The 72,089-nt window shown below is 34.4% G+C and overlaps 4 protein-coding genes across 4 annotated transcripts; all 4 read right to left on the bottom strand.

The window, feature by feature from the left end:
* Positions 1-12,541: 12,541 nt before the first annotated feature.
* On the bottom strand, positions 12,542-20,245 carry LOC127081799 (zinc finger BED domain-containing protein RICESLEEPER 2-like). Its single transcript, XM_051022021.1, has 4 exons — positions 20,104-20,245; positions 18,795-19,013; positions 12,674-14,748; positions 12,542-12,580 (listed from the first exon to the last, which is right to left on the bottom strand). The coding sequence occupies exons 1-4, from the start codon at positions 20,243-20,245 to the stop codon at positions 12,542-12,544; spliced, it is 2,475 nt and encodes an 824-aa protein (XP_050877978.1).
* Positions 20,246-27,934: 7,689 nt separating this feature from the next.
* Positions 27,935-30,888, bottom strand: LOC127086039 (molybdopterin synthase sulfur carrier subunit). Its single transcript, XM_051026723.1, has 2 exons — positions 30,682-30,888; positions 27,935-28,471 (listed from the first exon to the last, which is right to left on the bottom strand). The coding sequence occupies exon 2, from the start codon at positions 28,407-28,409 to the stop codon at positions 28,098-28,100; it is 312 nt and encodes a 103-aa protein (XP_050882680.1). The 5' UTR covers positions 28,410-28,471; positions 30,682-30,888; the 3' UTR covers positions 27,935-28,097.
* A 10,982-nt stretch (positions 30,889-41,870) lies between these two features.
* Positions 41,871-48,615, bottom strand: LOC127082996 (beta-fructofuranosidase, soluble isoenzyme I). Its single transcript, XM_051023233.1, has 7 exons — positions 48,259-48,615; positions 47,924-47,932; positions 43,572-44,428; positions 43,012-43,173; positions 42,593-42,819; positions 42,410-42,497; positions 41,871-42,182 (listed from the first exon to the last, which is right to left on the bottom strand). Exons 1-7 carry the CDS (start codon positions 48,521-48,523, stop codon positions 41,979-41,981), a joined length of 1,812 nt encoding a protein of 603 aa, XP_050879190.1. The 5' UTR covers positions 48,524-48,615; the 3' UTR covers positions 41,871-41,978.
* Positions 48,616-49,041: 426 nt separating this feature from the next.
* On the bottom strand, positions 49,042-52,870 carry LOC127086038 (probable trehalose-phosphate phosphatase F). The gene is made up of 12 exons (XM_051026722.1): positions 52,703-52,870; positions 51,676-51,983; positions 51,444-51,584; positions 51,273-51,344; positions 50,920-51,045; positions 50,762-50,818; positions 50,469-50,570; positions 50,277-50,354; positions 50,080-50,149; positions 49,907-49,977; positions 49,707-49,799; positions 49,042-49,454 (listed from the first exon to the last, which is right to left on the bottom strand). Exons 2-12 carry the CDS (start codon positions 51,970-51,972, stop codon positions 49,401-49,403), a joined length of 1,161 nt encoding a protein of 386 aa, XP_050882679.1. The 5' UTR covers positions 51,973-51,983; positions 52,703-52,870; the 3' UTR covers positions 49,042-49,400.
* Between the last annotated feature and the right edge of the window lie 19,219 nt (positions 52,871-72,089).

Raw genomic sequence — 72,089 nt, 5'->3', positions numbered from 1 at the left:
TTTTAAATGATTTTCAAAAGGATTAACCAAACGTATTGATCGTACAATCGATGAATTTAATAATTTGCAAATGAAACATAAAAGATATATATATATATATATATATATATATATATATATATATATATATATATATATATATATATATATATATATATATATATATATATATAGAGAGAGAGAGAGAGAGAGAGAGAGAGAGAGAGAGAGAGTACACAAGGATTTGTTTAGGAAGTTCCCCAATTGGCCTCGCAACGGGTACGTCTTTCCTCAATTCGAACTCGAATTGAGATAATGAAATTAATCTTACTTTGCAAAATTAGCATACAAGAGAAATGTAGCAATCCGATCCTACAAACCCTATGTTTAATGTTGATTCTAACACTTTCTGTTCCTTTGAGCTAAGCTTGATTAAGTCACCCAACAATGTTAATATGATTCACCGTCTCACACTACTCCTTTGCAAGAACCTTATGTTCTTCAAAGTCTTCACTCGATCAAATCCAAATTGTTAATTGTTATAACCCAAGATTTACCAATATGAACCACCGTCTCACGCTACTCCTTTGCAAGAAACTCTCGTTCTTCAAATCCTTCACTCGATCGGATCCGAATTGTGTAATCTTATCCAAAACCTTCAAATCCCTAATTGATCTTAAAGGAAAATCCTAGCTTGGTTTTATTATTTAAAACCATCAAATATCTCAACCCAATTTACAATTCAATAACCTAAATTGGACGTTATCAACCAATTCTAGATGGCACTAGAAAAAATGATTATGTGTAATTTGTTTGTGTGTATGCTTTACCTAATGTAGCTTGAAGAGTATTTACCTCTCTATTTGTCTTTCTTGATCATAGGATAATCTGGCATATAATGACCGACTTTTCGATAATTTTAGCATGAACTACTAAGCTTACCCTTCTTATTCTCATCTTCCTTTGAGGAGTTAGATATCCTTCTAATTTTGATTAGGTTCTTGTCGGAGTGCTTGACTCCATTTTTCCTTATATACCTATGGTACCTTTTGACGAACAACCCTGTCTCTTCATCATCATAATTCTTGTCATCTCTTGTTTCACAATCACTTTGCTTATTGGTTGAGGACTTTGAACTTGAAGCCTTTAGAGCATCCAACTTCTTTTATACCTTATTGTATTTAACTTTATCCTTCTTCATCTTCTTCTCATGCTTTTTTCATGTTTTTCCAAGCAAGTGAGTTCTTGCTCATGTCCTTCTAGCTTGCCAAATAAAGTTGTGAGATCAAGTGTTTTAAGATCATTCACTTCTTTGATTGCGGTAACCTTGGGTTGTCATTCCCTATTAAGACCCCTCAAAAATTTATTATTAGCAATATCATTGGAAATATGCTTACATAGAGCATTCAACCAATTTATAAGATGTGTGAACCTCTTTTGCATGTCGGCAATGGTTTCACCATGCTTCATGCGAAATAGTTCAAACTCTTGATTCAAGGTATCAATCCTAGCTTGTCTGACTTCATTAGTTCCCTCATGGGAAACTTCTAATGCGTCCCACATAGCTTTGGCGGTTTCACAATGGGAAACACGATAATATTCATAAAAACCAAGTGCCGATATGAGAATATTTTGTGCCTTCCAATCACATGAGCATAATTTCTTATCATTATCATTCCATTGTGCTTCCAATTTTGGTACGACAACACCTTCACCATTGGTCATTGTAATTTGATTAGGACCATTGGTGATGGCGTCTCAAACACATTTATCAACCGAGTTGATATCTATACGCATCAAGCTTCCCAATAGGCATAATTTTCACTGGTAAAAATGGGTGCACTATTGTACGCCCATTTAGGTTCGGTAGTCATTTTCTAATAAATGAATATTGAAGCACATAATGTTGGTGTAAGCCCTAGAGGCCAATACTTTTGGTACTTGTATCGAATTATTTAAAGGCATTTTCTTTATTATGGTTGATTAATAAAGTCCCTAGAATAGATAGTCCGTTTAATGTATTAAGTGTGACTTAATCATGAGAACACATTAAACATAAGGACACTATTCTTAAAGTATCCGTAGTCGAGCTTTAGTGTGAAGTGGGATAACATTAAAGCATTAAGACTATTATGTTTGTAGACTGATGATCACATCTCATGGATCATGGATAAAGAGTTATCAAGTCTTAAACATAGGTATGAATATTAGGAGTAATATTTGTACCGGATTGACCCGCTATGAGAATACTATATAGAAAGTTATGCAAAGTGTCATAAGTTATTCTCATGGTGATAATAGTGTATACCACTCTTCGACCTGAAACCACTATGGATCCTCGATGTAGAGTTGAGTGCCTTATTACTGATCCAACGTTATCCGTAACTGGATGACCATAAAGACAGTTGATGAGTACTCCACAAAGCATGCTGAGGGACATGAGTGTCCTAGATGGAATTTGCCAATCCTGCGTAACAGGATAAATATCTATGGGCCCAATATTGAACTGGACAAGGGTGACACGGTTTATACCTTGTGTTCAATATAGACATAAGGGCAAAGGGATAATTATACACATAATTATTATCACAGGAGGTTTTGTCAGATCACATGACATTTTCGTGACTTGGGTAGCAGTGGTGTGTTGCTAGATACCGCTCACTGTTTATTATGTTAAATGCGTGATTTAATATAATTGCCAACGTCGCGAAAACCTATAGGGTCACACACAAAGGACGGATTGATGAGAGATAGAATAATTAAGGAACATCGTAAGGTACGGTGTACTTAAGCAGAATACGAAATATGGTAAGGTACCAAATACTTAAGTGATTTTGGCATATTATGAGATATAGGCCAAAATGCACTTAAGTGGGCTTTTTGGCTTGAAGCCCACACAAGTGGTTCTATAAATAGAGCTCTTGTGCAGAAGCTTTGTATGGGAATACAACACAACTGAAGAGTTGGAATTTCGTATCTCTCTCTCTCACTCAAAGCCTTCATTCATAACAGCTAGCACTGCGATTGAAGGAATCCGTTCGTGTGGACTGAGTAGAGACGTTGTCATCGTTCAACGTTCGTGATCGCCCCGTGGATCTGTATCAAAGGTTTTGATCATTATCAGAGATCTGCACCAAAGATTTGAATCGCCACAAGAGGTAACGATTCTATCACTGATCATGCCCATTCGTAAGGATCACTAAATGGAGAAATTTTAAATTCCGCTGCGCCTTGGATGGCTATTCTCCAACAGTGGTATCAGAGCCACTTACGAAACCATGAATCTGATATCTGTTTTTGTTATGTAATAATATGATTAAAACAGAATGAATCAAAGGTTAAATTGAGATCGATCAAGTTACATATATGTGATATATGTGATCCTAACGCAAAATACATTATATATGATATAGTGTTCTCATTTCGTTCATTCAAACCCTCGATGATTGTTTTCCTTTGAGCGATCAATGGTCATTTACTTCTTGATCCGACATTAGTATGGTGAAGCAATGACGTGTTGATCAATCATACTGAATTAACAATCGAGACGTGTTTGACAGTCTGAAATTGGTGCACCAGGGTTAGTGACGGCACAAGGGTTGTGTTGTCAGAGAGTTATGCGATTGGGGTTTGAACGCACAAGAGTTGTGCTTCCTAAACACTTTTTGGAACAGTGTTAACCGGTTAACACGTATGGTTAACCGGTTAATGGAATGCGAAATAAATTTTTTTGAGATTTTTAACAGTGTTAACCGGTTAACGTATATGGTTAACCGGTTAACGCAAGGCGGAAAACAGTTTTCCAAGACATTTTCAAACAGTGTTAACCGGTTAACACATTTGGTTAACCGGTTAACGCAAGGCAGAAAACTTTTTTTTTTTTTTAGATTTCAAACAGTGTTAACCGGTTAACGCATATGGTTAACCGGTTAACGCAAGAAAATTTTCACCCATTCGGCTAACTCAGTGTTTTAAAAGTGTCAAGTGTTGATACGAAAAGAGACATCGATTTTAAATGAATTGTTCATTAAAATGTGATGATCGATCGTCGAAATTTAATTTGATTTTAATTAATTAAAGGAATTAATAATAATAATAATAATAATAATAATAAAGTGTTTATTATTGTCTTGTGGTGATCGGTCATGGCCTTAGTTTTCCTTTGTTTTGTTTTGGATTTTTAAAATACGACCTGCGTGTCGTGCCTCTCTCTTAATCTCCCAAATGTAACTTCTTTTCTCATCTCACTCCCTCGTATGTAAAACGAGTTTCTTTTATATAATGTAATGATATGAAGAAAGCAAAGAAGTCAGTGCCAAAGGAGGACAACCTTGAAGATCTTGCTTGGAGAAGCTTAGATCGTTGTAGGTTAGCTTAGGTTCTCTCATTGGCTTGGGAGAACAATTGCGCTAGGGGCCATAACTGTTTCATTATGTATGTATGTATGTTGATGCATGTGAATGTATGTTGATGCATGTGAGAGACGGTTTATATGATAAACAAGCCGGTGAGATCAGAAAAATTGCAATTCCCTCAAAACTAAATATTAAGTTTTAAGCTTTCCAAGTTTTAACACTCATCAAGACTAGTATCGAATAATGTAGGTTTCGCCTACGCGAGGTGCATGTTCTATATTAGTAAGGTGCGATGGGATAATTGTAATATCCAACTGTTAAAACAATGGGTCAAACTTAACTAAACAAATTATAATAAGATTATATATATGTTTAGAAGCAAGAGTTGGGAATGATCCATATGATGGATTGGAATAAGGAGTTATTCACCCAACTGAAATTTTCGAGAGTTGTATGAGATACAATTGGAAGGAGTTCCTACCTAAATAACCTAGTTTTGTGTAATCCGCCTACGCGGACTTAGAACGAAGTGAAATATGGATCTCGACCCACTAGAAAATCTTCCAACGGGATTTTCCGAATCAGATGATGAGGGTCATTTGTTTTGAATAAAATAGTGGGAGCATATTTAATTAAAGGCCTAATTGAATATGTCAATGATACTTATATTTTCATTAATCCTTGTGTAGATTACCATGACAACAAACACCTCTAACAACATATTGCGATCAAACCCTGAGAAAGAAAAATTGTCTGGGACAAATTTTCTGGATTGGTACCGAGACATGAGGACTGTCCTCAAACATGATAAAGGGAAAGGCAAGGAAGTTGCCAAACCCAAACCTACTAGTGCTGCTTTGAAGCCTAGTGGAAGCATAGAAAAGGAGGGCACCTGCTTCCATTGCGGTAAGACCGCACACTGGAAGAGGAACTGCCCAAAGTACCTGGAAGATAGGAAGAATGGAGTAGAGACTCCAACTTCAGGTATTTTTGTTATTGAAATTAATTTATCTACTTCTGCATCATGGGTATTAGATACTGGATGCGGTTCTCACATTTGTACAAATGTGCATGGACTGAAAAGGAGTAGAGATTTGACAAAAGGTGAAGTCGACCTACGAGTTGGCAATGGAGCAAAGGTTGCTGCCTTGGCCGTAGGAACTTATGAATTGACTTTACCTAGTGGTTTAATAATTCAGTTAGAGAACTGTTATTATGTACCAGCAATTAGCAGGAATATTATTTCCGTTTCTTGTTTGGACAAGTTCGGTTTTTCATTCATAATAAAGAATGTTGTTCAATTTATTTGAATGATATATTCTATGCTACTGCTCAAATGAACAATGGATTATATGTCCTTGATCTTGAAGTGCCAATTTATAACATTAATACTAAAAGGATGAAACCTAATGAGTTAAATCCAACTTACCTTTGGCATTGTCGATTAGGCCACATAAATGAGAAACGCATTTCCAAACTCCATAAAGATGGATTGTTGGACTCTTTTGATTATGAATCATATGAGACATGCAGATCTTGTTTAATTGGAAAGATGACAAAGTCTCCATTCACAGGAAAGGGTGAAAGAGCTAATGATCTTTTGGCCCTCATACATACTGATGTATGTGGACCACTGAACATACCAGCCAGGGGAGGTTTTCAGTACTTCATCACATTCACTGATGATTTCAGTAGATATGGTTATGTGTATCTAATGAGACACAAATCAGAGTCCTTTGAAAAGTTCAAGGAATTCAAGAATGAAGTACAAAACCAACTGGGTAAGAATATTAAAACTCTTCGATCAGATCGAGGTGGTGAGTATTTAAGCCTAGAGTTGGATGACCATCTGAAAGAGTGTGGGATCCTATCCCAACTCACTCCTCCTGGAACACCCCAATGGAATGGTGTGTCTGAGAGAAGAAATTGAACCCTGTTGGACATGGTCCGATCCATGATGAGTCAAGCCGATCTTCCAAACTCCTTTTGGGGACATGCGCTGTTGACCGCAGCTTACACACTTAACCGTGTTCCATCCAAAAAGGTTGATAAGACACCATATGAGATATGGAGTGGTAAGAGACCACATATGTCTTACATGAAGATTTGGGGTTGCGAAGTTTATGTGAAACGACAAATTTCAACTAAGCTTGAGCCCAAATCTGACCAATGCTTATTTGTGGGGTATCCTAAAGAAACAAGAGGATATTACTTCTACAATCCTTCTGAGGGCAAAGTGTTTGTCGCTCGAACTGGAGTTTTCCTAGAAAAGGATTTTATTTCCAAAGGAACCAGTGGGAGGAAAGTAGAGCTTGAAGAAATTCAAGAATCACACAGCATCGATACACCTATGGAGGAATTAGAGCAGGAAACACAAGTAGTTGTGTAAGAGCAACCTGCTCAAGTAGAACAAGACCAGCGTAGGTCAGGCAGGATACGTCACCTACCTGAGATATATGGATATCTGATCTAGGTGATGTATTACTCATGGATCAAGATGAGCCTATGACCTACTCATGGAATCTTCGTTTTGATGAAACAACAAAACTGTATGGATTCATCAAGAACGAAGATGAGCCTTGTGTCTACAAGAAGGTTAGTGGGAGCATGATCGTATTCCTGGTATTATATGTAGATGACATATTACTTATTGGAATCGATATCTCTACCCTGCAACAAGTAAAGTCTTGGTTGGGGAAATGCTTTTCTATGAAGGACCTGGGTGAAGCAGCCTATCAGAATCTATAGAGATAGATCATGAAATGCTTGGCCTAAGTCAGAGTACATAGACAAAGTGCTGAGACGCTTTAATATGAATGATTCCAATCTGGTTATGTGTTTTGCTTAAATGGTGGCACTGTGAGCTTGAAAAGTTCAACGCAAGATGCAGTTGCTGATTCTACAATTGAGGCCGAGTATATTGCTGCCTTAAGTGCAACAAAGGAAGCTGTTTGGATCAATAAACTTGGCATAGTCCCTAGCATTGTGGATCCCATTGGTCTCTATTATGATAACAATGGTGTTATTGCACAAGCTAAGGAGCCTAGATCTCACCAACGATCCAAACACATACTTAGGCGTTGTGCGAAAATATGTAAAGTACCTACATTTGACAATATAGCTGACCCACTGACAAAGCCTCTTGCGCAGCAGAAGCATGATGGCCATACTAGATCAATGGGCATACGGGGTATGCCTGATTGGCTCTAGTGCTAGTGGGAGATTGTTGGTGTAAGCCCTAGAGGCCAATACTTTTGGTACTTGTATCGAATTATTTAAAGGCATTTTCTTTATTATGGTTGATTAATAAAGTCCCTAGAATAGATAGTCCGTTTAATGTATTAAGTGTGACTTAATCATGAGAACACATTAAACATAAGGACACTATTCTTAAAGTATCCGTAGTCGAGCTTTAGTGTGAAGTGGGATAACATTAAAGCATTAAGACTATTATGTTTGTAGACTGATGATCACATCTCATGGATCATGGATAAAGAGTTATCAAGTCTTAAACATAGGTATGAATATTAGGAGTAATATTTGTACCGGATTGACCCGCTATGAGAATACTATATAGAAAGTTATGCAAAGTGTCATAAGTTATTCTCATGGTGATAATAGTGTGTACCACTCTTCGACCTGAAACCACTATGGATCCTAGATGTAGAGTTGAGTGCCTTATTACTGATCCAACGTTATCCGTAACTGGATGACCATAAAGACAGTTGATGAGTACTCCATAAAGCATGCTGAGGGACATGAGTGTCCTAGATGGAATTTGCCAATCCTGCGTAACAGGATAAATGTCTATGGGCCCAATATTGAACTGGACAAGGGTGACACAGTCTATACCTTGTGTTCAATATAGACATAAGGGCAAAGGGGTAATTATACACATAATTATTATCACAGGAGGTTTTGTCAGATCACATGACATTTTCGTGACTTGGGTAGCAGTGATGTGTTGCTAGATACCGCTCACTGTTTATTATGTTAAATGCGTGATTTAATATAATTGCCAACGTCGCGAAAACCTATAGGGTCACACACAAAGGACGGATTGATGAGAGATAGAATAATTAAGGAAGATCGTAAGGTACGGTGTACTTAAGCAGAATACGAAATATGGTAAGGTACCAAATACTTAAGTGATTTTGGCATATTATGAGATATAGGCCAAAATGCACTTAAGTGGGCTTTTTGACTTGAAGCCCACACAAGTGGTTCTATAAATAGAGCTCTTGTGCAGAAGCTTTGTATGGGAATACAACACAACTGAAGAGTTGGAATTTCGTATCTCTCTCTCACTCAAAGCCTTCATTCATAACAGCTAGCACTGCGATTGAAGGAATCCGTTCGTGTGGACTGAGTAGAGACGTTGTCATCGTTCAAAGTTCGTGATCGCCCCGTGGATCTGTATCAAAGGTTTTGATCATTATCAGAGATCTGCACCAAAGGTTTGAATCGCCACAAGAGGTAACGATTCTATCACTGATCATGCCCATTCGTAAGGATCACTAAATGGAGAAATTTTAAATTTCGCTGCGCCTTGGATGGCTATTCTCCAACACATAATTAACCAGAGTTCGTGATACCACTTGTTAGACGATAGATAACGATTTAGAGAGGGGGGGGGGTGAATAGATCCTAAGTTAAAAACTTGAACAAAAATTGTTTTGAAATTTTTTATGGCACATAGGAAGTGACCCGGATCGAATCGTCTAACTGAATCGCTATCGAAAAACTCAGATATGCGTAATTACAATCAAAGTATGATAACGAACATAAATTTGATCAAACTACATTCAACCACAACCAATTGAATGCTATTGAGACAAATTATCGAACACCTCGTGTACAATCGATTTTGTTTAAAAATTTGTATGGTTTTGTTGATCTTCAAATCCAACCATATTCTAATGGATTGTAATCAACTCACCAAAACCTTTTTCAAATGATTTTCAAATGTTTTTCAAAAGGATTAACCAAACGTATTGATCGCACAATTGATGAATTCAATAATTTGCAAACGAAACATAATATATATAAATATATATATATATATATATATATATATATATATATATATATAGAGAGAGAGAGAGAGAGAGAGAGAGAGCACAGGGATTTGTTTAGGCAGTTCTCTAATCGACCTCGCTATGTGTACGTTTACCCTCAATTCAAACTCGAATTAAGATAATGAAATTAACCTTACTTTGCAAAAGTAGTATACAAGAGATATGTAGCAATCCAACTCTACAAATCCTATGTTTGATGTTGATTCTAACACTTTCTCTTTCCTTGACCTGAGCTTGATCAAGTCACCTAACAATACCAATTTGATTCACCGTCTCACCCTACTCCTTTGCAAGAACCTTCCGTTCTTTAAAGCCTTCACTCGATCTAATCCGAATTGCAAATTATTGTAACCAAAATTTACCAATATGATCCACCGTCTCACGCTAATCATTTACAAGAAATTCTCGTTCTTCAAAGCCTTCACTCGATCGGATCGGATCGAAATTGTGTAAACTTGTCCAAAACCTTCAAATCTCTAATTGATCATGAAGGAGAACCCCAGTTTGGTTTTCTTATTTGAAACCCTCAAAGATTTCAACCCAATTTACAATTCAACAACCTAAATTGGACGTTATCAACCAATTCTAGATGGCACCCAAATGAAAAATGATTATGTATGATTTGTTTGTGCGTATACATAGAATGTAGGTTGAAGATGATGAGAACTCTTTGAAATTAAAGTTTCATGTAGGTTTAATCTAGAACCGTACTAGAAATGATGCATGCATGAAGTATATATATGTATGCAAGTTAGAAGCAAAAGAAATGCAAGAGGTTTAGAAAAAAAATGAAAATTTTCAAGATTTTTGATACATGTGTTGACCTGTGCGATGCATGTGTAGACCTATATAGGTTATGTGTCAATCTGTATAGGTCATGTGTCGACACATACAGTCGGCACATCAAACAGAAGCTACATGCTTTAAAAATTAGGTACATGTGTCGATCTGGAACTTGTATGTGTCTACATATAGGAAAAAAAATTGTCATATAACACGTATGTGTCGACACATAGACTATTTTTTCAAAGTATTTTTATGTTTTCTAATGCTAAGATGCACATTAAGACTCATAGGATACCGTCCAATATACATAAACGCTAAAGTATCATAGTTTTGACATCATACAAAATACATCTAATAGAAAATTGCACTCACATTTTCTTCATTGTAAAGAAAAATGCTTAATGGTTTTTACTTCTGATTGTGGTAGATAGTTGTTGTTGAGTAGTGTATTTTCATTTAAGATTTATAGGAGAATTTTAAGGATATATTGTAAATGTCTGTGGTAGATAGTTGTTGTTGAGTAGTGTATTTTCATTTAAGATTTATAGGAGAATTTTAAGGATAGATTGTAAATGTCTGAGGAATGATTCAAATAAGTGAATTGAGATATTTTGGTGTAAAAGTGTGAGGGCTAAACATAATTTGTGTGAGTGTATAGCATGGATGGTGAGCTGTTATTGAGTGAATTAGTGTAGTACAAAAGGTGGGATTTCTATGTGCAAATGTAAGCCATGTAAGGTGAGTAATTTGTTAGGAGATGTTTTATGATGTATGTATGTATTGCTCATGATGGTAATGACAATGGAATTGTAACTTGCTAGAATATTCATGAGTGATATGTGGCTCCCTTATATGTACAAGATGATGATGAAAGGTAATGACAACTTGAATTAGAATTATAGCTTTTGATTCCTATGCCAAGATGATGGCATGAATGTAATTCAAGCTTGTTTCTTTTTACTTCAATTTTGAATTTTTGTTCTTTTGTTTTGAATTTGAAATATGATATGTTAAGCAATGGAACAATGTTTTATAAGTCAAGCTTTACGCATGTGTACTTGATTTTGTTTAATTTTGGGATGAATAAATGAATGATAATGTAATGATAAAAGTTATCATATGGTGAATGTGATTAAATTTTGGATGCTTAGACTTAAAATGCAATTCACATATAAGTTGACCTTGCTTTGACTTTTTCAAACTATCATGAAAGTTAAGTATCAACAACACAAAATGGGATGATGTAATGATAGGAATATAACTACGACAAATTAAATTTTAAATGAATAAAAAGTTGATTTTGTATGAATGAAATGTAGGGTTGGAAATGAGTCGAGTCGAGTCGAACCCGTCGTCAGCTCGACTCGACTCGATAAGAATTGGTTTAGCTCGAAACTCGACTCGAGTTCGACACGAATTTTTTTTAAGCTCGAACTCGACTCGTTTTAAGTTCTTGAACAACTCGATTCAACTCGTTAGGTTCAGTTTGTTTACTTCACGGACTAAAAAGTCATTTTTTAAAGTTTAAATTTTTTTATTATATTTGATATTTTAAATTATTCTTTTTAAAGGGAAAATATTAAAACAAAATAAAGTTTTCAAGAGATAAATTTAAAAGTCTAATTCAAAAACTATTCTTTTTGAGTTTAAGTTTGTCTCAAACTATTACAAATATAATAAAATAGTACAACAAAAACTATTAGAAATTGTTACATTCCCATCACAAAATGATTATTCAACTTTAATCTTCATTACACCAACTGTCAACTGATTTACTGTCATAGCTAGTAAGGAAATGATAACCTGCAAGATGGAAGAGGATAATTTTTAAGCCAATTAAATTCATATATCAGAATACCAACACAACATGATTATGGTATGCTATGCTAAATCAATTACTTCTATAAATAAATTCATTTTAAATATATCACAAATAGCAGTACCTTTAAAATATATCACAAATATCAGTACTTCATATATCACAAATAGCAGTACCTTAAATCAATTCTTTTTAAATTCATGAAATTTCTAGATTTATGTTACAACATTGGTATGGTTTGAACACCATATTAAAGCTCACAAATTAATATACATTGCATCTACCTTTTAAATATATCACAATTAACACAATACTAGTTCCTCATATATAACAAATAGCAGTACTTTAAATGATTAATTCTTTTTAAATTCATGAAATTTCTAAATTTATGTTACAACACTGGTATGGTTTAAACACCCTATTAATTGTATGAGATGCTAACAACTAACAAGTAATAAAGACTAAATACACGGTTAATTATACAACAATCTCACTCACCTGCATTGATAGCTCTCTATTTATCATCAAGGGAATAATGTAATTTCTGTTTGCACTTGCTCCACCTATTAATAAAAAGAAGAATTTAGTTTTAAAAATTATCAATGCTATTTTTAAAAGTTTATATTATACTTAATAATCAAAAGAGAGCATATTACCTTAGGTTTGTTCCTAATTCCATGCAATATTCGAAGCCAATCACCACCACAAATTAAAGCTTCGACAATAGATGAACTTAAAGAAGTTCGAAATGAATCGATAACTCTCCCTCCGGCGCTAAAGGTTGACTCCGAAGCCACAGTAGATATTGGAATGGCAAGAACATCTGCTGCCATATGGGACAACACTCTATATTTTCCACAATTCAATTTCCACAATTCCAAGGCACAAAATGACATATGGCCGTTATCTTTAGGTTTGTAAGTTGGCTCATTCAAATACTCTTCAATTTCAGATTTTACAACAGGAATTGCTTGTTGTTCTTCGACATAATTCATTAACAATGACCACCATGAGGATTTTTGTGACTCCAAAATAAGCCCATTTTGATCAACACCACTTCTACTAGATCCTTCTTCACTATGCTTACTAAGTATCTCAGCATACTCTTTGTACATATCATCAAGCGCGATACACACATTTTCTATATTTTTTCTAGCTTCAACTTCCGGATAAATTAAGGGAAAACACATGTTAACACCCATCATTTTGATCCTAGGGTCCAAAACAGAAGCAAGCGACATAACAAGATTACATTGGCTCCAATATTTGTCAAATTTTCCCTTCATCTCTTTTGCCATTTCTTTCATAAAATCAGATTCATCTTGGATAGCTTGATCTAAAACTAGTTTGATTCGAAATACCTCAGCAAGATATAAGTTAGCAGTTGGATATTCACTACCTGAAATAATATTTGTAACAACATTAAATACCTCTAGCAACTTGGAAACTTTTTCAACCTTTTCCCAATCATCATCATCTGGAAGAGTTGTATAGCTTGGTTCTCGATCTTGAAAACGAGGGAAGACTTCTTTGAACTGCATTGCAACTGACAACATTTGATAGGTGGAGTTCCAACTAGTAGGACAATCAAGAATTAATTTTTTACCACCAAGCTTTAGTTGTTGAACTATTTGTGAGAATGTTTGCAACCTTGCTTCAGACTGATTGATGAACTTCACACTTTCACGCACGTCTTCAACTATTTTTGCTATTTTCCCAATACCATCTTGAACAAGCAAATTTAGTATATGCGCACAACAACGCACATGAAATAACTTTCCATCTAACACTAATTTCCGGTGCCTTAAAATCAGAACTTTTAACTCTTTCAAACATCTATCGTTGTAATGTGCATTATCCACTGACACACTAAATATTTTATTTTCAATACCCAAATCTTTAAGACCACGCCGAGGAGAAGGAACATGAACAAAACTAAGAATGCGTTTCTGCAAAACCCAATCAGCATCAATGAAATGGCCAGTTAACACCATGTATTCTATCTTCTGATTTTGTGACTTCCATAAATCAGTGGTCAAACAAATCTTATTTACTGTCCTTAAAGTAGACTTCAACTTTTTTCTTTCAGCTTCATAAACAGCAATACAATCATTCTTCAATGTCTTCCGACTAATTTTCTCATATGAAATATTAGAACACTTCATCATAAAATGAAAACCTTCTTCCTCAACAATACTAAATGCATGTTCATGTATCATAATCCAATGTGCGGTGGCTTCTCGTTGTCTTTCATGGTCATATTTACCTCCTGAATTCATTAGTAGTGGTCCAGAAAGCTTCTCATCAATCTTGCTTTTTGCTGGCTGAAAGTTTAATTTTTTTTGTTGTGCTACTAGCTTCTTGTAAACATGACATGTTTGTTTTAAATGCCTCATCAAATGACTGGTTGATCCACTAGCAACAACAGAATAATTGTTTTTACAGTGTATACATTGCCATTTTTTTCCATTCTTTAATTCCACTTTTTTGAAGTGATCCCAAACTAGAGAAGTTTTCTGCCTCTTGGACTTTTGAATAACAATGCCACTGCTCTCAACATTTTCTTCATTCACAACTTCATTTCCCGATGTTGATTCATTTGTTAGTGGTTCTTCATTAGTATTTGCATTTAAATCAATGATAGGATTCAATACATTTAAACACTTTTCTCCATCTTTTGGTGGTGATTGTGAATCTCCCAATGATTCAAGTGAGGTACTGTATGACATATCTACAATAGAAAAATAAATAAAATCACAAGTTCCATTAAAAAAATCATTAAATTTTTTAAATAGAACATAATAAAAAAATTCTCATAACAGAGTTATATATTTAGTTCAAACCAAGAAAAATAGATTCAGAAAGAACATATACAAAACAAAGAAAATAAATAAAATCCTCATAACAGAGTTATAGTTCATTATATACAGGAAGAACATATTCAACATATTCAGAACACAGTAAAAAATGACAAAGCTACTAAAACAATCAGATGATGAGAATAATAATATTTACCTCTATTGAAAAATATTGTTGAATCTGGAAGAAAGAGTTAAAGTTTCTTTTCTTCAGAATAGAGAACAAAGACTGAAAATACGTAATATGAAGGATGAAGGAAGTTCTCTAAAATCTAAAATCTAAAAAGGAATACTAAAGGTTTTGCTTTTGGAAAATGCAATACTAATAAATAGGCATATTTAAAATCTTAAAAATAGTTAATAATAATAATAAAGTCAAAAATAATATAAAAGGATACAAATTAAATCATATAAATGATACAATATTTAAAAAACGTTATTTTTAAAGTGGTAGTTTAAAAAACAAATTTAGAATTAGTTTAAAATGGCATTTTAAAATTAAAAGTCACGGTGCATTATGTTTTTTTATGAGTTAGAAGTATTTTACTTTGTATAAAAAAATGTTACAAGTATTTTTTAAAATATTTAATTTGATAAGTTAAAAGGTTAAAATCTATACATTATTTTTTTAACGATACTATTGAGATATATGATTTAAATATATATATATATATATATATATATATATATATATATATATATATATATATATATATATATATATATATATATATATATATATATATATATAATCGAGTCGACTCATGAATCTAACTAGTCGAATTATACATGGCTCAAGTTCAGCTCATTTATTTTACGAACTTAGTTTTGAGCTCAAGTTCGACTCATTTGGTTCATAACCAAGTCTAACGAATTAATTATCGAATCGAGTCTCGAACTATTTTCGAATTGGTTTGGTTCATTTCCAGCCCTAATGAGATGATAAATGAAGGCATGAAATAATAATACCAATTAAAAAGGAATAAATTAACATATGACAAAAATGAAAAACACGAAGAATGTGACAAGGTGCAAATTAACCAAATACTTATAATTAGGGAATGACACGTGAAATGTGATTTTTGCTTTGCGTTATTGTTTTTTCTATAAAATTTTATCCACAATTTTGATATTGACTAAGAGACTTAATAGAAAGGATTAACGTCATACTTTTTGAAAAAAATAAGAGATCAAATGAGTCTTTTTAAAAGTTTAGAGACTAAAATGAATATGAAGTAAGGGAAAACATATGTTTAATCAAAAATATAAATTTAATATTGAATCTAAAGTAGTATTTGATTTTATATTTTTTTTATATAAATCTGATATAAAACAAATTATTTTGATACAAAGTTTTGTTTTTAGTTCTTTCAACAAGATAATTTTTAAATTGTATAATAAATTTACTAATATAATTATAATACATACTTTTTGCTTATTCTTATAAATTTTAATGATAAGATTATACCTTTTCCATTTTCAAATGAATATTACTTTAAAAAAATTGTTTCAAAATAAATTCATTTTAAATTTTAATATAAAATTAATATATTATTTCAACTATATTCTCTAATTAACAATATATTTAAGGATCAACTTATACTCTCTAATTAACAATAAATTTATGATCAATTTAAAATGAATGATGTGAAAATGCCTTTACCATTTATAGTATAAAAAAATGATGTTCTCTTTTTCTTACTTAATTTTTAGCAGCTAAATTATTAGCATAGTTAATATGTCTTCCACCTAAATGTATTTATCTTCATAGACCATCTTATTCCTAGTCCGCCAAATGTGGGCAATAATGGTCACAATGTTTTAACATTTCTTCCGGCTCTCTAACCATTCCAAAGACAATCTTTAATGTTTACAATAGAAAAAGTGTATGGTTAGCATGGAGTTCGACCAAACTTAGGTGGCCAAAATATTACTTAAAAAATGTGTGTTAGGCATACATGGCAAAATATAATGGTCATTTGGATCGGTATGATGATATTGATAACTAATATTCAATACAATCTCATAAAGAATTGTCAAATCCGAAAAGAAAAAAAAAAAAAAAAAGTATGTCAATATCAAACAGTTTGAAAGCAAAAATATTTAAAATGGTCTAACGATTAAAAATTTGTTGAAGTGTATAAAACGTATAATTGATTATATCAATTCAATTTACATAAAAATAATAACATAAAAAAGAAACTTTAAGATTGAGATTATTATTGAAGCATCGAAGGAAAAAGAAAAGTTATTTATCAACTAACTTAGTGTTTGGAAGACCTTTTTGTACATTATATTAGTAGTGGTCATATATGATTTATTGTCCTGGTTGTGTATTAGTATTTTCAAATCATTTTTGCTTTTAATTCTTGAAAGTACTACATATAATTGTCCATGACTAAAAATAGGAGTAGGCAAATATAATTCAACATTATCAAGTGATTGACCTTGGGAGTTACTGATTGTCATTACGTATGAGACAGTGATCGGAAATTGTCACCTAATCAATTTGAATGACCATGGTGATTTAGAATGTGACATAGACATTCGAGGAATATAAATCGTATTACCAATGTTCTTTCCATACATAATTTTGGGCTCAATGATGTGATTTGTAATCTTGTCACAGTCGACCTTATTCCATTACATAAACCTTCGATTTGGTCCAAATTTCTCATTAGCATAATGGGGTTCCAACTTTCAGTTCAATCTTGTGATTTGATAAATCTGATGTTCTTAGTGAACTCAAAAATTTCTGGTGTTAGAACATCATAAGATTAATTATAATTGACTTTCGTTCTATCAATTGAATTAGAACTCATATTCTTTTTTTCTCCATCAAAATGAATACAAATAAAACATTAAAACATTGGTACTCTCATATGATAACAGAATTTTTATATGCATGAATTAATGCAACTTAACGCTTTGTACTAGGAATCAAGCCTAATACATAATGATTGGTTGTTTCCACTATTTTAATGGTTGAAGCAATAATAGCTCTAAATTGTATGAACTCTTCATTTTTGTAATTTTCTAATAGATTAGGATAAATGCTCTCAACAATTGACTTTATAGGATCCTCAACAATTGACTTTATAGGATCCTTAAAGATGGATAATAAGAGATCTTGAGGAACTTTCATATCTACCAAACCGTCATTTGGTTCACAAATTTTACCATCCTCACATTTAAAATTCATTTTGAGAATCCAGCTAATTCTAACGAACTTGTATTTTCTGAACCTTGTTGAATTCTCATATTTTTTTGTTAGAGTAAGAACCTCATAATAATCTGATACATATAATGAACTAATTTAAGCATATATTATATCAGAGCGATCTCCTCTTGGAACAACATGAAGAATTTGTCTAAAATCTCCTCCAAAAACTACTACTTTGCCACCAAATATGGCATTCCCAAGACCTTGGGAGCTCACGACATCTTTAAGGGTTTTATCCAAAGTCTCAAAACAGTTTTTATGAGTCACAAGAGCTTCATCCCATATTATAAAATCTGTTTGTACCAATAACTATGAATGCTCACTATTTTTCTTAATGTTGCAACTAGAGTTATCATGTGTTGATATATGAATTTTAAACTTTGAATGTGTTGTCCTTCCACCTGGAAATAATAACAATGTTATCCCACTTAAAGCAACAACAAGAACAATTTTTTTTTTGCGAATGCAATGCACTAGATAGAATTATGCACATGAAGTTTTTTCTGGTGGCTCCATAACCATGTAAAAAAAACACTCCACCTCTTCGATTGTTCACCGCTTGCATGCTTTTATGATAAATTGCATGTTATTCATCTATCAATCCATTGAAATGTAAGAATTATCAATAAATATAAGACATTATCACTCAATAAGATATTTTTGAGATTTGGATTGTCGTCGTAGTAAATAAATTACCTGTAAGTGAATGAAATAAATCATGGAATGTTTTTTGTTCAGTATTGACATTGTAATCACGTTCTTCATAGACCAGTTTGTTGCCTATGTGCCTTGTGACATATGAATTTGGATAAGAAATACCTTTAAAGTGCTTCAAACTTCTTCGATTTGCTTGCAACAGATTTTCAATTTCAATAAGAATCAAAGTTCTTATCTTTTTCTCTATCAATTCCAACTCTGTGAAAGTATATAAAAAAACATAACTTCATTTAAATCAGAAATAGTAAGATTCAGCAGTCACTAAGATGACTATGAATATTGTAGAATATAGTGGTAAACAAAATAATATCCTTAAAAATGATACAATTCAAATATGTGTTATGCTAAATTTGGTTTGAAGTCTGCTTCGAAACAATTAAAACATTAACAAATGTGTTATGAAAAATCTTATCTTGCATACATAAAGCTTCAACAGTTTGATTGATATTATCTTAGTAGGTATAAACAACAAATTAAAAATAAACTACAACAATATACCAAACAATGAAGTTGTTGAATATAGGTTACATGATGTTATATTTCAACACCACATACAAAATAAACATATTAAAATAATTAAAAATCATGTTATTTTTTAATTAAATTTAATAATTAAAAAATAAATATATTAAAATAATATGAAAGGGAGAAGTTATGGATGATTATTTTATACTTATAAGATTCTCATCCTTTGATATGGGAATAAAAATGAAAAAAATCCATGAACAAAATATATTTTTGTGAATAAAAAGTATTCGAGTATAACTTATCATAACTTAATATAAATAAAAGTTACATAAAACAAACAATCCGTTAGAAGTATTTCTCATAATTGTTGAAGGAGAAATACTTCCTTAATCATAAATCCAAACAAAAATAATTTGGACACACTCATAAAGTTATATATTGATTAAGTATTTTATTTTTTGAAATTTATAATTTTTTTCAATTTTTAATTGCAACTACGATCCTCCTATTATTCAGTTTTTTGGATTTTGATCCTCCCATTTTAAAAACCACTATTTTAGTCCCTTTTTCAACTTTTCAGTTTGATTTTAGTCCCCCCCCCCCCCCCCCCCCCCCCCCCCCCCCCCCCCCCCCCTCCAATTTGAGACTTTTTTTCATGATGTGGCACTATCCAAGATGACGTGGCAATGACAAGTTAATTTGAAATTAATCATATTCACCAAATATACTTCCACGTATTTGTTGTCATTTTTAATATCATTTCAATTATCTATTAAACTTTAATTTCAATTAAAAATCAGAGTAATCGAAACGTTTCAACCTCTCACTTCGTCTCTCATAGATACAAACACATGAGCATGAATGAACTCTCTTCCTCTCTCAGTTACGAACATGAGCCCTAAGAACAGAATCTGAAATTTCCATTCCAAATCAACTCGTGTTGGTCGCTTTAGGTTGCTCATCTCTGAAATGGCAAACCCTACTTACGTTTCGAGGCATGTGATTTTGTTTAGGGTTGTTAAATGCGTTAATGTTGTGCCTTAATTTGATCATTTTGAACATTTGTTTATGTTATGTAACTTTTTTATGTTGTGGTCCCTGAACTGTTAATGTGATGTGGTCCCTGAACTGTTAATATGTTATGGTCCCTGAAATGTTAATGTCTTGTGGTCCCTGAACAGTTAATGACTTGTGGTTCATGTAGTGTTAATTTGTTGTGATCTCTGTTTTGTCAGTGCTATGATTTGTTTATGTTCTATTGTAGGTCATCTGATACCCAAGTTCTCAAATTTAGAGTACACCACCAGGGACATTTAGTACATAATCCAGTGAAGTTGTATGTTTATGGGCTTGTTTCTGAAATCAATTAGGATTGGGATATGGACTTAATGTCCTATATGCAAATTGAAGATTTGATCAAAAGTGAGGGGTATTCTAATATAAAGTGTTTATGGTATTGAAATCCTAACTTTTCTTTTTCTCATGGACTTCAGCCTTTGAATAATGACAATGATGTGTTAAGGTTAATGGAAGATGTTAGAGACTTCAAAGTAATTGATATTTATGTTGAACACAAAGTTGAAGAAATTAATATTGAAGATGTTATTTTTGAGGAGGATAATGGTGAAGAAGTTAATGCTGAGGGAGCAGATAAAGAAGTTAATGTTGAAGGAGAAGATGAAGAGAGTGAAACATATCCAAACTATAACATGAGTAGTGAGGATGACGAGAAAGACGAGGACGATGAGGAAGATGACATTGATGAGTTGAATTTAGGTGATGGGGTTGGTATTAATTGGACGACTGTTCTCTCTACTACTACAACAAAGAAACCTTCAAAGTTGAATGATATTTCTAATAATGATAGTTGTGATTTAGATGTGCTTCATACTCCACCCAATAGTGATGTTGAAGCTGATATGGAAAGGTTTCCAACTTTTAAGGAAACTACAAAACTTGAAGTAGGGATGATGTTCAAGGATAAATTACAAATCAAAGATGCCATAAAGGAGTATGCAATGGAGAACAAGAAGAATCTTGTGTTCAAGAAAAATGACACGAAGAGAATTTTTGTTAAATGTATAGATGATTGTCCATTTTATATTAGGTTTAGCATGACGACTACCAACCAATATTGACAACTCTTTAGTTTAACTGATCGACATAGGTCATAGAACAACCAAGAATAGACAAGCGAAAACAGATTGGTTGGATGACAACTCTATGTATACTATAAGACACACTCCTAAAATAAAAACCAAAGGGCTGATTGCATAAGCTATTAAGTAGTGGGGGTGAAGTTGTAAAAGGATCGAGCTTATAAAGTCAAGAAAAACGCAATAGAATTGATTAAAAATGTTGGTCATGAACAATTCAAACACCTTAGGAGTTATGCTGAGGAGTTGTTAAAGTAAAATCCAAACTCTACAATTAAAATTAAGTGTGATGATTCAGATGGTGGTCCTATTTTTGAAAGAGTATATGTGCGCTTAGAAGCTTGTAAGGAAACGTCTGCAACCACTTGTAGGCCTCTAATTGGATTGAATGCTTGTTTTCTGAAAGGTGACTTTGGAGGTCAGTTAATAGGTGATGTTGGTAAGGATGGAAGTAATAAGATTTGTCGAATCGCTTATATCGTTGTAGAAGCTGAAACAAAAGACTCTTGGCAATGGTTCCTTAAGTTATTACTCGAAGACTTACAATCCATTCAACACAAGGAATATAAATTTATATCACATCAACAGAAGGTTAATTTATCACTATGTTAATTATGTTTAGGTTATAAAAGGAGAGTCGCAAGCACCACCACCAACCCAAGAATAGTTACTTGTTTAAGTTTATGTTTTGTTATGCTGATGAAGTTTGTAAAGACCAAACACTTAAGGTTTTTTTTATGTTGCTAAAGTTTATGTAATGAACAAACACTTAAGGTCTTCAATTATGTCACTCTTAGCATTTGAGTTTGCAATGAAGGATTTGGATCCTCTGAGTTACTTTCTGGGTATTGCAGTATCTCGTCATCCTGATGGCATATTTCTTAGTCAAAGCACTTATGCTTCAGAGATCATTGAACGTGTTGGCATGGCGTCCTGTAAACCATCAGCCACTCCTGTTGACACCAAGCAGAAACTCAACACCTCCTCCGACACTTCTAATGAGGATCCCTCCTTATATAGGAGTCTTGTAGGGGCCCTACAGTATCTCACTTTCACTCGACCTGATATATCCTATGATGTTCAACAAGTTTGTCTTCACATACATGCCCCTCGCACGGAACACATGCTTCCTCTTAAGCGCATTTTGCGCTATGTTCAAGGCACCTTACATTTTGGACTACACTTATCCCTATCTCCCATTACAAAGCTTATCTCATACACTGGTGCTGATTGGGGTGGATGTCCTGACACCAGACGTTCTACATCTGGTTACTGTGTTTTTCTAGGTGACAACCTTATTTCTTGGTCTTCCAAAAGGCATCCAACTCTCTCCCGTTCCAGTGCTGAAATCGAATATAAGGGGTTGCCAATGTTGTCTCTGGATCGTGTTGGATTCACAATCTTCTCCTGGAACTCCATTTTCCTATTCCTCAGGCCACTTTGGTGTATTGTGACAATGTTAGTGTCATTTATATATCTGGTAATCCTGTGTAGCATCAGCGCACTAAGCATATTGAGATGGACATTCATTTTGTTCGGGAAAAGGTAGCTTGTGGTCAGGCTCGCGTCCTTCATGTTCCCTCAAGACATCAAATCGCAAACATCTTCACCAAAGGACTTCCTCGCATTCTCTTTGATGATTTTCGGACCAGTCTAAGCGTCCGTGAACCTCCCGCTTCGACTACGGGGTGTGATAGAATAGAATATTTTGTTATAATTAGTCATTATTAGTTTCTTATAATTATGTTGTATCATAATTAGATAGTTGACTAAATGTTACACATTGATGTGTATATATATATATATATATATATATATATATATATATATATATATATATATATATATATATATATATATATATATATATATATATTTATTCAGATCAATGAGAAGGATACGATTTCCATTATCTTACAATTTCGACTAGCGTTAGATACACATGGAAAAATATAATGGGCATTCAGATCGGTACGATGATATTAATAATTAGTAAAATACGCGTGTGAGTTATTACACGATGTAATATCTCATTTTTCAGTTTTTCAATTTGTTTTTTAGTCCATGAGTATTTACAAAATTTCAAATATAGAATAATGCAAGATGCAAAATCATGAAAATGCATTGATCTAAGTAGTATTTTAAAAAAATGCAAGATGCAAATATAGAATCAATGAATAATGTAAAAATCATTATGCATTCATCCAAGTAGTATTTTAAAAACAAAATGAAAATATGACTAAACAAATCATGAAAATGCAAGATGTTACTTATGTTATGGTGTAAAGTTGTGATTTCTTACATTAAAAATATCAAAATAAAACACTCTTAAACATCTCAAAATAAATATGTCAAACTAATTGAATTTGTAGCTCCAACAACGTACTTAATCATTACGTCAATATGTTTAACATTTATTTTTCCATCCTCCAATGACATGAACAAATATAACAGAGTTATTCCATTTTCCAAAATGCAAAATCTACAATCTAAAGTTTTAATGACAAAGATACATAAATTTACCAAGTATCATATTAAACCATATACAAACTAAGGTGTAAAATATTACCAACGGTGAAACATATCAATCATCAAAGGTCTCTATTTAAATCAATATAATTTACCAGCTTCAATGCAGTCTTATACAAAATCGTCAAATCTTCAAAAAAGAAAGTATGCTAATATCAAACACATTGAAAGCAAAAACATTTAAAATGGTCCATCAATTAAAAATTAATGAAGTGTATAAAACGTACAACTTGTTATCTCAATTCAATTTCCATTAAAACAATAACATAAAAAAGAAACTTCAAGATTAAGATCATTATTGAAGCATCAAAGAAAAAAGAAAAGTCATTTACCAACTAACTTAGTGCTTGGAAGACCTCTTTATACACATGATTTATTATCCTTGTTGTGTATTAGTATTTTCAAACCATTCTTGCTCTTAACTCTTGAATGTGCTATATACAATTGTCCATGACTAAGAATAAGAGTAGACAAATATAATTCAACACTATCAAGTGATTGACCTTGGGGTTTATTGATTGTCATTGCGTATTAGAAAATGATCGAAAATTGTCTCCTAATTAATTTGAATGGTCATGGTGATTCAGAAGGTGACATCGACATTCGAGGAATATAAATTATGTTATCAATGTTCTTTCTGTACATAATTTCGGGCTTAATGACGTAATTTGCTAACCTTGTCACGATCAACCTTGTTCCGTTACATAAACCTATGGCTTGGAACAAATTTCTCATTAGCATAATGGGGGTTCAAAATTTCAGTTTAATCTTGTGATTTGGTAAACTCGAGGTTCTTAGAGAACTCAAAAATTCTGGTGTTAGAACATCATAAGATTGATTATAACTGACTTTTGTTCTATCAATTGAATCAGAACTCAAATATTCTTTTTCTTCTCCTTCAAAATTGAATACCAATAAAACATTAAAACATTAGTACTATAATATGATAACAGAATTGTTATATGCATAAATTAATGCAAACTCAATGTTTTATACTTGGAATGAAGCCTAATACATAGTGATTGGTTTTTTCCACTATTTTAATGGTTGAAGCAATAATAGCTCTGAATTGTAAGAACTCTTCATTTTTGTAATTTTATAATAGATTAGGATAAATGCTCTCAAAAATTGACTTCATAGGATCCTCAAAAATGGATATTAAGAGATCTTGAGGAACTTCTATATCTATTAAATCATCATTTGGTTCACAAATTTTACCATCCCCACATTTAAAATCCATTTTGAGAATTCAACTAATTCTGGCGAACTTCTATTTCCTAAACCTTGTTGGAGTCTCATAATTTTTGTTAGTAAGAATCTGATAATAATCTCATACATAAGATGAACTAATTGAAGCATGTACTATATCAAAGCGATCTCCTCTTGAAACAACATGAAGAATTTGTCTAAAACAGTTTTATCCAAATATGACATTCAAAGACCTTGGAAGTTCATGACATCTTTAAGGGTTTTATCCAAAGTCTAAAAACAGTTTTTTTGAGTCACAGGTGCTTCATCCCATAATCCCAAATTTGTTTGTACCAATAACTATGAATGCTCACTATTTTTCTCAATGTTGCAAGTAGAGTTATCAAGTGTTGATATATGAATTTTGAACTTTGAATGTGTTGTCCTTCCACATGGCAATAATAACAATGTTATCCCACTTGAAGCAATAACAAGAACATTTTTTTTCTGCGAACGCAATGCACTAGATAGAATTATGCACATGAAAGTTTTTTCGGTGCCTCCATAACCATGTAAAAAAACACTCCATTTCTTCGATTGTTCACCGCTTGCATGATTTTATGATAAATTGCATGTTATTCATCTATCAATCAATTGAAATGTAAGAATTATTAATAAATACAACACATTATCGCTCAATAAGATGTTTTTGAGATTTGGATTGTTGTCGTAGTAAATAAATTGCTTGTAAGTGAATGAAATAAATCATGGAATATTTGTTGTTCAGTATCGACATTGTAATCACGTTCTTCTAGATCATTTTATTGTCTATGTGTCTTGTGACATATGAATTTGGATAAGGAATGCCTTTAAAGTGCTTCAAACTTCTTCGATTTGCTTACAACAGATTTTCAATTTCAATAAATGTCAAAGTTCTTATCTTTTTCTCTATCAATTCCAACTCTGTGAAAGTATATAAAAAAATATTACTTCATTTAAATCAGAAATAGCAAGATTCAGCCGTCACTAAGATGATTGAATATTGTAGAATATAGTGGTAAACAAAATAATATCCTTAAAACTGATACAATTCAATTATGTGTTATGTTAAATTTGATTTGAAGTCTGCTTTGAAACAATTGAAACATTAACAAATGTGTTATGGAAAATTTTATCCAGCATACATAAAATTTCAACAATTTGATTAATATTAACTTAGGTATAAACAACAAATTAAAAATAAACTACAACAATATAACAAACAATGAAGTTGTTGAATATAGGTTACATGATGTTATATTTCAACATCACATACAAAATAAACACATTATTGTACAAATTTTGTAGAATCAATTGTAAAATTTTGCATAATCAAGCGGTTCAAGTTGCGGACAATTGTAATCATGAGATAAAATAGTATAATATCAAAAATATAATACTCAATCACCTATATTACTTGACTTGTTTCTTTGTTCGTAGAGAATACTGTCACATAGTCAAACCCAAGTTCTTTCTCATACTTTACGTGGTATATTAATGGTACTTGATAGAAGCATAGTCACAAATAATTTTCTCAAGAAATGGCTCGAAACCTAATCCTTTGCCTCCTCAAAAAAATTCTCATTTCAAAACATGCATCCTTGAAACTATCGCACACATTTCAGCCAACATATTTTATATCTTTATAACAAGTTGGTTCTCTGACGACCGTTAGCATCATCCTCAAGTAATACAATTCTCATGTATTTGGAGGAACCCAAATTAATCTGTCAATGATGTAGCCCTTTTTACGTGGTTTCCAACATCGATATCTTTTACGTGTATTTGGAGGAACCCAAATTAGTCTGTCAACGAGGAACCCAAATTTCTATAAATTTATACAAAAATTCAAAAAAGTTTACAATAATAAAAAACTTACAAGAAGTGAGGAATATTTGAAATTGATGTAGTTGAATGAGCTCTTTGATGTCGTCCGGTGATGATTGAAGAAGTTTCGATGTTGCTTAATTGACTTTGAGAGAGTTTCAGAGAAAAAAAATGTTTTTTAACAAATGAGGAAGAAGGGTTCCGACGTGTTATGCACAACCAGCGTCTGGAGATGCATCTCCGTAATGTTTACGAATATGCATCTCTATAATTTTTTCACATTAAGTCGAACTTTTTTTGACTTAAGGTGCGTCCGAAGACGCATCTCCGAATTCTATGAGTATTTTTGCGTTTTCACGTGGTGCCCTAGTAATACAAAGGATGCATTAAGACAGTGAATATAACACAAAGCCTACCCGATTGACATGGAGATAGGTAGGGAGCACAAGCCCGCCTGATGACGCAAAACAATCTAGGCATATTATGGGGCCAGATAACAAGGTCGGGTAAGAGCCCGAATACAAGCATATCTTTGGACCGAGACTGAAAGGCCGACCCAAGGTAGACACACCCATTTAACAATAGGAGCATCTCTACACTGACACATCTCTTAAAGATTGATTAATAGCCATAAATGGTCATCCCCAAATAAAAAGACACGAGAATTGATCTCTGTTGAATGACATCAGGTTGACAGGGAGACACAGGGTAGGGTTGTCAAACAGTGTTTTTTACATGTACATCTTTCATGTTGTGCAAAGCATTTCTTTGTTTCTCTTCAAAAGTTTTTATGCTTTCAAACCAAGGAATTCATATCTGATCAATTATAGATACTAATATAAGTGCTATTGATCTCCAACTATTTTTAATTAATGTTGTATAATATATCATACTTCAAATTATATTCTCTAATGAACTGAAATTTCTCAATTTTATTCAACTTTATTCATATCTGATACAACATAAAAGACTTTATTACAAGATTCACATATGTTGAGTCACTCTGTAAGCTAAACAAACAAGGAGTTCTGAATCAAATTGAGAGAAGGAAGAAAATTACTAACAAGTAGAATCATCATCCACCACTTATTGGAGGTATAATGGCCAACTCATCCTTGTCTTTAACAATGGTTGAATCCATTGTATACTCCTCATTCAGAGCCAGAACCATGCATCCTTGTATTTCTTCCAAACGTGGAAATTGAACAAGAAGCTTTTTCAAACAATCCTGAGTAGTACTTCCAGATGAGATTTCCAATGGTACCTCACTCAAGCCGGTAAGATCACGCGCTCGTGCGAAAAACAGAACTTTTATCTTCACCAGAGAACTGTCTTTTTTGGCTCGAGTTTCGTCTCCATCCCAAATACTAACATTAGCTTCTGTCATATTTATACGCAGCTATGGACAAAGTAGTTGATGTAATGTTGCAACACTTGTTTTCAACGAACCTATTATCATTATTTATTCATTCAATGCTAACAATAAATCAGTTCAAACAACTTATCTATCTAAATCAATTATCTCCAAACATCAAAAAATTCGAAATGAAAACATCCTCATAACTTAACTGATAAAACAACAGATATCATGTTTCGTGAGCAATCATGTTTTGAAAGCAGAAAGACTTATGTCAGTTTCTAATAAAACAATGTTGTCAACCACATATTGCATTGAATAGCAGTCTGCTACGGTGCTTTAGTGGCCCGATATCGGTAATTTGACAAATGACAACACTCTATACCAAATCACATATCGCGCGACAATAGCGGTTTTCCCAATGAAACAAAAAACACCATGACACCACCATCTTTTACAAGTTGGACGTGGTGGTTGGAAAAAAAATCCACTACTGTTGCCCTTAATAGCCGAATTTGACAAATCAACGGCATGAATTCAACATAAACAACCTTGATTTAAACAAAAATCTGATATTTATTGATAAATAGTCAAAATCTGTTATCCAAGAGCATTTTAGTGCAATTATAGCCGTGTTTTGACAAAAACTGTTTGTCCAAACTCTAATATGCAATCTATAACCGCAATTTGACCGCACTGTTACAAAATACTAGGGGTGTTCAAAACCAAACCAACCCAATAGAAAACCGCAAACCAAACCAAACCAAACCAAACCAAAACCGTAAAAAACCGCATTTTGTTCGGATCCGTTTGGGTCATTAACCGCACGGTTTGGTTTGGTTTGCGGTTTGTATTTTTCAAACCGAACTAAACCAAACCAAACCGCATTATGTTACAACTCAAACTTCAATTATCCTTCATCCAATCCAAAACTCAAACTTAGTATGCCTTAACCTTACAATTAAAAATGATTTTCTCTTACTCACACTTAGGATTTCAATTTCAACCTTCTTAAATCTCTCCCAGTAGTATCGCACATTCTTCTCATCTTCTTTACCATGTACGTTTCGCTTTTTCTACTCTAATATTTCATCTCTTATGTTCTTTCTTTTTTATCTTTTATGTTACTATTTTCTCTTTCAATTACGTTTTTATCGCACATTTCTTCTCAATCCCGCATCTCATATGTTCTTTTTTTCATCTTCTCTAATCTCTCATCTCATATGTTTTTTATGTTTTATTATAATGTTTTTGATATTATTTTATTCTACTATTATATATATATATATATATATATATATATATATATATATATATATATATATATATATATATATATATATATATATATATATATATATATATATATATATTATTCCATTTTTGTCTAATCTAATTTTGTGTATATTGAATGCGAAGTTTTTGTCTAAATATGATAAGTTTTTATGTTATTTAGTAATGTATGAATGACTAAATACAAAGTTACGTTGTTATCTATAGGTGTATGTATGACTCAATAAAAATATTGTAAAAAACCGAACCAACCGAACCAATCCAAACCGCATTGGTTTGGTTTGGTTTGGTTTGGTTTTATTTCTAAAAGTCAACCGAACCAAACCGAACCGCATGCTTTTTTCTCTTGCGGTTCGGATGATTTTTATCGTCAAAACCGCCCAAACTGCACCGCGAACACCCCTACAAAATACTACTAAAATTTACTCTATGTTTGGTTTAACTTTTGGAAAAACCAAAAGCAACTATAGAGATATAGAATTGATTTTGAATTGATTCTCTTGTCAGAATTAATTCCACTTGAAGCTAGAATTTGTAATTTTAGTTTATACATGATTTTTACATTGAAATTGTCCGATCAATTCAGTTTTGCATATAATCATTCAAACATACATCACTTTACATTCAAGTCACTTTTAACCAGAATCAATTATTCCAACATATAATTTTTAATTAGACAACTTTTCACAAATAATTTTTGCTTAAATTTCATTCTAGGAGCAATAATTTAATAATAATAATAATAATAATAATAAGCAAAAAAAAAAAAAAAATCCCAAATCAGATGTATGCAAAACCTAAAATTTATAACAAAATGAATACTAATATACTAGCAACAAAATAATTACATAAAGGTTGTAACAAACTATGAGCAGAATTCTGAGGCAATTGAACAATTTGAAGCATAATAACCGTTTGGTGATGCAACATAAATAACAGAAATTGAATATACAGAAAATCTCAGAATGAAACAAATCTATGAAGAAATTAAGTTATGGTGGATGCAAACCTTTACAAATTGGTGGATGGTGTCAATGGCGGAGTTGGAGTTCCGCGTGGACTCTGCTGCGACGGAATTTACCGGAAAGGACTGCACTTTTTGAAAAAGTGGTAAGTTTTTGTTGTATTATTGAACGATGATGATGATAATTACGGCTTTTTTTTATAGGTAAGGTTTTATGGAAGTGAAGACTTTCAAAGGTTACGTGTATACACTATGAAATGGTTGTGATATTTTTAAATTTTTAAAGACAACAGATAATTTTTTTAAAACAATAATTCACTTTTTCATTGAAATTCTCAAAATATTTCCGGTTTTAAAAAAAAAAATTCAAACTACCCCACTTTTAGGAGGTGTCGCCAATTGAATTTGCGACTCCTCTTAAAAATTGAATGGAGACGCCAATTGGATTGGCTAGCCAATCCAATTGGCGCCCATGTGTATTACTTGATAGGAGGCGCCAATTGGATTGACACCTCAGTGTAAAATGCAATTTTTTTTATAAATGATCTACGTGATACATAAATTTGAAATATGATCAATTGATATTAATAAAATTTTCCGTTTACACAAAAAAGCCTAATGGTGATAATCGGGATCACCTAATCGACCTCCGATCTCACATCCCCTAGCTACCCTAACCTGTGGCTCTAACCCACGTTGATGATTCACCACTGGTGTTTGAGCATCTGAGGGGCCAGGAGCGTCACTACCAACTACAGGAGATGGTTTGTTGAGGTAGTCAGACAAGTCGGCATAGTCTTCAGTATGCATCGAGGGTGTACCGTCGTAGTTGAGTTCATGACCCATGCCAGAGTAGTTGGGTTATGGTTGACTCATTGGTGGACGACCATGACGGTTGAAGGGAGACATGGGTGTGAATGTTGCGTCGAGAAAAGGTTGGAAAGGTTGTTGGGGTGTTTGATAGAGATAAGGTTGTTGGATGTTTTGGTTTTGTGAGGTTTGGGCTTCTTGGCTATGGTAGGAGGAGGGGCGGTTGGTGTTGAATGATCGTTGGATGTTCTGGCTAAGGCGGCTTTGGTAGGGTGATGGGGTGAGTGAGAAGTGATGTTGGGTCTCAGGTTGATGGTCAATTTGTTGGTGGTGGTATGGGGTATGCTCTTGGTATTGGGGTTGGGTGTATGGCACATGTTTTGGTTGTATGTTTGTGTGTTGGTTGAACGGAACATTTGACGGACGGGGGGTTGTGTGTATCCGGTCCAACCGATATGTACCAAGCCATATAAGTACGACTTAGTTTTTCTTCATATGGCATGATTGCGTCAGTTAAGACATGGTCATGGCGGTGCTTCCATTTGCGACGCTCCGATCTTGCGAAGCTTTGCCATGGATTTAAGTTCCATTGGTCGTTAACTTTACGCAGATGCCACTCTCCTAGGCTTGCTGGGGGATCTGGGATGTTTTGGGGCATACTGAACTGCAACTTCACACGATCACTGTTGTGCATCTCCACAGTTGTGAACCGTATTATCGGTGTGCATGTAGTTCATACGGCTGCGTCTTCAGCGTTGACCTCATGGTCATGATCCAAATTAAGGTATGGACGCCAAATGAACTGAAATGTGAAAGAAGATAGGACTATAATCTAGGTAGAAGAAGTTAACAAATTATAACGAAATAAATTAAGTTATTATCCTTACGTCTGTCGGTCGAAGGTGATCCAACAGATTGTGATACTGAGTAATACAGTGTCTAGGACATCTGTTATAACTCATACCACGTGCAGACCATCTACACCAAAAAGGCAGGAATATTAGTTAGAGATAATAATCTTTAAAGAAGTAAGTAAAGATATAGCAATTTAAACAACTTACTTTTGTGCATAAGGGAATGTGAAAGGGTTGTTGTTAACGGGTGCTAGGGACGGTAGTCTTGACCAACCCCATGCTTGTAGCAAAATAGCACATCCAGAAAATGTAGATGTGTCTTTGTGTGAGTTTTTGCACAAGGAGCTATAGAGATAGGCTAGACAAGCAGATCCCCAACTGTAACTTCCTATTCTATCTACATGTCTAAGTAAAGGTAAATACATAATATGCATGCTAGAACCACTACCTTCGGGAAATAAAAACGAACCAATTAACAGCATAATATAACACCTAGTTTTTATTATTCGAGCATCTTCGGTAGAATGTTCATCTAATTATAAACTATTATAATATGACTTAAGGCGTGAAAGTAGTATACCTTGACCTCTTGAGTTATCATCTAACAAATCAGTCTCCAAAAGGTCCATGCAAATTGAAATTGCATAGTTGGTTTTACCATTAACAGCCTTGCCTTCAATGGACAGTCCCAAAAGCATATAGACGTCTTCTAATGTCACGGTACACTCACCGGTTGGGAACCAAAATGTGTGTGTCTCTGGATGCCATCTTTCGCATAAAGCAAGAATGAATTTGTTATCTATGGACCAAGATAAAATCTTGCTTATGTGACCAAAACCGGCGAGTTCAACATAAGGTTGAATCATCGGGTCCATATGGACATGTTCGTGGACCTGAGTCCGGGACCTTGAAACATCCTATAAAAGAAAGAACAAAAAACTTGACTAAGTTGGTATGTTAAAATAAAAGGGACCTCTATCAAAACAAATAACAAAATAAAAAAACTTACATAAGTTGTTATGTTCGCAACTGTTCCTCTATGTGTTTAGCCCATTGTGAGGATAAACATTTCGTCGGGAAAGGAAGCGGTTGGTGCAGATGAAACTACAAGAAGTTGTTGTAGATGAAATTGTAAAATAAGTATTGTAGAAGAAGTAGTGAGAGTGATGGTGTGGAAGAAGTTTTGATGGTGTGGGTGTATTTATAGACAAATGAATGGGAGCATGAAAAGTTGTGCTTGCATGGTGTCTCCAATTGAATTGGCACCCATGTACAACTTGTACATGGTGTCGCCATTCAAATTGGCGCCTCCATAGGGACATGCATGCAAGACCTAAGTCTGATTGCTTGGTTTCGGGGTCTGCATGCATGCTTTGACAAGGTGTCGCCAAATGGATTGGCGCCCATGTGCAAGGAATGAATGGAGGCGCCAATTCAATTGGAGTGTGTCTGCATGTCTGACACGTAGTTGTCCTCTCTCTTGCATGCTGAACATGTTACTTCTTAGTAGCTTGCATGGTTGACACATCATTTCGTAGTAGCTTGCATGTGCGACACGTCACTTCGAACTAGCTAGCATGTGAGAAACTTCACTCCCCTATTTAAGTGTCTTACTATCAACATCCAAGACACATCACTGACATTCATCTGCAGCAAGAAAATAGTTTTCATCTGCACAATGTCATCTTCACCAAAATACAGTGTCAACGTTCACTGCAACGGTGAAACATACGAGTTTGAGTTATATGGTTTTTGTTTTCGAAACACTGATACCATTAGACTTACGATCAAGAGAAATACAACATTCTTGCATTTGAAAAAAAGAATACAATCTTCTATAGGATCAGGTATTGTGTTAAAGATCACGTATCAAAATCCAATATTTTTTGAGAATAGTCTAATGCAAGTTTTTCCCGCTTAAGGTACGAGACGATGAAGATGTTGAATACATGTTTGTTAGTCATGAACATTCAGGCTGCAACTGTATTGAGTTGTACATTACTCTTCAACCATGTATACCGTCTCAGCAGTCTCAAATAACCAGTCAGGATGAATCTGGTGAGTTTTTGATCCACAATGGTCAGATGACGTCAACCCAGAAGCAGAAGCAGAAGTTGACGTCGTTGATGAAGAAGAAGAGGAGTCTAAGATACAGGTTGATCAGATGCTGAACAACGACATTGAAGATGATGATCAACCACCACTAATACCTCCTAGTCATGTCCACAATCCACCTCAACATATGACAAATTTGGATCTGCACGACAATGATACATCCAACAGTGTTTTCTATAACCCGTATCCACGATCAGAAGGCAAATTAAAGGTGGAAGACATGTTTCGTACCAAAGAAGAATGTGTGTGAGCTATCAAAAAATTCCACATGAAAAACTCTGCTGATTTTACAGTGAAATGCACTGATTTAAGAAGGTATGTTATCGAATATTGTAACATCCTTTGTAAGTTTCGGTTGGCTGCGTCTTACAAAAAGAAAAATGACTCTTGGAATATCACTTCAATAGACCCACCTCACAGTTGCATTGCAACTAATGTTAAACAAGATCACCGTAAACTAAGCGCTGCACTGATATGTCAAGACATTCTGCCATTGGTTAATAAAGACCCATCAGTGAAGGTGAGTATAATTATATCCCATATCAGAACAACATATAATTATACTCCATCTTACAAGAAAGTCTGGATTGCAAGGACAAAGACTGTTGAACAGGTATTCGGCAACTAGGAGGATTCATACAAAGAATTGCCATGGTTTTTATGGGCCCTAAAAACATATGTCTCAAGAATTGTGGCAATTATGGAGACATTGTCAGCAATGATGCCAGACGGAACCTATGTTACAGGTAATAGAATCTTTCACCGTCTCTTTTGGGTGTTTGACCCATGCATCAAAGGTTTCGCATTCTGCAAACCTATTATTCAAATTGATGGCACTTGGTTATACGAAAAATACAAGGGTACTTTGCTTATGGTGGTTGCACAAGACGACGACAACAACAATGTCTTTCCCATTTCCTTTGCTCTGGTTGAAGGTGAAACAACTGGTGGATGGGGTTTCTTTCTTCGATATCTCAGAATGCATGTGGCTCCATAAGTCAATCTCTGTTTGATTTCTGATAGACATGCTGCCATTGAGAGTGCCTACAACAACCATGACAACGGATGGAATGATCCTCCTTCTACCCATGTCTATTGCATCAGACATATTGCACAAAACTTCATGCGTGCAATAAAAGATAAGAATGTTCACAAGAAGATGGTGAATGCTGGGTATGCTCTAACTCAGCCATCATTTCAATATTATCGTGATGAAATTAGACTGTCTAATGAAGACGCATGGAGATGGCTAGATAACATACCAGTAGAGCAGTGGACAAGGGCATTTGACAGAGGTTATCGATGGGGCCACATGACAACAAACCTTGTGGAATGCATGAACGGGGTATTCAAAGGAATTAGAAATCTGCCAATAACCGCCTTGGTAAGATCGACCTATTATAGGTTGGCTTCTAGGTTCGCAACCAGAGGTGAAAGATGGAGTGCGGTGTTAATGTCCGGGAAAGTATTCAGTGAGTGTTGCATGAAAGTCATGAAAGATGAGAGCATCAAAGCTAGCACACACGCTGTAACAGTCTTTGACTGTCATAGGCAAAATTTCAGCGTCCAGGAAACAATGGACCACAACGAGGGGAGACCAAATTTATCCTATGTTGTTAGACTAAACAGAAGTTGGTACGATTGTGGAAAATTCCAGGCCTTCCGCATTCCTTGCTCCCATGCCATTGCAGCATGCACTTATACTCGTCAAGACGCTTACAACCATTTACCTGATGTGTACAAGGCTGTCACTGTCATGAACGTATATAATCAAAGCTTCTCGGTACTACCAATGGAGGAATACTAGTCTCTATATGAAGGTGATATAGTTTGGCACAACGACGAGATGCGTAGAAAGTAAAAAAGGAAGGCCAAACAGCACACATATCATGATAGAAATGAATTCCACAGATAAAATGATAAGATTATGTAGTATTTATCGTCAACCAGGACACAACAAGAACAACTGTCCCAATCGAAGAGCATCATCTGGGTCTTAAGCTTTTTGTAACATTGTATTTCTGTAACCTTCAATCATTATATATCATTAAGTTTTTGTTACAACGAGGTTCACAACAAACATCAGTACAAAATAAGCTATCTGAAAACAAAAATATTTCTAACTGATTACAACAAATCAAATTGATGTCATCTCGACCGAACATCATTTCCCTGGCATCCTTATCAGTCTTCATTCGCACCCAACCAAAGATATTGTCGAGTCTCTCAATACTTCTAATTTTTCCCCCTTCTGGTATTTTCCCATCTAACCAACGAACCAGCTCCCTCTTCAGTTGATCGAACATAGTGATGTTCCAGAACAGCATCAGCATCTGAGGTTTGTCTCTCGCATAAATCACATTTCCGTATCAGCGATGAACATCAAACATGATTTCCAAATGATTAAATGAGATGTGGAACAATGACTCACACAACACATCTATTTATAACAAAAAAGTTGCATTTTACACTGAGGTGCCAATCCAATTGGCGCCTCCTCTCAAGTTATACACAGGGGTGCCAATTGGATTGGCTAAGGCACATGCCCTAGCCAATCCAATTGGTGCTTGCATTCAATTTTTAAGAGGAGTCGCCAATTGAATTGTCGTCTCCTCCTAAATGTGGGGTAGTTTGGGATTTTTTTTGAAACCAGGGGAATTTTGAGAATTTCCTTGAAAAAATGGGTTATTTTTGTAAATAATTCAACAATATACTCATCTGTTTTTTATTATAAATTATTTTTGACAAACGAATATAATTTTCTAAAATATTTTTAAATTTTAGTTTAATTAAATTTTAATAATTAAAAAATAAATATATTAAAATAATATAAGAGGGAGAAGTTATGAATGATTATTTTATATTTATAAGATCCTCATCCTTTGATATGGGAATAAAAAAAATCATGAACAAAATATATTTTTGTGAATAAAAAGTATTCGGATATAATTTACCATAACTTAATATAAATAAAAGAATATTTAAATTCTAATGTCACATTTCTGAAAATAATATTTGGATCCATAAAACAAACAATCCAATAGAAGTATTTCTCAGGAGAAATACTTCCTTAATCACAAGTCCAAACAAAAATGATTTGGACACACTCATAAAGCTATATATTGATTAATTATTTTATTTTACAAAATAATAATAATTTTTTTCAATTTTTAATTGCAACTATGATCCCCCTATTTTTCAATTTTTTGGATTTTGGTCCTCCCATTTTAAAAACCACTATTTAGTCCCTTTTTTAATTTTTCAGTTTGATTTTAGTCCCCCCCCTCCAATTTGAGATTTTTTTTCATGATGTGGCATTATCCAAGATGACGTGGCAATGACAGGTTAATTTGAAATTAATCATATTCACCTAATATACTTCCACGTATTTGTTGTCCTTTTTAATATCATTTCAATTATCTATTAAACTTTAATTTCAATTAAAAATCAGAGTAATCGAAACGTTTCAACCTCTCACTTCGTCTCTCATAGATACAAACACATGAGCATGAATGAACTCTCTTCGTCTCTCAGTTACGAACATGAACCCTAAGAACAGAATCTGAAATCGCCATTAATCAACTCGTGTTGGTCGCTTTAGGTTGCTCATCTCTGAAATGGCAAACCCTACTTACGTTTCGAGGCATGTAATTTTGTTTAGGGTTGTTAAATGTGTTAATGTTGTGCCTTAATTTGATCATTTTGAACATTTGTTTATGTTATGTAACTTTTTTATGTTGTGGTCCCTGAACTCTTAATGTGTTATGGTCCCTGAACTATTAATATGTTGTGGTCCCTGAACTGTTAATGTCTTGTGGTCCCTGAACAGATAATGTCTTGTGGTTCATGTAATGTTAATTTGTTGTAATCTCTGTTTTACCAGTGTTGTGATTTGTTTATGTTCTATTGTAGGTCATCTGGTACCCAAGTTCTCAGATTTAGAGTACACCATCAGGGACATTTAGTACATAATCCAGTGAAGTTGTATGTTTATGGGCTTGTTTCTGAAATCAATTGGGATTGGGATGTGGACTTAATGTCATATATGAAAATTGTAGAATTTATCAAAAGTGAGGGGTATTCTAATATAAAGTGTTTATGGTATTGAAATTCTAACTTTTCTTTTTCTCGTGGATTTCGGCCTTTGAATAATGACAACAATGTGTTAAGGTTAATGGAAGATGTTAGAGGCTTTAAAGTAATTGATATTTATGTTGAACACAAAGTTGAAGAAATTAATATTGAAGATGTTATTTTTGAGGAGGATAATGGTGAAGAAGCTAATGTTGAGGGAGCAGATAAAGAAGTTAATGTTGAGGGAGAAGATGAAGAGAGTGAAACAGATCCAAATTATAACATGAGTGGTGAGGATGACGATAAAGACGAGGACAATGAGGAAGATGACATTGATGAGTTGAATTTAGGTGATTGGGTTGGTATCAATTGGGCGACTATTCTCCCTACTGCTACAACAAAGCAACCTTCAAAGTTGAATGATATTTCTAATAATGATAGTTGTGATTCAGATGTGCTTCATACTCCACCCAATAGTGATGTTGAAGCTGATATGGAAAGGTTTCCAACTTTTAAGGAAACTACAAAACTTGAAGTAGGGATGACGTTCAAGGATAAATTACAAATCAAAGATGCCATAAAGGAGTATGCAATGGAGAACAAGAAGAATCTTGTGTTCAAGAAAAATGACAAGAGAATGTTTGTTAAATGTATATATGGTTGTCCATTTTATATTAGGTTTGGCATGAGGACTACCTACCAATATTGACAACTCGTTACCAAACAAGAATAGACAAGTGAAAATAGATTGGTTGGCTGACAACTTTGTGTATACTATAAGACACACTCCTGGAATAAAAACCAAAGGGCTAATTGTAGAAGCTATTAAGAAGTGGGGGTGAAGTTGCCAAAGGATCAAGCTTATAAAGTCAAGAAAAAAGAAATAGAATTGATTCAAAATGCTGGTCATGAACAATTCAAACATCCTAGGAGTTATGCTAAGGAGTTGTTAAAGTAAAATCCAAACTCTACAGTTAAAATTAAGTGTGATGATTCAGGTGGTGGTCATGTTTTTGAAAGAATATATGTGTGCTTAGAAGCTTGTAAGGAAGCGTTTACAACCTCTTGTAGGCCTCTAATTGGATTGGATGCTTGTTTTCTGAAAGGTGACTTTGGAGGCCAGTTAATAGGTGATGTTGGTAAGGATGAAAATAACAAGATTTATCCAATCGCTTATGCCGTTGTAGAAGCTGAAACAAAAGACTCTTGGCAATGGTTCCTTAAGTTATTACTCAAAGACTTAAAATCCATTCAACACAAGGAATATAGATTTATATCACATCAACAGAAGGTTAATTTTATCACTATGTTAATTATGTTTAGGTTATAGAAGGAGAGTCGCAAGCACCGCCACCAACCCAAGAATAGTTACTTTTTTAAGTTTATGTTTTGTTATGTTTATGAAGTTTATAAAGACCAAACACTTAAGGTCTTTTTTTAATGTTGTTGAAGTTTATGTAATGACCAAACATTCAAGGTCTTCTTTTTTGGTTATGCTGCTGCAGCTTGTCAAAAATAAGGTTAAGTTAAGATGAATTGTAGTTATGTTGAATTGTAAGTTGGATTACAAGTATGATAACAAAGTTAAATTGTAGTTATGTTTAATTATAAGTTACTGCAAAATTGTAACAGGTTATGTGTCATACTGCTAAATTGTAGCAGATTATGTGTCATACTGCTAAACTGTAACAGATTATGTTACTTAACAATTTAAAAATAGGTTATGTGCCATATTGCTAATGCTAAATTGTAATAGATTGTGTTATTTAACAGTTTGAATGGTATCAGGTTATGTCAAACAAGTTGAATGGTATAACACCGACAATTTTCAGGTTATCTGTCATAATGCAGGTTATGTGCCATAATGTTGAATGGTATCATGTAATTCAACTTCCACGTTTTCAACTTTGTTATAACAGACAACCAACTATCCAACTTATGTCAAAAAGTTTACACAACTTTGTTACAACATAGACAAATATAACACAAACAACCATTTATCAAAATACATAGACACATTACTTCATTTGACAATATATAGAGAAATTACATCATTTTAGTACATGTGTTGCAACTAATACAAACACAGCTAAAAAACAAACACCATAGACAAATCCATAAAATAAGACTATATAGAGAAATTACATCATTTGAGTACATGTGTTGCAACTAATACAAACACAGCTAAAAAACAAACACCATAGACAAATCCATAAAATAAGACATAAACGCAATCTTCATCTTCAACAAATCTTCATTTTTCTTGATGTCCTTAATCACATCCATAAGCTCTTCATTCTTGTCTTTCAAAAATCTAATCACATCTTTTGCACGGCTGCTCATGTCTTCATTAAACCATTGAAAGTAGTTACATCATTTTTTCCTCATCGCCTTAAAATTATCACAACCATGAAATCTTCTTATGGGATTCTCGTATGTCCATGATGTCATCAATGGTGACTCAAGCTCACACCAACATTTATTCCTTCTTCTTCTTATACCAGTCTGGTTTGTTAAGGCAAATGAAAAACTTGTTTCTGACATGGTCGGATGGCTTTGTTAGATACCTGACTGGGTTTGTTAGATACCAGACTGAGTTTGTGAAGAAGAGTATGAACAAAAATGAAAGATGGGGTGGGGTTGGGTTGGGAAAGAAGACGCCACTAAACAAAAATGAAAGACGACGGGGCTATTAAAAACCAGACTGGGTTTATTAGATATTAGATTGGGTTTGTGAAGAAGAGGATGAACAAAAATGAAAGATGGGGTTGGATTGGGAAAGAAGGCTTCGCGGAAGAAATCGAAAATGAGGCAGTGGTGCAAAAGGATATGTTAGAGTGTGATAACATTGCAATTTTTATATAATGATATTAAATTTTTATTTATGAAAATTTATCAAAATAAGTTACGTATATATCAAATTAAAAAAATGAATAGGATTGATTTTAAATTGATCCGACATTGCCACATCATCTTAGATAGTGCCACATCATCTTGCATAGTGGCACATCATAAAAAAAGTCTCAATTTGAAGGAAGAACTAAAATCAAACTCAAAAATTAAAAAAAATACTAAAATAATAATTTATAAAATGAAAAGATCAAAATCAAAAAAATAATAATACAAAATAGAGTATCATAATTACAATTAAACCTACTTTTTATTCATTTTATGTGAATGTGCCTTAACATTTATCCAAATCTTTTGTGTCTATAAGAAACTAGCTCAACGATTACTAGCTTTTGAAATTTAATCTTGTTACTCTTTCCACTAATTATTTATTTTAACCACAAATTACTATAGGCAACAATATAAAAACAAAAATTAAAATCTACTTCTTATTATGAGCAGAAATTAAACTTCAAAATTTATTACACTCACACTCAATGCAGATCAACTACTTCTACAAGACTAGTAACTAATCAACAGTTTTGTTTTTTTCAAATGATCATGCACACAACTTCTTCATATAACTTTTGGTATTTTTTTTCATTGATTTTGATCAAAGGGAAATGGAGCTATAAAAGCCGAATTCAAATGCCAAATCTTGATAGAAACTTTGATGTTAATGTTAGTTGCATTGTTGAATAGAAACAATCTTGCAGCTCCATATATTGCTTCTGTTGGATAAACTCTACTTGAGATCACTCTTCTTCCTCCTTGAGCAAAGCTCTCAATTATCGAATGGTCAACCTAATCACATTAATCACAAATTTATTCTCGTTAATCTCCGCGATCGCAATAATCCAAAAAAAATGGAACAGGACGAATCAGATATATCAGAGAACGTAAGTCTAAAATCTTGGTCTGTCACCCCTAATGAGTATACTCGAGAAACATGCTCGTTTGTCACCCCTAATTTTTGCGCAATGAATTTTGATGAGATAAAATACAACAAAAAGTGTGTCATTGACACCTACCAATACTCTCATGGACAATTTCTCATCACTGAAAACTGGAACTTTGCTACCATAAACTGGTTTTTTAACCTCAGAAGCCTTGGATGATCTGCATCATACAACAATTCATTTCTAATCATCAAATAATGCTTCATCCATGAAATTGTAACCTTGTTCAAATTTGTATTTCATTCAAATTCTTACCTTGTTTCATCAACACAGAAGAAAGTGGTTGAACAATCAATGCTAGTATTAGAGAGGCTAAAATAGACGGGAGTTTGTTCAGAAAGTGTGTCATCTGCAATAGCTATAATTCCAAATGGTCCAAAAGCACTTCTTTCAAAAGCACCTTTTCCACAATCTATGTTATCATTGCTGATATTTGCTTCTGATGTCAATGACTCAATCTCAAATTCAGCAAATATATCCAACTGTCAAAAAAAAAATATATCATTAAATTTTATACCTGTCCTATGAAGTCCAGACTATGACACTAAACATTGACATTGATATCAAACATGACACCGATACTGATACTATCGGTGTCGTGTTGGTGTCAGTGTCCGACATTCTCGGACACGGACGCGCTTTTTTCCAGAGACAATGATATAGACAAAACTAACCTGTGTTGCTTGAGTAATGTTCAATGGAACAACAGAGCCAGGTGTAATTAGTACTCCTTCATATTCATCACTGCTTATTCTTAAACTCTCTATTTCTTCTATTGGCCATAGAACCAAACTACTTCTAGTCTTCTTGTCAAACAACACCGTTCTTGGAATTGTCTGAAAAGGAAGAAAAATTGTGTACCAAGATTTTATGAAATACATATTAAAAACTTTAAAATTAATATAATTAATCAAGTTCAGTTGATAGCATCAACTAATAGATATGTCCGTTTCGTTTCGGTTTGTCTCACGGAAAGAAAATGATAGTTTACCCCGCCAAAAAGCGCGATGCAACTAGGCTAGATGGACATAGAGCAAAATAGACATATTTGACGGACAAACTCGTTTTCCTATCCCTAACTACATAAATATTTGATCGCACTCTGATATGTGAAATTTTGATGATTAAAGTATTAAATTATTAATTAAAAATACTAAAAAAATAATGTTTAAAATGTTAAAACTTCATTGACCATTTTTAATTTGAACTAGTTAGAAATTCAAAAAATTGATACCTGAAGTGATGCCCAACCTTTTTTCAAATCATCACTTGCAGTATCAGTTTCATTAATCCAACCATACAAAATCCTTCTTTTTTTCACTTGATCATAAAAAGTTTTTGAAGCATAGTATCTTCCATAGTCCAAAAGAAGCCCAATACCTACATCCTCATTAGGGTTATCAGGCACCCATGTATCATTTTCAATTAAATAAGTTCCAATTGCATAACAATCAACTTTTTTGTCATTCAAACTAGCCTTTAGTACATGCTTAACTTCGGGTCCATTTACCGATGTGTCCAAACCATTCGCCCCGTTTATTGAAATTGGGTAAAAGTCCACACATTCCCACATACCTGTACCTGGGACTGCGTGTAAGTAGTTATCGTTGAGTTCAAAATATGTAAAATTTGTCGTTTTGTAAACAAACGACAGACCTGTTTTTCCTTTCTTCGACCCAATTAAAACCCTCCATTTTTTATCGGGCCCGATCCAAGCTGTGGTTGGATCGCGAAAATTCTTCAACCCAATGCCAGGTGGGGGTTCAATGACTGGGTTATAAGCGTACTTAACCCAGTCAAGAAGAAGTGGATCTGATAAGTTGGCGGGATAAGCAAGATTTTGAACTTGCACGTAGTTATTGGTATCGCCCGTGTAAAGCATTATGATTTCGCCACTTGGGAGAAGTGTGGCGGATCCGGTCCATACACCGTTTATATCGAACCACTTGTCGGGTTCCATAGCAATGGGAAGGTAGAACCAATGGATCATGTCCTTTGATACAGCATGACCCCATGTAATGTTGCCCCAAATGGCTGAATCTGGATTGTATTGGTAAAATAAATGGTACCATCCCATGTGAAATAATGGACCTGCAACCATGCAGTGCAATGCGATACAATTAAACTTTGATAATTTTTTTTACTATTTTATTTTTTGGATTTTCATAATAGGAGACATGAAAAAATTGAGATTCTACAACCATATATTGTCAAGAATGTAGGATTGTGGTTGTGTAACATTTTATTGTATGTTTCTAAACTCAATTTTAATTAACTTTTTTTAACAAATTCTTTTCAAATCAATCCTTTTTAACAATGGTACCTTTCTTCTATTGTTAAGAAAATTAGAAAAACAGTGGAAGAAAAATTTATGTAGAGCCTAAAAAACTTGGGTAGAAAGAAACATAATTTAACTATGGAAAAATAAATAAAGACTCCTTTAAATCTCAATTTTAATAGTAAAGTTAGATAAAGAATCCCTATTTATCTTTTAAGAAATATGGAAAATAGATAAAATTTTAATTTTTTTTTCTTAATTTATTTACCTATTTCTTATTGTAAAATGTTTGTATCTTAAATTTATATTCCTTTTAAATGATTTTTATTTTTATTTCTAATTCACTTTAATTACTTTTGACTTCCAATAGCCACTTTAAGGCATCATCAACACTTACACTCATTTGAGACCTCTCTATTATAAGTAATTATTTGGTCGACAACATGACATCTAACTTCTTTTATTATGATTGAATTATCTAAAATAGTCAACTCTAGAAATCAAATCTAATTGTTTTTAGACGTTACAATGTAAATACTTTTAACACCAAATGAAAACTTTAGGCGAACGGGTTAAGATTGAACATCTGGAGGTTAAATTAGTTCCTTGATCGTAAGAGTCGGGATCAATGTGACAGTATATTGAAGCATTTGATTCGTCGATCAGACCTCTGGTGTGGGAATAACATGCAGTGAGTGATAGATCGAGTTGCATTGGATCTTACAATTGGAGATAATCACAAGAAATAGTTTCAAAGAAATTTAAGAGTTATCAGAATTAGGTAACATAAGCAGTTATAGTGACTTGAACAAATGGTTGTGGTTGTGTAACAGAAGAAATTGAAGGAATGTGATGGTATTCTTGAGAATTAGATGACGTTTCTCACATATGACGCCATTATTCTGGTGTGAAACAAAAAATGAATATGATGTTGGTGATAACCATCGTGGACAAGATTCTGACGTGGTGGTAGGGGCATCTGATGAGCAAAGATGGGAGTGTACTTGCAAGGTTAACACTTTAATGTTCAAGTCACAAAGGGAGAGAGGTGGACTTGCAATTGAGTAAAAATGAATTGTACCTTTGTACGATACATAGTGAGACCTATATAGGGATGATGGTTAGAAACGTCATTAATGGGTATAGTGTGAGACACATGTAGACTTTGGATGCATATCAACGACTAGGTTATCAAAGACTTCAGCGTGGTGCCTCAGTATGAGCGTCCACATGTTCATTGACTTAATGAGTGTCTATGTTTGGATTGAGCCTTAGTGTTGGGCTGGTCTTATTGGGTCGTTGGCCATTCCAAAGTCGTTCCCCAAGTTCTTCCTATCAAAAGTGAGGTGATGATTTTTTATGTGAATATTTTTAGACCAGCCCCTTGAAGTTCTGTTGTAGGAATGTAAATTTGTTGGAAGAGTTTCCTCGGGGAGATGGAGATTTATGTTGAGAATTGAGTAGGAGTTTGTGGCATCGAGAATGCGTGCATTAAATGCCCATCATGTCATTGAAACATTATTTTAGGATAGATCTCCATGTGGACCCATGTGCCTAGAGTCGACGTGAGTGTAACTTTCCGCTAGATATATTTTGTATGATGTCAAAACTAGGATACTTTAGTGTTTATGTATATTTGATGATATCTCTCTGAGTCTTTATGTGCATCTTAGCATTATGAAGCATAAAAATATTTTGAAATGATTTTGAAAAGGTTTCATGCATTACAAAATAGGTTTTTATGGGAAAAACAATATATGTGTCGACACATACGTGTTATAGGTCGACACATAGAAGAAAAAAAAATTATGAGTCGATACATACGAGTTATAAGTCGACACATGTAAGTTATTTTTAAATTTTGTAGCTTATGTTTGATGTGTCGATTGTATGTATCGACACAAGACCTATATAGATCGACACATGATCTATAGAGGTCGATGCATGCATCGAATGTGTCGACACATGACTTACATAGATAGACACATGCAACGCATTTTCCCAAAAACTCATGATTTTTTCAAATATTTTACATTCCTTTTGCCTTCAACTTGCACGCATATATACTTCATACATGCATCATTTCTAAAGATGATTTTGAGAAAATCACATACAAAACCGTGATTTAAAAGAGTTCTCATCATCTTCAACCTACATTATATGCATACACACAAACAAACTACACATAATCATTCTTTATTTAGGTGTCATCTATAATAAGTGTTGATAATTTCCAATTTAGATTGTTGAATTGTAAATTAGGTTGAGATCTTTGAGGGTTTCAAATTAAAAAAAAATCAAGTTGGGATTTTTCTTCAAGGTCAATTAGGGATTTGATGGTTTTGGACAAGATTATGCAAGTTGGATTCGATCGAGTGAAAACTTTTAAGAATTGAGGTTTCTTGCAAAGGAGTGGCGTGAGGCGGTGGATCATCTTGGTAAATCTTGGGTTACAACAATTTGCAATTTGGATTCGATTGAGTGAAAGCTTTGAAGAACGGAGGATTCTTGCAAAGGAGTAGCGTAAGACAAGGGATCAAATTGGTATTGTTAGGTGATTTGATCAAGCTCAGATCAAAGGGAAGAGAAAATTTTAGAATCAACATCAAACATAGGGTTTGTAGGATTGGATTGCTACATTTATCTTGTATTCTACTTTTGTAAATTAAGGTTAATTTTCATTATCTCAATTTGAGTTCGAATTGAGGGCATATGCACCTATAGCGAGGTTGATTGGGGAACTGCCTAAACAAAGTCTTGTGTAATCTCTTTCTATCTCTTTTACTTTTCATTTGTAAATTGTTGAATTCATTGATTGTGTGATCAATACGTTTAATTAAATCTTTTGATAACTATTTGGAAAAAGTTCTCTTGAGTTGATCACAATCTATTAGATTGTGGTTGGATTTGAAGATAAAAAAACCATACAAAATTCTAAACAAAATGAATTGCACACAAGTGTTCGATAAAATAATTTTGTTTGAGTTATTCTACTATTTTTTTTAAGTTTTAAATATTAATGTAATCAAATAAAATAATTAAATACTAATTATCTAATAATATTGCATAATTTACTCGTATATGCAAATGCATAATTTAGTCCTTAATAAATAATAAATTTCATTGTCCCATAAGTATATCCATTATTATATTTAATTTGATTATATTAAAGTACATGTTCAAATCTATAATTTATCATTTTTCAGTACTTAGTATGAGCTTTTCACTAAATTTTTTAGAAAGAAAAGAATAGAAATAGATCCATCAAAAAATAAAATTACAAAATAACAACTAAATAAAAAACGTACCGTCGGGGTCTATGCCAAGTCAGTCAAATAACCACATGAAACAATCAAAGTTGATTAGTCTCATAACCAAATTTAGTAATCTTAGAATAAAAATTTAAATGAAGATAAAATAAAATTGAAAAAAAATAGTATGTTAATCATATATCTAAATTTAACCACCTACCCTTCAAGGAAGATACTAAAAAAACATAAAATTTAAACTTTTTTGATTTCGGTATATCGTGTTAATCTTCTCTATATCGTTTCAATTTTATCGGATGTTTCTGAAGTGACATGTAGCAAACTAAACTTCAACTATGTGTATAGAAAGAAAAAAAAAAGTAAGGTACACTTACCATTCATCCAATTCTTTTGAGGTTGAAAATGAAAAGCTGTTCTTTGCCAAGAAAACATAGCATCTGTCCAATCATATGAATTTGACTTAGGTGAAACCCCTTGAGCAACCTCTCTAGCCAAATCTTGGGTTTGGTTTATGATGATAAGTGCAAGCATTGACATTAGGAATACTATGGAACCAAATGTGACAAAGATAAGGTATGATGTTTTTTGATTACTTTTCAGCAATGGAGTGTGTAGAGTATTGGAAATATTAGGCTTCATTTTCAGGGTATGTTGTGATGTAATTTGAGTTTGAGGGTTGCAATGTTGTTCAAATAAGAAAGATGGTGTACTTGGAATGGTAAGTGTGTGAATGTTGGATTGGAATGGTGGTTCCAAAATTTAGAAATGGAAAAAGAAAACATAGAATGATGACATGTTTCTGTTTTTGAAGAAATAAAGGCTTGGAGATGGAACCATAGAATGATAATTATTTTTCAAAATATTGAAATATAACCTATATTTTTTAAAATTATTTAAATCATTTTAATTAATTAATTAATGTTGATGTAAGAAATTGACTAACCTAAAGAGTTTTCTTTAGTTTTGAAATTTGCATCTAATTATTAAAATTTATTTATTTATTAACTTGATATTCAATCTTAAAATATCTGAATTTTTTAGAAACTAACATTTAAAACTATGATATAATTTTATTAAATACATATATTCAATACTTGCAAGATAGAGACAAGGTGGGTGAGAGACATTATATGAAACATATAATGCTAATCAAAATGATATAAAATATATAATATATATTAATGACATCAAAAGTACATATAAACAACAATTTCATATGTAACTCCCCAATATTCAATTCTTCATAAAGAATATGAATTAAATAATAATTTATAGAAAAAAAAAAACAGATTTTGAATAAGTCTTCTTCACATATATAATTATGAGCCATTAATTTACAGCTACCACAAAAGCTTTGACAAAACAAAACTTAGTGAAAAAGTTATCCCTATCTTGAAAGGACTTCTTCAGAGCTTAATTCTGCTCCAATAAACCCTTGAAATGTTCTCAACCAAACCCAAAATCAGAATCTGTCACTAATATATAGTATAGTGTAGAGCTTATTCTTCTCTATACATTATTCTAAAGAGTTTGATTTCCATGCCACAAGTGACTTGAGAAATTCCATCACCTGCACATACAACATTATGATGGAACTGATCTTATTAGACAATTATATAAACAAGAAAAAACCAGCTTATTTCTATAAGCTCTTCTTCAAACAACTTTTATATGTTCATAAACTCTTCAAGACATAGCTTATATAAAAACACTTGTGAGACCGTATGAGAGAGCTTATAGATATAGCTTATGACATGTTCGGAAGATATTTTCAACTTATTTTCATAAGCTCTCTAAGATAGCTTATGAAAACAAGAATTACCTCAGAAGGATCACAAAGAGAGTAAACCGCATTGCTTTCTTTAGGCGCAGAAGAAACTAAGATTCCGAAACCTTTGTTAACCTCACTCAAAACCTGTTACAGTTCATTTTATATATCAGTTACTAATAAGAGTAAAATGAAAAATGAAAAACATGCATTTTTAGTACAGCATCATAATTCATAACAAACAACATATTAACCTTAAATGCATCTTCATCTGTCCGATCATCCCCGATATATATAGCTAGAACATCGTCATCATCGTTAAGTCCTAAACAAAAACACGTCTAATGTCATTTACTGCAAAAAGAAAAAATTTATCCTTGAATATACACGGTAACGATTAAATTGAATAATCAACAAATGAACTCACCAAGTGACTCTAGCAAAAACGTAACAGCTTTTCCCTTGTCCCAGTCAATCACCGGTCGAACCTCTAAGACCTGAACATTATCAATAAACATGTGTTACTGAGTTCTGTAATAGATATGTTTCTTAAAAAGAACATGGAAAATAGCGAACATTAACTACTAGAAGTTTTTGTAACAAGGTCTAGAATTGAAATAGTACCTTCCGACCGTGAGTTAATCGTAAATGTGGATAGTCTTTCATAATATCATAAACACGTTGTGCCACCAAATCCCAATTCTGTACAATATACGTAACAAAGTATTATACCGCCTATTCATTCGTTAATACTACTAACAAAATATTCTACAAAAACATCAGTTTAAAACGAATAGACGGAGTAGTAAGCAGTACCTCTTCGTCCACATTACGATAATGTACAGAGACACAAAACTTATTATTCTCAATTTTCGCTCCTTTGATGTCTCTTATACACTCAACGAGCAACATCCTTACCTGCATAACCATGAGCCAATCAGATTCTATGAAGCACTTAAACAGACACCAGACCCAACACTGATACATCGACGTTAATAAAAACTTTTAAAAAATGAAATATTTGAATGCAAGTACATATGTCAGTGTTGAATATCAGACACGTCTTTGATGTGAGGTGTCGGTGTTACATAGAAAAGGATAAAACATACCTCATCAATCATAGGCAGGAAATCAGCAGCAGGTTGGAATAAATTAACTTCCTTACCCTGTCATTTTAGAAGATTATAAATCAATATATAGGCCCTTTAGAACGATACTTCTCGAACAAGAAAGACAAAATGAAGTAAGATCAGAAACGTATTAGTACTTTCTTATCAGTGGATCTAATGCAATTAGGGTGATTATCAGATACCGATTCTCTAAGAGGACCGATAATGTCCATTCCATGACTACCAGCATAATGGAGTTCTGTCAAGCCAACAAATTCATGTACCTGAGGAGATAATGTGCAACAAAAAGTCGGAATCAAAACCCGGTACAAACATTTAAAATAAAAATTCGGGGAAAAAATATTCATATACCAGAGGGGATTTGAACTTTGTCCCTTGAAGTTACAAGGTTAAGCTCTTATCACCGAGCTAGTACAAACATGGAAGTTTGTTATTTGCATTTTCCTATATACAGATTTTATTAAACATAGAAGAGAAAAATTTAAACTACCTTTTCACGACTTCTTCCACTAATTATTGCGGTTGGAAAATACTCTGCCACGCTTTTAACAGCGGCACGCATCTGCATTTGTTACGTGATCATAATCAGCTAAATCAAAACAAGAGCAGAAAAACACATTCTATTCGACACATTTGAAACATTTTGCAAAATATAGCATACCTTATCGGACATGTAAGCTCGGTCTGGATTGTCAACGATCGGCGAAAGAGTCCCATCATAATCGAGAAACAATGCTATTTTCTTCCCTTTAGCACAGTTAGTAATTTGCTCAAAAGACGAAAGTGCGGATGGAAACTCTAGCTGTGAAAATTATAAAACAGAAACAATTAACGAAATCGCACAAACGGAACTTTCACCATAAATTGCATAAAGGGTAGTACATGGTTTATACCAGCCAGGTTAAATAAGCAGCATCGGCTTCCGAAGACGCGACACCGTGACCAACATCCATAGATATTTTCTTGTGAGTAGGAGAAGATGATCTCATTGCGTCGAGCCAACCATTAGAACGAACATCGTCGAGAACTCCATTCTTCTTCCTCGGAATAGTTAGGGACGGACCATGGAGAAAAGTGGAACCCCCTGTAGGAGAGCAAGACAGAGTCGAAGGCGTGCCGAGCCTTGACCTTGTCCTCGTTAACGTTGCAGTTTCAGCAAGGAGAGATGTATGATTTGCCTTCAGTTCCATCGGATCCAGATCTATAGACAATTTTACAAGACAGCAACAATGTAAGATCATAATGTTCGAACAAAATTCACGAGTATCAAAAAACTAACATCATTTTCTGTCACTGCATATGTAGTAGCAGTTCATGAAAATCATAGCTCCTAAACACATTGAGCATGTACTCATAAAATGCAGATTAAGAAAAGACATTTTCTCACAACAACTTCTCAGATACTATTTTTGCATATAAGTCCATAAGCTAATTAACCTAACTAACTACCTTATTTTCACTTTATAACACAAAGTGCTTATCAAAATAAGCGCTTATGTTATTTATGAATAAGCTTGCATAAGTTTCAAAAAAAAAAAAGCTAAAAAAAAGTATAAGATGTTTCAAGAATTTCTCACATAAGTCAATCCAAACAGAACCTAACTATTCGAGATTATTACTCAATTTACATTTTACCGTATGAAACTCTCCTAAAATGCTGATTAAGAAAACACTTTTTTTCAACAAATAAAAAAAAAGGTCAAGAATCTGACCAAATCAACAAAAGTAACCATATTAAAGGGTAAAGGAAAGCATGACGAAAAGGTTCATACATTCATTCATTCATTCAATACAATTGAAAGTCAACAAATATACACAATCTCCATTAAAATAATCACAACAAACTTTACACATTACAAACAAAACTTCATAATCATAATCTCCAAAAAAACAAAAAAACAAATACAGAAGAAATAGTACCTTAATTGCAATCTTCAAATTTTTCGGTTGACAATGCAAGTTGAAAATTTCGTAGAAATCTTCAAAAGAGGGAAAAGGTTAATATCGGAAATAAAAAAATAAGAACGGTTTGTTGCAGGAATAAAAGAAGAAGAAAATGAAATACCGAGAAGAAGAAGAAGAGGAAATGGGGGTGGAGAAAGAGGGTATTTATAAGGGGGGGTTTGTTTGGTAAATTACCTAACGTGTATTACATGGAAACTACCTTTTTCGCGGTTGTTGACTCTACACAAACTAAACACCTAACTTTTAAATTTTTAATTATTACTAATTTTATTTAACTATATTTTTTTTATTACACCTTTTCCGTCAACTATTTCTTCCTTTAAAATATGAAAAATTTAAAAAGTAAAAATGATATATAATAATAGTACACAATAGTAACACGGTTCCACCTCATTGTTGCGTGTTGTCGAATCATGAAAGTTGAAAGTTTTGGAATGAAGCTATTGTCTTTCATTCTTTCTCTCTGTCCCAAAATGAAACAAGTTTCTTTTCCTAGAATAAAAACAGCTTCATCTTGACCATAACAGGAAACTCAATTAACTCGTCCTAATTGTATTTAAATATATTAATGAATCATTTAAGGTTGGTCGGTTAAATACACTAACATTTTGTTGAATTTAATTAAATACTAGCTATATTGGTTTTTTTAGTAACGTATTGTGACATGGGTACCTACATATAGAGAAAACAATGGGTGGATTGTAAACAAAAAAAAAAGAATAGAGAAAATAATTTAATAGATTATATATTCAAAGAGGGATTAGTGAAACAAACAATCGACATTAGATATAATAAATTCAACGCCACTATAATATCCTCTTGATATGTTAAGAGAAACAAGATGAGAGATGCACAGACAATCACAAAAAAAAATAATCTTAGTCTCAATCTCAAACTCAAACTCAATAACAATAATTAAATCCTAAACATATATATTTCAAAACTTTACTAAGTATACCAACTAAACAACAACAACAATAACATCAAGAAATAAAAAACAACAACATTAACATTATCTCAATCTAAACAACAACTAACATTAAACAACAACTAAAAAAAAATAATCTCTAACAAAAATACAACAAAATCAACAATAGACCTATGACACCAATCTCAATAAACCTATAACATATTTATTTCTACCAAAACAATATTATATAACAAATCTCAGTTTAAACAACAACAACAAGATTAAACCTCTAACGGGTCTAAAAAATAACAACAAGATTAAAACCTTCAAGGTTTCGGGGCTCAAAAACAACAACAAACAACAACAAACAACAACAACAACAACAAAAACAATAATAATAACAACAACAACATTAATGTAATACGAATAGTGATGTTAGACATACCATATCGGTAAACAATAGCCCTAAACACATATCATCTTTGTATTTTCTTGTGTTTTCAGGAGTTCAAGGATGATATGTTTTTATGGTTCTCGTTGTTTATAGTTATTCGTTAGAGTTATGTGGAAGTTGTTTTATTATATGCTTTTTAGATAAGTGAAATTGAATACTACAAACTAAGATATATATATATATATATATATATATATATATATATATATATTATATATATATATATATATATATATATATATATATATTATAGTAAACAATTTCACCTCGATTTTTAAACAAAACTGAGGTGAAAAGTGGCATTTAACACCTCGATTTTATAAAAGAATCGAAATAATATATTACTTGCAAAAAAATTATGAATGGTAAAAAATTGAAAAGTAACATGTATTGTTTTCTTTTTCAATTTCTTACCATTCACCACTTTCTTTGTGTGTTGCAATATTCAAATAAAGACTTGAATTATGAAACAACAACATTGCTTGCAATTTACAATATGCTTATTAATAAATTTCTCAATTTTGTCAACCTATGAAATCAATCAATTATGGAGTGTTTTCTTTGGTTGACAATATTGGAAGATTATTTCAAAATATAACAATTGTCTTGCAAGAGGTGGAAACAAAACAACATTACCATTATGTGAGATGGATTGCGTCGTACTGTTCGCTTGTTTTTTATTATATTTTATTTTTAGCATTTTAAAAAATTTTAAAAAAAATCAAAAGTGTCTATCAGTTCAATTGGTAAGTGTCCATGAATGTTAAATACAAGGTCACGGGTTTGAGTTTATTTTGGTTATTCATTAAAAAAAAGATCAAAAAGATTGCATTTTATGAATACATAGGCATAGAGTTTTAAAACCCTGGCGAGCGCAATAATATAAAACTAACATTTTCCCTCTTTAAATCTTTTGTAAATATCCTTTTTAATAAATAAACAAAACGATTGCAAACATTCCCTTAAAAACACTTAACTCTAGCCTATTAGGAGGTTCTCGTTAAGTTCAATGGATGTGAAGGACGCTAATACCTTCCCCTCACATAACCGACTCCCGAACCCTCAACTGATTGTGATGACCATGTTTTCTTCCTTTAAGGGTTTTATCGAAGTTTCCCTTCAAATAAAAACTTTGGTGGCGACTCTGTATCTATTTCGAGTGTTTAGACGCTCAAGTATTTTTTTTTGTCGCGACTGAGGAACACCTCCATAAAGAGAGTCAAGCATATCCTTTAGTTCTATGGGGGTGGTTTGTTTTCTTGTGTTTTATTTTATTTTTTGTTTCATTTTGTTTATTTTCTGCTTTATTTTTATTTTTCTCCTTTATTTTTATCTTATATCTTATATAATATTGTGGATTTTGGATTATTGTTCGAGAATAAACTCTACACCCGAGCTCGAGAAGAAACATAAGCTTAAGTAAGATGTTGTCTAATATTGGCCAATAGGATGCACATCCCAACAGGTTTTTTACGACAACTCCACGTAAAGTAGATCAGTTCAAAGCTTTCATCATGAGTTGGCTAGCCCATCTTTGTGACAAAACTTCGAACTTGGTCAATGACTCTAGGGACCTCTTATAGAACTAGAATGTTGAGACTTTTGTATAGCCTATAAGATGAACATCTTACTAGGTCTATACGAAGGCTCTACCTAAGGAAGACCCTTTGGGATTTCATCTTGAATTGGCTAAGCTCGATATCATGATGAAGTTTCATCTGTGGTCCATGACCTTGGGTTTGTTCTTAAACAGCCACCAAAACCCTAGAGCATATCTTTATGAGGGGTTGGGTTGAGAAACTTAGAACTATCCTATCGTGAGGAGCCTTTCCATATATGTTGTTTTGTTTTTGAATCAACCATACGATTCCAAATCCTCAATTTCCTGAGCCCACATATGAAGTTACATTGCATTCATTAAAATAAAAAATTTCAACATATTGCATTTCAATTCATAGAATCCCTTTGGTTGCATATCATTCATAACTAATGCATACCCTGTCATCGCCCACCGAATAAAACCCAAGTGGTATTCCATGCTAATATTGAACTCATTCTCACAAGTCATGGAAGAATTTGTGTTAAGACAAGAATGTTTGAAATGCGAAGCCAACGAATTGAAAGAGAAAGTAGGAGAGGTGGTGATAGTCATGCAATCTTTGATGAAAAAAAGAAGAAGATCAAGAACATGTGGTTGTGAGTGTTGGGGCATCATAACTACATCCCTCAACCGCAAAATCTTAATCATATTTCCCTTCATCATCGTCAAGGGTCAATAGGTCCAAGCAATGTTTGACTAACTGAACCTTATAGAAAAGAAGGCGGCACTTTAATTCTTACAATAAAGGAGAGTAGTTTTCACTCCCCGTAAGCTCTGACATAGTCAAATATAAATATTGTGCCTAAAGAAACAAAAGAGAAAAAGAGTCTGCTAAGTCAAAAATTTGAAAGGACGACTTAGGAAAAAAAGGGTATCATCACGTTGGACTGAAAACTCGAAAGAGCGGTCCAGACAAAAGTTATGGATTTAAAAAAGGCAAAAGACTGTAACACACAAGCCGACTCCAAAACAAAATACAAGAAAAATCAACGACAGTCTCCCAGATGCAGTAAAAGTTGAGAACCTGGTGTTAGATAAGTCTGAAGAAGAAGGAGACTTGAAGGATTCAATGTCAAATCATGATAAAACTTGAAGCACCTTCTCAGCCTCGACAAACCTATTGACTTCGATCTCGGAGTGGGTGATGAAATCCAAATCAAATGATGAGTCAAGCACAAGAGAGTTTCCTCAACGCTAGCGATAATTAGGCTATCATTTTCATTTGTAATTTCTTAGTTTGTTAAATGTGACTTGCTTGTAAACTTGTTATTTTTAGACGATAATAATAATGAAATGAGCATGTGTATTTTGAATCAATCCTTTCATGTTCACTCGTTTTTCGATTTTTATCATAAAAACGAAAAAAAAATGTCAATACTTCTCCCATTCACTTTTTTTAAGCAAAGATCGTGAGGACAATGATGAAAATAAAATATCCAAAATTACTGACGTATGCTTTCGAATAAAACTTTACTGACGATGTAAGGCATTGTTTCAAATCCCAAACACCAAGGAGTTAAGTAGTTAATCCCTAGTCAACCCCTTTGAGCCCAGAATTAGGTGTTTCTTTCTATACTAAAAACCCTCACGCTTAACCAGGGGTAAGGTGGTTTTTTCAGTTAGTTCGGCTATGCATTCGAAGTTCAAGAGAATCATACCATCTCTATGAGAATCATTCCATATATACACCTCCTAATAAGAGGTTCAACCATATATTCTTCCTCACACATCATGAAGTGTCGAAGAAGTCGTGAAAGACCAAAAAAAAGAGTGGTTCTTCCTCACCAACCATTAACGTGGAAGTCACAACCTTTTCACTGAAAAAGTGAATTTCGTGGAAATCATTCAAAAATAGAAAAAAAATCATGCTAAGTCAAGAACCTAAAAAACAACTTAGGAAAAAAATAGGACATCCTAGTGGAATAAAAAATCGAAAGAGTGGTCCAGGAAAAAGTTAGGGATAAAAAAAGCAAAGAATTGGAAAACGGTCACTAAAATTCTTGAAAAAAACAAAAAAATTGTCACTACCAAACAAAAGTGGGTGACAACCACCTTAAACAAAAAACCTCATTGGTTCTCGAACCATCACATTTTCACCTTCAAAATTCTCTTGGAAATTGAATGTGTGTTGAATTAATTGAACATAGGATCTAAGATCATAAAGGAAAATGAGGTGGGTTAAAATTTTAAAAAAAATTGAGCCTTATATCCTATTGTTTCGAAAACCGTAAACCATGCCACGTTACAATCCTTAAAAGGTCTGATTGAAGAAATGTTTATTTTGAAAGCATACTACAGTGAATTTGCATTAACCTGACTCCAAAGATCTTTGTGAATAATCTTCATTTGTGTCACGCTATCGCCATTTTCACACTTTGAACGTCTAAGTCAACATTGCGCTTAGATTATTGATCCCTTCACTATACATCACAACGTTGTCTCATTAAACAACTTTCAATTTCAAAACTTGCATAAGCACTGCATTAGGATTACCATTTTTAAGGAACAATTTTATTTGCAAATCAGCATTTAGCACCGAGGAAATTTCAACAATGGCCCGATTCGAGGCAAATCTCTCCAAGGCTTATACTAGGACAAGCCACCTCAAGAATATAGTGAAGTCGACCCTTCTAAGATCAGTCAATCAGAGATAAACCATTCCAATAGTCAGTTGATCAAGGGAAGACTGCTTCAAGATTCATAATATTGGAGCAAGGCGTCTTAAGGTCATATTATGACAACTTGCTTCAAAACTCGTATTGAGGCGAATCTCTTCAAAGACCCAATAGACTAGGGCATGATAAACTCCAGAGACGAGTTCTCTCCATATTTCAAGATGATTAGGCAAATCATATAATACACCAACAACGATCGAGTTCAAAATGAGTGTCGGAAGATCATGCAAGAACCATCTCCCATCAAATAACCTTTTTCCCTCGAGAAAGAGTTTTTACCATAAAAGAGCTCTTATGTTCAATTTTAACCATTCATAGCCCTCAAAATGGGCACTTGTTGAAACATTCAAGTCATCGCAAAAAACATCATCATGCATCAATCATGTTGCATCACTCTAGCATTAAGTCATGCATATCATCTCATTCATCGGGCATATTCCCATAGCATGAATTTGTCGTCATCAAAAAGCCTTGTGGCACAAGCATAAAAAGTCAAAAGCCCGACATCATTTGGCACCCAACATTTATAATAAAAGAGCCTGATCTCAATCAACGCCTTAAAATCCCCAAGCTCAACTTTGTTTGGAACCTCTCAAAAGTCCAACCTTGCTTGACACCTTACAAAAGCCAAACATTGCTTGGCACCTTACAAAATGCCCGTCTCACTTGGAACTTACCCTAAAGCCCAATATCCTTTGGAACAAAATTAGTATACCACATACATCAACCAATCATCACACTTCTCACATTTCTAACACATATCGCATGATTAATCATCTTACTTCATGCATAAAAATACATCTCAATCATCATGCATAACACGAGTCATGTGTGGCACTCACTCTCATTCCTAAAGACTATCTGTCATCAACATTATACTATGTAAATCCATCAAAGCCCATAACCGTTTGGAACCCGTAAAGACAAGTACTTGGCTGGCGAAGTTCAAAATTGTTTTCTTCTTCAAAATCTGATTCTCGCTCAAAACTCATTCAATTTCAAATCCAATTTTCGTATGGTAATCAATTAACGTTCAGTTCTCATCTGGAAGTCAAATCTTGTTCTCATCTTGTAATCCATTAAATTCCAGTACCTATCTGGTGGTATCCAGTTTAAAATCCAGTTCCCGTCTGGTAGCAAGTTGTCAAATCTAGTTATCATCTGGCAATTATTTTAAGTTCGATTCTCGTCTCGCAGTTTAGTTTTCAAATTCAAAATTTCATCGCGATAATGGGCTAGCCATACCATGATGAAAGTTCTGAATCAATCTATTCTAAGTGGGATCTTTATATTATTCGAATGAGATGCAGGCCCCTCAGCTCAATACTACATAATCGCCAATACTGAGAATGGGTTCTAGCTCTAAACAAGGTTCCTAAAGTCACGGACCTTCTTCGAACTTTCAGCGTAATGATGGGCTGCGCTAATCATGATGAAAATCCCAATAAATCTAATCAAGGTGGGATCTTTGTGTTGTTCCGGTAAGGTGTAGAACCCTCGGTTCAATACTACATAATCATCGACCTTAATAACGGGTTTCTTGGTTCAAGAGGTTCCTAGAGTCACGGATCTTAATCGAAAATTCCAACAAAATAATATCTAGACACACCGTAAAGAAAGTTCCGAACAAATCTACTCTAGATGGAGTCTTCGTATTTTTCGAAGGAGGTGTAAACCCCTCGGTCCAATACTACACAACTTCTGATTCTAAGGTTTTACTTAAGGCTCAGGTACATAGCTTATCTCACAAAACGCATCAAGCATATAGAGCCCCTATCACAGTATCAGTGAACCAAATGGTAGATAGCATAGATAACACAATAAGATAAAGAGAAAAAAATATCTAAGAAAACAAACAAATAATATTAACATTCATCGCGAATTGAAATAAATTAAGTTTGACTCTCTCTTGAAAGAGAAATATTTCTCAGCAGAGTCGTCAGTTATCACATCTCAAAAAATACAACCTTCATTATACCATGTAACATATGAGATCCATTATGTGGAAGGGCATTAGGTGAGCTTGGATCTAGCATCAATCTTATGCCCTTATCTATCTTTAAGAAGTTGGGAATTGGAACTGCCAGACCAACAATTATCACCCTCTAACTAGCTGACATAAGCATTTACTATCCTCAAGGGAAGATTGAAGATGTGTTGGTAAGGGTTGATAAATTTTTATTCCCTTCTAACTTTATCATTATGGACTTCAATGTTGATGAAGAGACTCATATCCTATTGCGAAGACCTTTCTTATCTATAAGAAGGACTTTGATAGATATAGAAAAAGGATAGCTAACCATGAGAGTCAATGTACAATAAATTATCTTCAATGTATTAAAAGCATTACAATATCCAGAAGAAGAAGTTGCTGATTGTTCAATGATCTCCGGCTGGGAAAACATAGTTCACAAGAATCTACTAAAAAACAGCAACAACATAGAGCAATAATTTGGCAAGTTAAACAAAGAAGTTGAAATGGATGAAGGAATCATAAGTGGACCGTTGTGCAAGTACAATAAGAATGGAGAACCTATGAATATTTTGGAGCTTACATATGAATTAAAGAAAAATAATACTACATCAATGGAGGTTCCCCCCTGAATTAGAGCTTAAGAAACTACCTACCTATTTACAATATGCTTATCTGGAGGCAGGACAGAAGTTGCCAGTTATCATTGCTACTGACCTATCTGATGAGCAGAAGTGTCAACTCTTGGAACTTATAAAGATACATAAGAAGTCCATTGCTTGGAAGATATTTGATATCAAATGCATTAGTCCTACCATTTGCGTGCATATAATACTATTGGAAGATAATGCCAAGAACAATATTGAGATCCAAAGAAGGTTGAATCCCACCACGAAGGAAGTGGTCAAGAAAGAGATCATAAAATGGTTAGATACTAGAATCATATATCCTATTTGTCATACCCCAAAAATTACCCATCATTTTTCCTAAAAAAAAAAAAAAAAAAAAAAAAAAAACGAAAAAAAAAAACGAAAAAAAAAAACGAAAAAAAAAAAAAGAGAATTTTTTTTTTAATTAATTAATTAATTAATTAATTAAATAATTAAAATAAATAAATAAATAAAATATAACAAATTATTTTGGACTTGGGTCTCCCTCAGTCCAAGCCCATTACCCACGAAATTAGTCTATAAATACTGAAGTTTCAGTAGGGGGAGTTAGACTTGGAGTTTACACTGGGAGATTCACTGGAGAAAGAAGGAAGAGAAGCAAAACACTCTGAGGTTTCCTTGGAACAAAACCTTGAGGAAAAAGAAAGAGAGAGAACAGAGAAGGACGGATAGAAACTTTGGCATAGGAACCCTGCCTACCCGGAGAATTCAGAGTAAAGAAACCCTGAAGGCAGCCCATCTGCACCGAAGCCATCGCCGTCCAATTCCCGCTGCCTAACTTATTCCGATACTACAAGTGGTCAATCCCTTCAACCTTGAATTGGCAAACAGGTTTGCGTATCTCTATTGTTTATACTTTCAATTGGCCATATCTACATATATAATGTATCATGATTAAATGTTGATATATAATTTGCTTTCGTATGGGAATCTAAATACGCCTGAATACCCTGAATGTTTGACCATGTTATTCCTGTGATAAAATGCCATAAAATTCAAAGTTCCTAACATGGGGCTGTTTTCAAATTCAAAATCCGTGACCTTCGCTAGGCGAGGCAGAGGCGAACGAGACAGTACCTGATTCTTCTAGTCTGTTTTTTTTATGTTTTTATCATAGCCATGCATTATTCATCCTATCCTATTTATTGTTGTGATATTTCTCCGGTGTAATCTTCGATTGCACCCTGATTTGGTGTTCTGACATGTTTCTTTTTTTGAGTTTCGTAAAGGTTCACATATCCCAGGAAAAGGTTATTGGCTAGGTATTTCACTTTATTTGTGGGATACCCTTGTGGAGTTTCACCCTAAATTAATTTTTAATGTATTAATTTCTAATGTATTAATTTTTTAATATATTATTTTTAATAATTTTAATGTGGAGTTTCATCCTAATTATATAATTAATTGTAAAACTTTGCCTTTGAATAAGTGATCTTGGACCTCTCTTTGTTGCCTTACGATTACGATATTACGGTCATGTCCCGCGAACGTGGGGATACCCTTAGCAAAGACCCTTCGGTTAAATCATCATAAAATAAATTATAGTCCCTCGGATGTTGCCTTCGAATATGCAACTTTGTCCCTCGATGACCCTTCGATGTTGCCTACGGTTAAAAGATGATAGTCCCTTCGAATGCTAAGATATCCTCGTAACTGTTGCCTTCAATGACCTATCGATGACCCTACGATGACCCTTTTACATCCAAAGGATAAAACTACTTATTTCTCAATAATAAGGACAGTTTTACCCTCATAAGGATAGGAAATACTCATAAAGACCTTGGGTCGGTATAACTCTTAATTGCTGGCTCACAACCTAAAACATTTTTTCACACCTCACACCTTTCAAAATACCTTCAGAAAATCACCACTTGGTATACATTCATACTAGAATCATTACCGAGTTATATTTTTCTAAACAATTTTCAAAACTAAACGAGATAATCACTTTGTATACATTCATACAAGAATCATTACAAAGTTAAATTCTCTTTTCAAAACAATTTTTCTAAACAATTCACAAACACTTTTTTTTTAGACAAAAATAATATAAGTGATCGAGCAATTAAGAGCCCATGGATAACCATGGATACAAAGGGTGCTAACACCTTCCCTTTGTATAATGTACCTCCCGAACCCAAAATCTAAATTAAGGTTTTTCCTGTTCTTTTCCACCTTTCCTTATTGGATAAAAGAAAAGTCGGTGGCGACTCTTGCTAACCGCGACATTGCGATTAAAACCACAAAAAAGTCCAGTTCACCGTATGACAGAACTGGTGACTCTGCTGGGGACCCTAAATATTTAAAAAGAGAGGTTACCTTAAAAACAAGATCACTTATTCAATTTGTCTGATTTATTTTTAAGGGATTGCTTGGGTATGTTATGCTTGAGTGAAAGATCCTACACCCGGATCTAGTGTACCTTAGGTAAGTAGCAAGAGATCATCGCGACTGTCCGGCGTATACTGGAATGGTCAAAATGATGGCTACGGTTAATGTGGCACTTTGGATGTCCTGATGTTCCTCATGTTAGTTGAGGAAATATTTGGCATTCGCGTGGTGTCATAAAAGCATTAACCAGACCTTTAGAACCCTAATTGACTCATCCTGGCCATTAGAAAGTAGTGAGATAACTGGTTTCGGTTCCGACTGGAGTTGGTTGAGACTCGATACTACACTCTTTGAGATTGGACTTTAGGGAAGCTTCGGTCAACCACTTGGTGTTGCACTGAAGTGGACTTAAGGAAAGGTCAATGATTTGAGATCCTTCTAGAACCCGGTTACTATTCTAAGACAGGTTGAACCAACCAAACTTCAGTGGGGAGGGTATTTACCTATGGAACTCACGCAAGCCTTAAAACCTAGGAATGATTGTTGTGTGACTTGCTTGTGCTTGTTATTTATCTAACAACATGACATCATAACAACATAACATTATAACATCATGGCATTGTACTAACCATTTCAAGGATTTAGGGATTTAACTCTGCTAAAAAAAAAATAAAAAAAAACAAAAACAAAAGCAAAAACAAAAGAGAAAAGAAAAAAAAAGCTCTTTTTGTTAGTTTATGCAAAGTTAAATCCCGAAAGTCCTTGAAAACATTTCATACATTGCATTGCATCGCATAACAGGTATTCTAAAGGATCAGTGTTCTCACGATTTTCCTATCAAACAGATTCCAGCAGATTCAAACAGATTGAACAATGGCTCTCGAACAAACTGTCAAAGATCTCCAGGCCCAGAATGCTCAATTCCAGGAAATGATGCTGAGCTTATCTAAGGGGCAGGAAGAACTGAAAGCTCTTTTGATGGAGAAGAAGAAGGACCAGAAACCTGTGGGTTACATCAACCCGGGAGAAGGCTTAAGGGACAGGTTACAGGAGTCAAGATTAGAATTCCGAAGGATTCAGAAGAAGAGACCGAGAATGATTCGGAAGATGAGAATCCTAATCTCGTCAATTCTGAGGACGACGATGAAGATTATGAACATGAACAGTACTCTCCGAAGGATGATAAGTACAAGTTACTGGAAGAACGTATGCTAGCTATGGAGGGGCAGAAAGTGCCCGGTCTGGATTTCGAAAACTTGGGTCTGGTCTCTGATGTGGTCATTCCCCGCAAATTCAAGGTTCCCATTTTCACTAAGTATGATGGTGCCTCTTGTCCTCAGATGCATCTAAGGGCTTATGTGAGAAAGATTCAGCCGCACACTACTGATAAGAAACTGTGGATCCATTTCTTCCAAGAGAGTCTGTCTGGCACACAGTTAGAGTGGTATTATCAGCTTGAAAGCTCTAACATCCGCACATGGACTGATTTAGCAACAACTTTCTACAAGCACTACCAGTATAATTCTGAGTTAGCGCCTACTCGGCTACAGCTACAAAATATGACTATGGGCTCTAAAGAAAGTTTCAAAGAATATGCTCAAAAGTGGAGAGATTTGGCTGGCAGAGTCAAACCCCCTATGACTGATCGAGAGTTAGTGGACATGTTCATGGGTACACTGACTGGCCCATTCTACAGCCATCTACTGGGAAGTTCCTCGTCAGGTTTCACTGAACTTATCTTGACAGGTGAACGGGTTGAAAGCGACATTCGAAGTGGAAAGATACAGGCAGCTACTTCTGCAAGCACCAAAAAGTCCTATCAGGGAAAGAATGAATCAAATGCTGTGTACAGTGAGAGGAAGCATAACAAGAAGAATCGTGACCATACTATTGGGGCAGTTACAATTGCCGCACCGCCATCTCAGAACTTCCAACACAAACAAGACAGGTCGAGAAGACAGTTTACCAAGATCAATATGACTTTAACCCAAGCACTGCAGAGTATGTTAAAGGCCAATTTGATTACCCTCAGAGGCCCTCCTGCAAATCCCAACACTACTTCTCCTCGTTATAATCCCAACGCCAGGTGTGCCTATCACTCCGATAGCCCCGGACATGATACGAATGATTGCTGGTTGTTGAAGAACAAGATTCAGGATATGATCGACGCTGGAGAAATTGAATTTGATCCTCCGGCGACCCCCAATGTCATCACAACACCTATGCCTAATCATGACCAGAATGTTAATGTTGTGGACGACAATTCTCACGTTACTGACGTTGCTGATTTAGCATCTCCTCTCCTGATCGTTAAGGAGAATTTATTGCAAGCTGGTTTATTTCCAGGTTGTGCTGAAGATTGCGATCTCTGTGTACTCCGACCCAATGATTGTTTGAAGTTGAAGAACGGCATTCAACGGCTGATGGATGATCGTACAATTCTATTTGAAAGGGTTCCTAAGGTGGACAACTCTATTGAAGAGGTATCTGTGATTGCTAGGTCTAAAGCTCCAGTGAAGATTACCGCTACTAGAGTGCCTGTGAAGATTACCGCTGAGCCCAAAGTGGCTCCCCTGATTATTACCGCACCTGGCCCCGTGCCATATTCCTCCAGCAAAGCTATTCCGTGGAACTATGGAGGCGACGTTTACATCCATGGCATAAAGCAAGTTGGTAGTTCTGCTAATCCTAATGATATTGTGGGGACTAGTAAAGTTACTCGAAGTGGAAGGATCTACTCCCCAGAAATCTCACCTCCCGCTCCCGAAATTCGAGGAAAAAGACCAGTCAATCCTCCTCAGTCAGAGACATCGGTCGAAGTTACTTCTGAAGATGTTGCCAAACAGGAAATGGAAGAGATGCTGAAAATCATCCGTAAGAGCGATTTTGATGTAGTGGAACAATTGGGGCATACTCCGTCTAAAATCTCAATGTTGTCCTTGTTATTATCCTCTGAATCCCATGCCAATGCATTGATGAAATTCTTGAAGACCGCTCATGTGCCTCAAGAAACATCCGTCGATTAATTCGAACATTATGTTGCTAATTTGACTGTTGACAATGGCCTAGGCTTTTCCGATGCTGACCTGACGCCAGCAGGAAAGAATCACAATAAAGCTCTGCATATCTCCATCGAGTGTGAGGGGATCACCCTGGCTCACGTGTTGATCGACAACGGCTCTTCCTTGAATGTGCTCCCGAAAGCTGTACTCGATAAATTTGACTACAAAGGCATTGAACTGAAACCTAGTGATGTTGTGGTGCGTGCTTACGATGGTGCGAAGAGTGTTGTCTATGGTGAAGTGGTTCTCCCTATCAAGATAGGACCTCAAGTCTTCAACACTACCTTTCACGTGATGGACATTCGTCCCGCCTACTCCTGCTTGTTGGGGCGCCCTTGGATCCATGGGGCAGGTGCGGTAGCTTCGTCGCTTCATCAAAAGCTGAAGTATCCAATAGCAGGCATGGTTGTCACTGTATGTGGAGAAGAAGAGTATATTGTCAGTAGTGTGCAAGCCTTCAAATACGTCGAGATGGATGGTGAATTCTTTGAGACTCCTTCTCAGTCATTTGAAGTGGTTCCTCCACCCAGTCCTGTCCTTAAGCCAACTCCCCTTGTGCCCAAGGTTGTTCGTGCTCCCCCTGTCATGATCTCTCTGAAAGATGCTCAAGCCGCGATTGAAAATGGTGATCATGCTGGTTGGGGTCAACTGATCAATGTACCGTACAAGTCTGATAAAGCTGGCCTGGGGTTTAACTCTGGAAAGATAGTCAAAAATCAGATTAATGCTATGGAAGATGCTGATAGTGATTGCGACTTAGATAGCTGGATTTTCCCAACAATTGGTGACGGACTCAACAATTGGAAGACTGAAGACATTATCCCGATTTCCTTTAGTCAGGAGTAATTGTTATTGTTTATTCTAGAATTGCAAATTTTAATTTTCTTTTACAATCAAACTTCTTAAAGCATTGTGTCTATGCCCGAGGCACAATGGCTAATTTGTTAGGGGTTTGTCATTTTCATAAGCATATTCATATTCAATAGATCAATGGACTTTTTGCATTCAAATATTGCGCTCTTTATCTTTCCTGTCATTTTTCAAACAAGCTATGTTTCTTGCACACACTCACGTAACAATTTGCCGATCCATATCCACTCTGGATCCTGTTGGTAATGACTCTGCTACTGTTCATTATGACTTTGAAAATCCGATCTACCAAGCCGAGGATGGAAGCGAGGAAGATTGTGAAGTCCCTGGAGAACTTGCCCGACTACTGCGAGAAGAAAAGACTATACAGCCGCATGAGGAATCAATTGAAATTGTAAATCTGGGTACTGAAATAAACAAGAAAGAAGTCAGAGGTTTCTTGGGGCACTCGAATTACATTGCCGATTCATTCCACACTTGACTGCTACCTGCAAACCCATCTTCAAATTACTGAGACAAAATCAAGAGATGGTATGGAATGATGAATGCCAAGAAGCTTATGACAAAATCAGGAAATATCGCCAAGAACCTCCAGTTCCGATGCCACCAGTTGAAGGAAGACCTTTAATTACGTATTTGACCGTGTTAGAAAATTCAATGAGGTGTGTTGGGGCAACATGACGAGTCTGGTCGAAAAGAGCATGCCATATACTGCCTTAGCAAAAGGTACCGACTGTGAAACAAGATACTCACAGCCCGAGAAAGCTTGCTGTGCTTTGGCCTGGGCTGCTCGCCGACTAAGACAGTATATGTTGAATCATACCACCTTATTGACTTCTAAGATGGATTCTATCAAATACCTATTTGAGAAACCTGCTGTCTCCTGAAAGAGTTATCACTGACAATGGTACTAATTTGAACAACAAGATGATTACTGAACTCTGCACGCAGTTCAAAATAAAACACCATAACTCTTCTCCGTACCGGCCAAAGATGAACGGCGTCGTGGGGACTGCTAACAATATCAAGAAGGTCATGCAAGAAATGACAGTAACATACAAAGACTGGCATGAGATGTTACCCTTTACTCTTTACGGTTATCGCACTTCAGTGCGCACTACGACAGGGGCAACTCCGTTCTCTTTAGTCTATGGAATGGAAGCCATCTTACTAGTGGAAGTTCAGATTCCCTCTCTAAGAATCATGAAAGGGGCGGGCTTAGATGAAGATGAATGGATTCAGACCCGACTCGATCAGATAAATCTGATTGATGAGAAGAGACTTGCGGCTGTTTGTCATGGGCAGATATATCAGAAATGCATGACCCAGGCATTTAACAAAAGAGTTAAGAGACAGGTGTACCAACTTGGCGACTTGGTGATCAAGCGTATCATTCTACCACAAGGTGATCCCAGAGGCAAATGGACTCCCACATACGAAGGGCCATTTGTGGTTAAGAAGGTATTCTCTGGTGAAGCCATGATACTCGCTACTATGGATGGTGAAGACTTCCCACATCCCGTGAACGCGGACATAGTTAAAAAATACTACGCATAAAAGAGACCCGCTAGATCGACGTATCTAGGCAAAAGTAAGGGCATCCCGGCGAACCAAAAGGGTTCGGGCAAAAATTAGGGATATATAAAAAAAAATGTACACCCGGCAAGTCGAAAACCTGAAAAGGCGGCTTGGGCAAAAAAGGGTATCCTGGTGGACTGAAAACCTGAAAAGGCGGTCCAGGCAAAAATTAGGGATTAAAGCGTATGACTATGTCCCGTTCTCAATCAACTTTCATCCAAGTTCGAGGGACTGACCAAGCCAATCACTTCTATCCGACAGCAAGGGATGAGATGCTCGAAGACATAATGACAGTAGTAGGCTTAAAATCAATAGGACTTCTTCCACATAGCTTTCTCTTTGTTTTCGACAATTTCCTCTTACTAGGATTTCTGTCTCCTTGTACACAAATTGCCTGTTTATAGGCCTCCTTTCAAAATCAATACAACCCTCTTTCAAAAAAAGATGCTTTTGTTTTTACTTTTCTGTTTTGGTTGCGTAAATGTCCATTGATTTAATTTGAATTAATATATGCATTTGAATATGACCAATGTTTACCAAAATACATGCATAGAATAGCAATAGCAATTACTACAAGACTTCAGGATCGAGGATAAGGTCTAACCATGCTTCCAATGAATCCGCTACCAATTCTCTTCCCCAGCAAGCCTATTTTTCCCAGAAGAAATTGGCAGTATTCCCCGGCACAGCCAGCTATTCCCCAACAGAGGTCGGCATCGCCAGACAGGCTGATCATCTCATCCATCTCCAGCCCGACTCTGCTGAATATTTCCACCATCAGACAGAAATCAAGCATCCCCAGCCGAGAAAGGGTCATCGACACAAATGTCTCAAATCAGTAGATGGGGATTTATTTTCCCCAGTAGAGTCCCCAAGCAGAACTTCTCATACGCATAACTCATTCATTACATCCTTTCACAGCATACGCATGCATACAACATTCACATTTATTTTAGCATAACACGAAACATCTCATGCATCATGACATAGCATGAAGCTAACTTTTTCTTTGCAGGTTAATTATCCTCCTGATATAGTCAAAGTAGAAGGTTCATTCAGACAGACACCTTTATCAATCACATTCAAGATTCAGATACATATTTCAAATACAGTTCATGGGAACATTCATTCTGACAACACTTCGATATCCTCCTAACGATGGCATCTCTAAGCCCATCCCAGACATTTATTGCAAGTACAACATATACAGGTTATCAGATACAGCCTAACGTACGGTTCATTCTGATTTAGCCCAACATATGACTTCTTCAGCAACTCCAATGCGGTCTAACGTACGACCCATTTGGACCTTCAAATCCTCGGATACTGCCTAGCGTACGGTACGTTCAGGGGTGTAGTCTAGCGTACGACTACTTTCTTCTTCGGATACAGCCTAACGTACGGCTCATTCTGCAACTCAGATACGATCTAGCGTACGATCCATTCTGAACTCCAACAACCCCAACGCGGTCTAACGTACGACCCGTTTGGATCTTACAACCCTCAGATGCTACCTAACGTACGGTACATTTCTGAAGTGTAGTCTGGCGTACGACTACCGCTTTCATCATCAGATGCGGCCTAACAGACGACTCATTCTGCGACGGTCTAACGTACGACCCGTTCGGATGTCCATCCCCACAGATGCTACCTAACATACGGTACATTTCTGAAGTGTAGTCTAACGTACGACTACCCCTTTCGTCATCAGATTCAGCCTAACGTACGGCTCATTCTGCAACTCAGATACGATCTAGCGTATGGTCCATTCTGATCCTTTATCCCCAACAGCATATGACACACTCCGACTCCCCAGCGAAGTCGGCAGCCTAATGGATGACTCATTATACGGTCTAACGTACGACCCAGTGTGGCACCCATGTCTTCAAATTGGCCTAATATACGGCGCGATCTGAAGCTTTCGTCATCAAACCTCCCGGATGGCATCTTTAAGCCCATCTCCATCAAGACCAACTGTCGATTCTCAAGTGCAAATTTTTGGGGCATTCTAGTGTTCAATAATCTTCCACCTCCAGACCACGAATGGCATACACGCCATCCTAACTCTCTCGGTTCAAGAATATTGAACAGGGGCAGCTGTCATACCCCAAAAATTACCCATCATTTTTCCTAAAAAAAAAAAAAAAAAAAAAAAAAAAACGAAAAAAAAAAACGAAAAAAAAAAAAAGAGAATTTTTTTTTTAATTAATTAATTAATTAATTAATTAATTAATTAATTAATTAATTAATTAAATAATTAAAATAAATAAATAAATAAAATATAACAAATTATTTTGGACTTGGGTCTCCCTCAGTCCAAGCCCATTACCCACGAAATTAGTCTATAAATACTGAAGTTTCAGTAGGGGGAGTTAGACTTGGAGTTTACACTGGGAGATTCACTGGAGAAAGAAGGAAGAGAAGCAAAACACTCTGAGGTTTCCTTGGAACAAAACCTTGAGGAAAAAGAAAGAGAGAGAACAGAGAAGGACGGATAGAAACTTTGGCATAGGAACCCTGCCTACCCGGAGAATTCAGAGTAAAGAAACCCTGAAGGCAGCCCATCTGCACCGAAGCCATCGCCGTCCAATTCCCGCTGCCTAACTTATTCCGATACTACAAGTGGTCAATCCCTTCAACCTTGAATTGGCAAACAGGTTTGCGTATCTCTATTGTTTATACTTTCAATTGGCCATATCTACATATATAATGTATCATGATTAAATGTTGATATATAATTTGCTTTCGTATGGGAATCTAAATACGCCTGAATACCCTGAATGTTTGACCATGTTATTCCTGTGATAAAATGCCATAAAATTCAAAGTTCCTAACATGGGGCTGTTTTCAAATTCAAAATCCGTGACCTTCGCTAGGCGAGGCAGAGGCGAACGAGACAGTACCTGATTCTTCTAGTCTGTTTTTTTTATGTTTTTATCATAGCCATGCATTATTCATCCTATCCTATTTATTGTTGTGATATTTCTCCGGTGTAATCTTCGATTGCACCCTGATTTGGTGTTCTGACATGTTTCTTTTTTTGAGTTTCGTAAAGGTTCACATATCCCAGGAAAAGGTTATTGGCTAGGTATTTCACTTTATTTGTGGGATACCCTTGTGGAGTTTCACCCTAAATTAATTTTTAATGTATTAATTTCTAATGTATTAATTTTTTAATATATTATTTTTAATAATTTTAATGTGGAGTTTCATCCTAAT

This window comes from Lathyrus oleraceus, chromosome 5 (assembly GCF_024323335.1).
Source record: "Lathyrus oleraceus cultivar Zhongwan6 chromosome 5, CAAS_Psat_ZW6_1.0, whole genome shotgun sequence".
NCBI lineage: Eukaryota > Viridiplantae > Streptophyta > Magnoliopsida > Fabales > Fabaceae > Lathyrus > Lathyrus oleraceus.
The sequence above is the reverse complement of the archived record's forward strand: the minus strand, read 5'-3'. Positions and strand labels throughout refer to the sequence as shown.

What these genes read in the sequence shown, in the direction of transcription:
- LOC127081799 (XM_051022021.1), bottom strand. Translation starts at nt 20,245, where the DNA reads ATGAGCAACCTAAAGCGACCAACACGAGTTGATTTGGAATGGAAATTT. An exon ending in TATGAGAGACGAAGTGAGAG is followed by an intron (nt 19,014 to 20,103) that starts GTTGAAACGTTT and finishes ATACTTTCACAG; the next exon opens with AGTTGGAATTGATAGAGAAA. An exon ending in GAATTAGGAACAAACCTAAG is followed by an intron (nt 12,581 to 12,673) that starts GTAATATGCTCT and finishes TTTTATTAATAG; the next exon opens with GTGGAGCAAGTGCAAACAGA.
- LOC127086038 (XM_051026722.1), bottom strand. Translation starts at nt 51,972, where the DNA reads ATGGAACTGAAGGCAAATCATACATCTCTCCTTGCTGAAACTGCAACG. An exon ending in CTGCTTATTTAACCTGGCTG is followed by an intron (nt 51,585 to 51,675) that starts GTATAAACCATG and finishes TAATTTTCACAG; the next exon opens with CTAGAGTTTCCATCCGCACT. An exon ending in GTGGAAGAAGTCGTGAAAAG is followed by an intron (nt 51,046 to 51,272) that starts GTAGTTTAAATT and finishes TTATCTCCTCAG; the next exon opens with GTACATGAATTTGTTGGCTT.
- LOC127086039 (XM_051026723.1), bottom strand. Translation starts at nt 28,409, where the DNA reads ATGACAGAAGCTAATGTTAGTATTTGGGATGGAGACGAAACTCGAGCC.
- LOC127082996 (XM_051023233.1), bottom strand. Translation starts at nt 48,523, where the DNA reads ATGAAGCCTAATATTTCCAATACTCTACACACTCCATTGCTGAAAAGT. An exon ending in TTCTGTGTTGATGAAACAAG is followed by an intron (nt 42,498 to 42,592) that starts GTAAGAATTTGA and finishes TGTATGATGCAG; the next exon opens with ATCATCCAAGGCTTCTGAGG. An exon ending in AATTGTCCATGAGAGTATTG is followed by an intron (nt 42,183 to 42,409) that starts GTAGGTGTCAAT and finishes TAATGTGATTAG; the next exon opens with GTTGACCATTCGATAATTGA.